This window comes from Doryrhamphus excisus, chromosome 4 (genome assembly GCF_030265055.1).
Source record: "Doryrhamphus excisus isolate RoL2022-K1 chromosome 4, RoL_Dexc_1.0, whole genome shotgun sequence".
NCBI classification, from domain to species: Eukaryota; Metazoa; Chordata; class Actinopteri; order Syngnathiformes; family Syngnathidae; genus Doryrhamphus; species Doryrhamphus excisus.
In genome coordinates, this window is record NC_080469.1 from 14380219 (window position 1) to 14441180 (window position 60962).

Here is a 60962-nt window from a genome sequence, read left to right on the forward strand (position 1 = left end):
CAACAGGAGGGCCCTCAACGCCCAATTTTCTATCGTTTTTAATGACTCTTGGTTGCTTAACTCTGTTCTGAGTGTGTTATGGACTTGACTGAACATTTTAACGATACCTGTACTAATATACCGGGCCTGATTGCACCCCTCAGGATTAAGCACACTAAAGTTGTGTCTGAGCCGTGGCTAAATGACAATACTCGCTTTCTCAGCCGTGAATGCAGATATTCTGGAGGACAATAGAAGAAGGATAGTGGAAATTCACTTGTTAATGTGAAACCATAGGCTGCATGGTAGACAAGTGGTTAGCGCGCAAGTTTTTCTCCGGGTACTCCGGTTTCCTCCCACATTCCAAAAACATGCTAGGTTAATTGGCGACTCCAAATTGTCCATAGGTATGAATGTGAGTGTGAATGGTTGTTTGTCTATATGTGCCCTGTGATTGACTGGCGACCAGTCCAGGGTGTACCCCGCCTCTCGCCCGAAGACAACAGGGATAGGCTCCAGCACCCCCGCCACCCTTGTGAGGATAAGTGGTTGAAAATGAATGAATGAATGAATATGAAATGATCAGGTCTAGTCTGTTTGTGATGGAATCCATATAAAATATATTAATAAAAAACACATTAGGCTTCAGTCCAATAAAAAAAACTAAAAAAAAAATGGAATAAGGACAAACTTTTACCAAAGTGGCAAAAATATCTAAGTCAATACTATGTACCATGTGTGCATTAAAATGCTTAAAATGTCAACAAGTGTGAGCATGCAATATTTCAGCCTGAGTGTAGTGTCATCAACACTCCAAGGAGGTAACAAAAGTGCAACATTTGAAAGTAAACAAGTTACAAACCAAAAAGGTAAGCAGCAGCACTAGAAAAAGGAGCACCATACTCGTCCCTGTTGGCCTCGTAGTAAAGATTTATTATGTTCCCACTACACATCAGACCTGCTCTGCAAAGTGTGGCTTTTGTCGATTTTCACATCCTTCTAAAATCCAAATTGGTTTCAATCTTTAGATTTGAAGATTTGTGAGAAATCGCACTGTCAACCAAATTGGTCAACTGTCAAATTGTTTGTCTCACGATACCGAGTGTATGTCTCTACAGATGACTAATCGAAGCATTTATGGCGGATTCTTATTGATCCAGTAGGCTGCTATACCGACAAAACCATGTCTCTCACTTGTCAAACCGGGTATCTGATCACGTGCGGTTCATTGTTCGCACCTTTAGTCAGTATAAGTCATTGCTATGATGACAGCCTGTGGGGAATGGATCGGCTGTTCCTACCACACCAGCAGGTAACCGCATTCGATCTTGGACTTCAGACTTCATTCAGCTTACGGAGCCCAGTCTTTCACAAGGGTAGTGGCTTTGTTGCTGGTAGCCTGCAATCAATAAAATAGTAAATTTGAGTCTTGCAATACCATCACTTATATTGAATAGGGGGCGGCACGGCGGTCTAGTGGTTAGTGCGCAGACCTCACAGCTAGGAGACCAGGTTTCAATTCCACCCTCTGCCATCTCTGTGTGGAGTTTGCATGTTCTCCCCGTGCATGCGTGGGTTTTCTCCGGGTACTCCGGTTTCCTCCCACATTCCAAAAACATGCTAGGTTAATTGGCCACTCCAAATTGTCCATACGTAGGAATGAATGTGAGTGTGAATGGTTGTTTGTCTATATGTGCCCTGTGATTGGCTGGCAACCAGTCCAGGGTGTACACCGCCTCTCGCCCAAAGACATCTGGGATAGGCTCCAGCACCCCCGCGACCCTCGTGAGGAAAAAGCGGTAGAAAATGAATGAATGAATATTGAATAGGAAGTTGCAGGAATAGAGAAAACACCAGGGTTACATGTACAGTTAATAGACCGATGCATGTTTACATTTTGAGCTTACACCATCACTTTCTCCTGCAAATATACACAGTAAAACTGGATTATCAACATTTCCCCTTCAGCCACACGGCGATGAATCATTTTATTTAGATTATTTCAAAAGTTCGATGTTGGTGATTAGATGTATGCTGATATTCTTCCAAAGGGAAATCATACACACATAAAAGTGCAGAGAAAAGATGGTATCGTGCGACAGGATATGCACAATTCACTTGCGCCTGCTGGGGGATTGAAATAATGCAGAGGGGAAAGGAAGGGAAAAGCCACATGAATAAAGCAGAAGGGAGATGGATGGAGCAAAGGCTCGCTTCTAATCGGAGCAGGTCGGGAGGCATCCTTGGGTTTAATCAGGCTCACCTCGCCATACCTCAGCACTCCCTTGCCACTATGATGGATGACCCCAAGACATACGTACGAGTACATGCGATGGCAAGGTCTCTGCGAAGCTTTGGGTTTCTCAAACCAAAAGATGACGAGCAGTTCTCCCGTTTTAATTATGGCTCTTCCCCACTGTGCTTCCTTTGTATCTGGGGGAGATAATCAGCTTAAATGCTTCACCGTGAGAGCACAGCATGCTTTCAGGGCGTTTCTGACATTTCTGCTTATATACCACACAGCGGGAACACACGTGTGTCATTCCATTTTGCCTGCAGACTGACAACATGTCCTGATTGACTGGCTCCTCCACTACACATCTTGTTCTTTGAGAAGTATCCAAGGCTCACTTTAATGTATTCACGCTTTTCCATGCCATTGCCTTCAAGGGCCGAGGCTACCACTGCACACAGAGCACTTCTTGTAATGGTAATAAATAATGTATGATTAATACAGCTGATTAAACAGTCTGGGAATTCGCTCCTGGTCGGCACGATGCGACTTCTCGCTGAATAACAAAGTTTACCTCAGAGCTTTCCCGCTCTTGTCACACCGTTGTCTTATCAGGAGTCAGACAGCTGCTGCGGATCAAAGAGCGCTCAGTCCGTTTGAAAGTCTGCTGTATTACAATGCTCTGAAACGTTTCAAGTTGGCTGCTTGAAAAGAAAAGGCGCACCTCATTTTGTCTCCCAGAATAAGTCACCTGCGGAGTGTCAGTGTGAGTACAGAATGAGCGTACCGAGCAGATTTAATTTGCAGCTTGGAGCAAATGCTTTACATAGTCACTGGTTAAGGTTAAAGAAAGATGGCCTTCTCAGTTGATTAGTTAAAAAAAAAAGACCAAAGTGCCTTGAAATTCTATGAATAATTTTACTTCTTCGAAAATCCAGAAGTTTCAGTCGCTAACGCTCTAAACACTACTTTTTATATTTTTTTCCCTAGTCAACATTTAGCCAGTGGGGCGGCACGGCGGTCGAGTGGTTAGCGCGCATACCTCACAGCTAGGAGACCAGGGTTCAATTCCACCCTCGGCCATCTCTGTGTGGAGTTTGCATGTTCTCCCCGTGCATGCGTGGGTTTTCTCCGGGTACTCCGGTTTCCTCCCACATTCCAAAAACATGCTAGGTTAATTGGCGACTCCAAATTGTCCATAGGTATGAATGTGAGTGTGAATGGTTGTTTGTCTATATGTGCCCTGTGATTGGCTGGCGACCAGTCCAGTGTGTACCCCGCCTCTCGCCCGAAGACAGCTGGCTCGAGCACCCCCGCGACCCTCGTGAGGAAAAAGCGGTAGAAAATGAATGAATGAATGAATGAACATTTAGCCAAACAAACATGATGCTCCTGTCACTGGTGCTGTTGTCATGACTGCAAAAAGTCCGAGTCACATGATCTGCCAATCAATGATGATGTTTGTAAAGACTGACTATTGACTGTCCAATGACTGCATGAAGAGGAAGTGACATATTTGACCAATGAATGGATGAATGACATGTTGACTGACCAACAGCTGGACAAGGACTGAGTCACATGATCGGACAGTAACATTTCCTGACATGACACGGGCATCAAAATGCTTGTAATATATGTCACTTGGACTTGGACTGACCGTTGTCTGCACGGAACCAAGTTACATGATTGGCTAATCACTGGTGTTGCATGGGATGATTGACAACCAACGTTGCCTGGAAAACCAAGGCACCATCACTGGTGCTCGCTGTAATGGTTGAAATAAAAACCGGCCAATTATTGTATATATGTATATATATTCTCTGGAGGTCACAAACAAAGTGTAACAATACATGCAAAGTGATGTAATTCAGTAGAAAAGCAACTTGTTTCTAAAATACAGTCACATCCAATGAAAACTGCTTGTTAGTGTGCCTCTACAATTTATGTAACGTAAGCGTACAACTTTTGCTCCTAGCAGAACCTCTCTTGATCTTCTAAAGCAAAAACTTCAATTATCCCCTAATTAGTTATCGAGGGCATGAACTTAAGCATTTGAACTACGGGGGTTGGGAAATCAGCACAACAAATTAATGAACAACTTCCACTGTTTTGGTCCATTGCTAATCTCTTGAGTTCAAATGAAGGTCAACGTGTACAACGTTGTAGTACTCATTTATATTCCTTTCTACTGTCAGACTGCTGCTGCTATTTTTCAATGATTATACAGTATATAACCTCCTCTAGGGATACGCCAATTGTCATAGGGGGTTACATGAAGAAGACACAGCATTGCTTTGTGTGAGTTAAATGAACAAACAACGTAATTTTGATGATCATATTCTTAAAGATTTCAGTTATATTGATAGTAATCAGTTCACAGTTCCACATGTCCAAAATGAGTAGGAGGAAGCAAAGCTTATTAAATCCTACCACTCCATCTGGTACTTTTACAATCAGTAACTGTTACATTTGTTCACTTCCTGCTTTCCATAATACAGTTTTTTTTTTAAGTACCTCGTACCGAAGTACGAGGTGATATGACCATACAATGACATAATGGGTACCATAGTAACTGTCAATATAGTGATATATATAGAACATCATGACTGGTTCAAGACTCTTCATCCTTGTATTTAGCAAACATCAACTGCTTGTATTGTTTCTTGAATTGGCTCATCGTTGTGCATTGTTTGAGGTCCTTACTCAATCCATTCCATAGTTTGATTCCACATACTGAAATGCTATGGTTTTTTAACGTAGTCCTAGCATATAAGTGTTTCAAATTTAGTTCTTCCCTGAGATCATATTTCTCCTCTCTTGTAGAGACGTATTGGATGACATTTTTAGCTAATTGGTTGTTTTTTGCCTCATGCATTATTTTAGCTGTTTGAAGATTAACTATATCAGCAAGTTTAAGTATTTGTGATTTTAGAAATAATAATATTGATATTCCAAACCTGTCAGGATAACACTGCTAACGGCTTTATTGCTGGTTGTATGTATTTTTGTAGTTTGGATACTGCTTTATCATGTTTTAAAAAAAAACTTTTTAAACTTTGACTTTTCCCTTTCCCTTTTCTGTGCATTGTAGCGCGAGAAAACAAGTTAATATAAGCTAGCTAGCAATGAACGTCATATTAATTTGATACCAAAAAGATTGCAGTTCCCCTTTTCCCCCAGTTCCCCAGTTTTGGCTCATTTTGCAAAAAATGACCAAACCGATTCATCATGTTAAAGATTTTAAAAGTTGTTTTTTTTAATGTGCGGGAGTTTGGGATACATCAAGTGAAATGTCTGAAGGGGTACAGGACTGTAAAAAGTTTGGGAACCACTGCTTGACATAATAGCTAAAATATCAGTATGCATGCATACTGTATCAATAGAGAAAATGCTATTACAAACCTCCACTACTTGAAGAAAAATCTGCACCATACCTAATATAGTGGATGGGACTACGGAACTCCCACAAGCAGTCAAGCAAAAAAGCGTATTTCTGATTTAACTGGCCATGCCTTTCACCGACTCTGACCTTTAGCAGACAGAAGGCACTTAAACACTTTTTCAGGGGTTTTGGGGGGGAAATGGAAGTCATTTAAGCTAATGTCTGGCTCAGGCACTCACCAAATCCAATAAAGCAGAAGGTTACAAAGTGTCCGTTCAAGTCTCTCACTGAGCCCTTGAACGGCACTGGCTTGTTGGGGCCTCAAGAATCTCAAACTAAGCGGACAGGTCAATAACAGCTGTTAGATTCACTCTAACAGAATCCCCCAGTTGATGGTGCTACGCTAAAGTTCAAAGGTTCTGCAATTCGGAATTTGACCAAAGTTTGCAGAAAAAAGGCAGTCTCATTATTCAGAACTGACTTTTTAATGATGTTTTAAAGGTAATAATATGTCCTTAGAGTTTGTTTCTTAGCACCTAACATGCTCATCTCCCTCGCTTATTTGCTCCAAGTGAGAGAAGACGCACTGATACGGTCAAGGAATAACCTCCTTCCTCACGGGACCCCCCCAAGCTAGATGAGACCGCCCCACCAATTCACAGAGGACATTCATTCATTCATTTTCTACCGCTTTTTCCTCACGAGGGTCGCGGAGGGTGCTGGAGCCTATCCCAGCTGTCTTCGGGCGAGAGGCGGGGTACACCCTGGACTGGTCGCCAGCCAATCACAGGGCACATATAGACAAACAACTATTCACACTCACATTCATACCTATGGACAATTTGGAGTCGCCAATTAACCTAGCATGTTTTTGGAATGTGGGAGGAAACACAGGAAACCGGAGTACCCGGAGAAAACCCACGCATGCACGGGGAGAACATGCAAACTCCACACAGAGATGGCCGAGGGTGGAATTGAACCCTTGTTTTCTAGCTGTGAGGTCTGCGCGCTAACCACTCGACCGCCGTGCCACCTCACAGAGGACAGCTTTATCTAAAAATCAGGCTTCCCTACACATCTTAAAATAAAGCCTGTAGCTCTGCCAAACAACTGCCTGTCAGCTACAGACGTGGGAGCTGTATTATGTATTATGCTGTACAAATATCATTGCAATATAGTACTGTAGCTCACATAGCTACGCTAATGTTGCTTACCTTTGCAGTAAGTCCACCAAAGTTTTGTGCAAGTTCATAGTTCTCACGGACTAGCTCAAAGTTCATATCGCACAGTATAAATATGAATACTTCACACTCATAGTTCAACATTTATATTTTGAACTACTTCAAAGTTCAGTTCAATTTTTTTTTAGGTGAGTCGTGAGAATGAAAGAAAACTATAACATCCATCACCACCTAAAACTGTCCACTGTTTACAATTGGGTATTGTCCTTGTGAAATTGTAGAACAAAAGCCACAAATTATACTGTTGTTTCATACAATTATACTAGTCCCACATTCTATCACGTAAAAGGATTAAGTTATTGGAACAAATTTAAAACAAATTTGTGGACAATGGACACTTTTTTGTTTTGTTTCATTCATCTGTTTCCCCAGTACTGTTCCCCTAGAAAAAGTCTTCGATTAAAGGGGACCTATTATTCTTTTTCCATCTTTCTGACCTATAAATGATGTTCCAATGTTGTATTCTCATGTTAAACGATGCCAAAGCATCAGATAATGAGGTTTGCAAATTTGGAAGTGATCCCTGAAAGACATTTTGCATAGCTCTGTTCTGAGTTCTACTGACATCAATACAACCTGGACTTCCTTATATGGGCTGCAGATACCCTGCACTCGATAAACGCGTATTCGTACATCCAGAAGTCCTCAAGAGCACTTGGGAGTGTGTCCAATCACAGCAGTATGGGCGTAACTAGATGAGGGCTGTGGGTGGAGTAAATTAAACAGAAGCAGGAAAGTCCATGGAAACACTGCAGAAAGAGGTGCAGATTCTGTAAGATCTAGAAAGCTGTGTGTGCGGGTTATTGTGTGTAGCTGCTCTATAGGAGTCCATAACTCAATACAAAGTGCTGAAAATGAGCACAATAGGTCCCCTTTCGTGGATTTATAGGGATTGTAATTGACCATTTGAATGTCCTTGTAAGCATTTTTTAGCTTTATTTTTGGATTACTGTACTTTCTGGCTCTAAAAAAAACCTCACCGTGTAACATCAGTCATTGACAGGCAGCTCTCTTCAGGCCCAAAATGTTCCCCCAGAGTTGCTGAAAGAGAGCAGCGACACAACTTTGTGAGGTCCATTACCTTTTAGGAGTGTACTTTGACTGCCTGAGCCTTCATTCTTAATATCCATTCCATTACTACACACATTCAATATACGTATGATAAGTGTTTTTGTTTTTTGTTTTTGCAGTGTAATGAAGTGAATTTGTAGGTAAATACTGCAAAACGTGTACATGTTTGCTAAAGATAGTATTGCATACATTAGATTCATTCTGAAGTATCTATTGTATGTTTTGTATGGCTTTACAGATGAGTGTACTGTACATTAACCAGTCCCTCCAGGATTTTGCAGGCTTTTTTTGTGATTCTTGTGGCTACTTTTTCAAAAGCTTGTAGCAAATGTTGGGATTTTTTAGGCTTTTTGGCTGAATAACAACAATAGCTTATGATATTAGGAATTTGGAAGCATTCTTTGCAACCCAAAAAGCACAGGACTTACAAATGTAAGAAAATATGTTTCATTTGCATATGAAACTCGACGGCAGTACACATTTTGGAACCGAGAGAGCGACCTATTGCAGTGATTTTTTGTTGATGAATGGTTGTCATCACATGTCAATATCTGTGGCAATCTAAACAAGGACGTTAGTATGTGCAGTAGTGATGCAGGGACACATTTGAGCGCTGCTCAGGGAAAAATTTGACTCGCAAAAATGACGACGACAAAATGTGCAGGGATTGGTCAAAGATGTGAGGCCACGCATAATTTGGAGGGAATGGTTGAATTTGCATGCATTGGTATGATCGTAACATCTCGAAAAACTGGAGAGGGTGATTCACTTGCCCATTTCAAGATGAGCAGTTTGCTGTAATTTGAGGCTGTGGTTTGCTTGCCAACCCCAACTTGACCACAAATTGGCTGCTGGCAAAACAAAACTCTCCTGAAAATGGAATATGTCCACTCTGCCTAATGAAAGTGTGGAGGAGGCAATTTGGGATCCATCTGCATTTGATGTCTGAGGGAGCGTGTGGATAAACAAATGTACAAATCTTAAAAGCATTTCATGACAAAACAATGTGACAAAGTGAAAATTAAGAATTATTGGATGGGGATTAGATTTTTCACACAGATTTATTTTGCGTATGTCTCACCCACATACACTCGGAAAGCCGCCATATATGTACTTATACTGGTGCTGTGCTTAATTCATTCACGTGTAGACTGACCATTCCTTCATTTATTTTCTATGCCGCTTGTCCTATATAGTGTAGTGGGGGTGTGCTGGTCGCCAGCTAATCGCAACAAGATCTTCCCAGCTACTAATTGGCATCCCTGTAGCTGTGTAAACTGACCAATGATGATATAGTATCAACATGTAGCAAGAAGACCTATGTCTTCTTGCTACATGCAATAAAATAATGCATTTAAACACTGACATTATCTGTTATTAATTCAGACATTTCATAACAATGCATGAATGAGACAGTAAAAATGACTTTCCATACACTATTATACAGTGTTTCCATCACCCACATACACTGCACTCTATTAAAAAAATAGTTTCATAAAAGAAGCAAGCCACTGATCCACCGTGTCCTCTAGTATTTATATATGCAGGCCCATTATAGGCTGACATGTAAATATCCAAAAGGAAGGACAGCTACAAGGTTAATAGCATGGCGTGAATCATGACAGGGGAGGATGATTACTTTTTGGTGGTAATTTGCTGTTTATAAGAATAAAAAAAAAACTATATAAATAGCAGAAGCCCTGCAGAGTGACAATGTGATTATGGCTTTGGCAATGCCAGATAAGCAAATCGTGTTGCTTTAAGTCAAAATAAAAAAGCCTTCCTGGGATTCACTTTCAATGACCTAGAAAGTCCCAAAGCTCCTACTCTGCTACTTACCCCCCCCCCCCCCCCCCCCAAAAAAAAAGATGTTTGAACAAGTCAGTTACGCTCTAGAAGAAGTATGTCCTTTTCTAACCTATCCTCCTTTTTTTTTAAAACCAAATATGGGACGTCATGTAAACTGCATGCATCAATATAAGGCATTAGCGCCATGTGATTCTTCCCAACCAATCAGATGAATCATCACTTGTGAAAAAGTTAGTATTGAATATCATACAATCATTAGGGCTGCACATGCTAGGTTAATTGACGACTCCAAATCGTCCATAGGTATAAATGTGAGTGTGAATGGTTGTTTGTTTATATGTGCCCTGTGATAGGACCCCGCCTCTGGCCCAAAGACAGCTGGGATAGGCTCCAGCACCCCCGCGACCCTCGTGAGGATAAGCGGTAGAAAATGAATGAATGAATAACAATCAATGTAGGAGTTTTTTTCTTAAAAAGTAGTATCCAATGTTGGATTTCAGCCACAACAATGTTATGAATGGTTTTGCCTTTGTTTTTACACCGGATGCCCTTACTTGATGCAACCTTTGCCAGGAATTGAACCCATGCCCTTTGCATATAAAATGCAGAAGTATGTACCATTACACCACTAAGGACTTTTGTCTTTACGTTTAATAAATGTTTAATAATAGCGACAGTACAGTTTACACCTGGAGAATAAATCTTAGATATTCCACTGTTTATGTAACGTGACATACCTGGTGTTGTCACAGCGATGTGAACAATACTTGCCAATTCAAGAAGAGAAATCCTGTAAAGATGAGACTGGCTTTTACAGATGAGCTTTTTCCAGTAGTGACAGAAGCAATTGCTGGATTTAACTCCATGGCTGCATGTGTCGCAGCACCCGGTGAAGCATGCAATATTTCTCCTTTCAGAGCAGGAATATTTACTTGAGGTGAGAATCCTCTGTGACTTTGGAGTGTGAAGTTGACACGTACACTTATAGCACCGCTAATGATAGTGTCATTACAATGTTTGGCCATTCATGCACAAGTGAAAAGTTAACCTCAGATGCAAACTAAAAATACAGTTTATGCTTTTGTCATATTTTGCTTTGAGGCTACCTTGACTGTCCACCAATGGCAGAAATAGTGAAGTAGTAACATATAGTAACAATTGTAAAGTAACCGGTAGTGCTGATGATGTCGGGTTGACAGCAATTTTGTTGTAGAGTGGATTTCAGCTCCATGGTGGTGAGAGGAACATGTGGGTCACCAAAGTCAGCGGTGGTCATAAATAATAGACCGCAGTTCAGGTCAATCCATCCAAGCTTTTATTTTATTTTTCATGTGGTGTGTGGAGAGTCGATAGAAGTCTCTGTGGACATGTTAAACCATCAGTGTCACAGCTACCTTGTGGCTGAAGCATGCTAACGTAGGTGCCTGAGTGACTAGGGATGCATGGTTGTTGATGACCACAATGTATCCTACCAGGTATCTTTTGGATTCGTATTTTATTTTCATGGAGGGGGCATCGTTTTGGAGGTGAACTACATGTTACCCAGGACCGTGCAAAGGCAATATAGCCATACAATGCAATGATAGCCAACGTTGTACCTACTTTACACTATACAACTGACTTAATGATAGAATTAAATTGATAATAGCTGATGAAATCGCTAGGAGACCAGGGTTCAATTCCACCCTCGGGCATCTCTGTGTGGTGTTTGTTCTCCCCATGCATGCGTGGGTTTTCTCCGGGTACTCCGGTTTCCTCCCACATTCCAAAAACATGCTAGGTTAATTGACGACTCCGAATTGTCCATAGGTATGAATGTGAGTGTGAATGGTTGTTTGTCTATATGTGCCCTGTGATTGGCTGGTGACCAGTCCAGGGTGTACCCTGCCTCTCGCTCGAAGACAGCTGGGATAGGCTCCAGCACCCCCCGCGACCCTCGTGAGGAAAAAGCGGTAGAAAATGAATGAATGAATAGCTGATGAAATCATTGGCAGAGCCACAGTTTGATAATGAGTGAGTACAGACAATGTACTCACCAGAAATGAAGAGTTAGTAGTCCATGCAAGGGTGGTTAGACACGGTATTGGATGCGCTCAGTGGTTCGGACGTCTTCTTCGTTGTACTTTGTAAACAACAACTGCTTGCACTGTTTCTTGAAGTTGTTCATTATATTGCATTGAGTTCCTCACTCAATCCATTCCACAACTTAATTCCACTCAGAGCAAATGGAAAACGCATTATCCTGTTCATGGTCACCGGTGGGCTGGAGCCGATTCCAGTTGACTTTCTCTTCCCCCTTGGTGAAGAAGCAAAACTGAACTGATGATGTTGTGTGACGTTTGTTTTTCTTAATGAACATACAAAAAAAGTCATTAATTTTATGAACTCAGGGAGAATATTGTGTCTTCCCAAAACAATTTAATTCACAATTGTAAGCACCCCCCCCCAAATTCTTGTAATTCAGACTTGTATGCATACCCCCCCCCAAAAAAAAATTATCTAAATTAGAATTTTATACGTACTGGTTTCTCTTCTTCTTTTCTGTGTTTTCGGTCCGGTCGCTCCAAATGCGCATAACAAAAACATCAAATAACGGCAAATAAAATTTCATGGTACAGAGAAGTTGTAGCCAACATCTTTCCTGACACAGAGCAAATCTGTTTAGCATGTAAGGGCATTTAGATCAACAATACTATCTGCCCCAATGGCTGGACGGGACAAAAAAAAAAATTAGACGTACTGTATTTCCCAGACGATAAGTCACACTTTGTTTCATAGTTTGGCTGGTCCTGCAACTAGGTAATATAAATAATTTTTGTGTGTGCCAGTCATCTACTACTCCTATCACTCCCGTACCACCACACAGAAACATTTTATCGTTTAGCCTCTTATCCACATGGCTTTGACGACAAGCCAACGTACTATCTGAATTTTTCGACGGACACGACTTACCTCGGTCGACATCGTCCTGATATTTTGTTGTCTTATACTACATGATTCACAGAAGACATATGGAGTGTCACATGGTTCCGCCTGCTTGCCTTTTCATAGCGCTGTATTATTCATTCATTCATTCATTCATTTTCTACCGCTTATCCTCACAAGGGTCGCGGGCGTGCTAGAGCCTATCCCAGCTGTCTTCGGGCGAGAGGCGGGGTACACCCTGGACTGGTCGCCAGCCAATCACAGGGCACATATAGACAAACAAACATTCACACTCACATTCATACAATTTGGAGTCACCTAGCGGCGGCACGGCGGTCGAGTGGTTAGCGCGCAGACCTCACAGCTAGGAGACCAGGGTTCAATCCCACCCTCGGCCATCTCTGTGTGGAGTTTGCATGTTCTCCCCGTGCATGCGTGGGTTTTCTCCGGGTACTCCGGTTTCCTTCCACATTCCAAAAACATGCTAGGTTAATTGGCGACTCCAAATTGTCCATAGGTATGAATGTGAGTGTGAATGGTTGTTTGTCTATATGTGCCAGTGTACCAGTACTAGTCCAGGGTATACCCCGCCTCTCGCCCGAAGACAGCTGGGATACCCCAGCGATCCTCATGAGCAAAAGCGGTAGAAAATGAATGAATGAAAGAATTAACCAAGCATGTTTTTGGAATGTGGAAGGAAACCGTAGTACCCGGAGAGCATACACGGGGAGAACATGCAAACTCCACACAGAAATGCCTGAGGGAGGAATCGAACTGGGGTCTCCTAGCTGTGAGGCCTGCGCACTAACCACTCGACAACCATACAGCCGTGCTGTAGTAATGAAATTAAATGAATCAATGAACAAAATGAATGGTTTCTTTCTACAAAACTATGAATGAACAGCAAATCCACACATGGAGGCAGAAGTTCAAGCATCATGTTGATTATCCGAATGAAGATTTAGGGACACGTGTACTGTTTTGCGAGTGTGATCGCTGTGAATAATGAATGCTCCAATGTCAGTTTCCTCTTTAGATGACTTAAGATGCCCCCTTCACTTAGGCTAATTGTACTCATCCCAGATATTCTTCAGGGGCCCTGCTGAGTATATTTGAAATTCCAAAGTTGGTCATTTCAACAGTTGCAGTGTTGACAGTGAGGGTCGATAATTAAAGGCCTTGTCATCCTGGTGGGCAGCATATGAACGTGTGTGTGTGTGTGTGTGTGCTAAGCAGCAGGAAGACGTGAACCACAAGGACACAGTACGGTAGCATCGTTAGCACACGCCAGCTTGCAAAGGCAGTCATCATTGGCTACTGTGACACATGTCAGTGTTCACACACGTCATCTGAAACACAGCATGACCTATTTGGTCTCGTCGTACTGCCAGCCTGTCGTCTTGATGTGTTTGAGTCCACTTTGTGCTGACAGCCATCTGGGGGGGAGGGGCGGAGCGCAGCCAACCGGCAGACGTGAAGCTTCGTGTTCACATCAGCCTCGCTTTTGACGCTTTTCTCCTCTCTATCTCTCTCTCTCTATCTCTCTCTCTGTCTCGCACGCTCCCTCTCAACATGTCTTTCCACTGTGAAAACATACTTTGTTGAGATGTCTTTGAATGATGAGCATGGCCAAAAACAAGACGACTGGTCTATTGAGTCTGTCTGTGATGTTCTATAAGTAGCCAGCAATCATTTTTGGAGCAACGCTTTCATTCTTATCTCACGGTTGCAGTTCCTTAGTTCAGTGATAAATGTGTCAACAAAGTCATCGTTGAGTGAATGCATGCTTTATTTATGTGATTTATTGGTGTTCAGTCCTCGGGGGCTGATGAGCTATTTCCAATATATACTGGAAACAAACTTTTCAAGGAAACAGCCACTTTTATTATAGTATTTCTTTCTCTTTAATTTGTTGCAAAAGGATTTTATTCCATCAAGGCCAGCATTTCTTGTCTAATCTGATGTTGTGATACACTTGGAAAGAACATGATGTCATGGCTCTCTTGAGTTTCCAGTTATTTCTACAACTCAGATTTTTCTTTGTCACAAAAAACATTAATGAAATTTGGTTCTTTTATGGGTTAGCGCACATACCTCACAGCTAGGAGACCAGGGTTCAATTCCACCCTCGGCCATCTCTGTGTGGAGTTTGCATGTTCTCCCCGTGCATGCGTGGGTTTTCTCTGGGTACTCCAGTTTCCTCCCACATTCCAAAAACATGCTAGGTTAATTGGCGACTCCAAATTGTCCATAGGTATGAATGTGAGTGTGAATGGTTGTTTGTCTATATGTGCCCTGTGATTGGCTGGCGAACAGTCCAGGGTGTACCCCGCCTCTCTCCTGAAGACAGCTGGGATAGGCTCCAGCACCCCCCCGCGACCCTCGTCAGGAAAAAGCGGTAGAAAATGAATGAATGAATGAATGAATGGTTCTTTTATGGGCTACAAGTGGGTAGCACGCAGGCCTCACAGCTTGGAGACCCGGGTTCAATTCCACCCTCGGCCATCTCTGTGTGGAGTTTGCATGTTCTCCCCGTGCATGCGTGGGTTTTCTCCGGGTACTCCAGTTTCCTCCCACATTCCAAAAACATGCTAGGTTAATTGGCGACTCCAAATTGTCCATAGGTATGAATGTGAGTGTGAATGGTTGTTTGTCTATATGTGCCCTGTAATTGGCTGGCGACCAGTCCAGGGTGTACCCCGCCTCTCGCCTGAAGACTGCTGCAACACTAAAGAGGATAAACAGAATAGAAAATAGATGACTGGATATGAAATAGTACTTTCCCCCAGAAAACAGCCTAAATTGCGAGCCATGCGCCGGTGCCAACCGGAGAAGAGTCAACAACAACGTGGAAGCTGCGGAGAAAATATCCAGATGGTTCTGGCTGAAGATGGGAGAGCAGTGGGGCCAGCAGAATGCCACTTGGACACAGGCTGGGGTCTGATCCGTACTGGTTATGGCCTAACTGAGTACTGCAATGATGCCCAAATATTACCAAATATACGTAAATATGTCTCTTTCTCCCATCAATACTACTTATCCAGTGATCCTACATGTTTGGGCCCAGCACTGCTGAGCAAGCGGAAAGTGTGGAATGCTGACTGCTATAAAACAACTTAAGGTGAGGGAAGTTGTTTGATTCACCGTGATTGTTTACTTACTTCAGTAGGTGCTGCTGTTTGGTTAGCAACTGGGCTCAAGGAAGACTTGAATTATCCTTTCAAAGGACACTTAATACTTCAATCTGTCTTTCAAAGGCCTTCAACATGACATAAATTCACACTGTATGCGCATGCATTTATGAGAATGTCATTACAGCAATGCTATAATGACCAGATATAACTACAATGCACAGACAAAGGATTCATAACCAAACATTAGATGATTATTTTCATGCACTAAAGTCCATAAAAACAAGCTTCTGATAGACAAAAAAATGGTATTTTTCTTGTTGACAGAATAATTCCTGGCTGATCCTTGTCTGCTGTCTTTATCAGTGTCTTCTTTTCAAAAATATTTTTATTTTTTTTGTTAAATCTCCACTGGCTTTCTTTATCTCCTCTTAATTGCTATCTTGGCTGCTGAGCCTTCTTCCCCCAATGTTAGCCCTGAAATGTGCAACACAGATAAATGTCAAGAGGCAAAGACGTTTTGCTTGTCGGATTGCTGCAACCGATAAAAGCGACGAGCGGCTACGACGCTTCTTTTCCACCATCTAATCTCCCTTGTGGATGTACGCTAAATCTCTCATTTGCATTCGGAAGTCACTACTTTTGTACACGAGGGTCATACTGGTGAGGAAAACCGAGGTTAAATGGAGGGAAGGTTTGGTTTGGATGGTACACCAGCTTCCCAAACCAGGCTAAACTTGAAACTTTGAACCAAAATTTGAATTGATTCTTAATCCTTTAATGTTGGAGAGTGGTGTTTGCATCCTATTTCCTCGGTGCTAAGCATTCATCCATCTGTCTCACAACTAGACAACGAGTAATAAAATGAACTGAGATCAGGGGTTCACTCCATAGAAAGTTTTTTTTCCCATGGGAATGAATGGAAATAATACATTTTAGATGATGAATTTTGTCAAGACTTGCAACTTGACCTAAACTTTGACATCAATGACTCAAAAAGGTGTCCATTGCGTCAGATTTGACTCGACCTGTCTTGATTTGGCTTGGAGACATGACTTGGACTGGCACGTCTTTACTTGAGACTTGTGGTTAAAGTCTTGAGACCTACTTGAGACTTGCAAAACACAGACCTTCGCTCACGTCTAGTGTGTACCATTTTCCTACCATTCATTCCATAGTTATTGTCAGATTTGTTGTTGTGGCCATGCTTTTCTGTGAATTTTCACCATATTTGCTGACGATTGGCGTGATGACATTTCACCAAGTTGCTGTGCGAGTTTTGGTAATGCCTTGTTTATTGCGATTTATTGGATTGAGACTGCTGCAATTAGCTGGCAACCAGCTGGGATAGGCTCCAGCATACCACACATTGGTTAGCATGTTAGCCACACAGTCAGGAGAGCTGGATGATCTGGGTTCAAATCTCTGTTGCATATCTCAATGTGGTGGTGGTGGGGGGGGGGGGTGCATATGCATGTTAGGTTCATTGGTAAAACGACAGTAAATTGTCTATAAGTAGGAATGTGAGTGTGAATGGTTGTTTGTCTACCCCAGAGGTCGGCAACCTTTACTATGAAAAGAGCCATTTTACCCCCTTGCCCAGTAAAGAGCCGCTTAAAACAAGGTCTTATAAACAAGAGAATGCAACAAATAGAAGTGCAGTGAGTGTGCATGTGTAACGGATGCCAACTTATAGGGTTATCATGGTATCATCTTGGTTAAACCTCACTACCTGACGCCTGAAGAAATGTGCAGCACTGTGAATTGACAGCCTGTTTCTTTTATCTGGTGACCAACAGCTGTGATGAGCTCCCATGCTGAGCCAATTAGGAGTCTCCCACAGTTTGGGCTGTCAAATTTGGGTAGACTCTACCCAAAGTCAGCTGGAATAGGCTCCAGCATAAGCCCTTAGAGACCTTAAAGAGGATTAAGTGGCGTAGAAAAGGAATGAATGGACAGATGGATGGGTTCATGTCTGTCTTTCTTTAGAAGTTGTGACTGTGCTTCGTTGAGTGTGTGTGTGTGGGGGGGGGGTGTCATAGAAATGTTGCAGACTGGTGTTGTATTGGTGTCCAAGGTTCTTCTTTGTATGTGGTTTCATTTATGGTTTGAACTGTCCATCTTTTACTGAAGTGGAAGTCCTTGTGGTCTCATTTGTGCCATTACACACACACACACACAGACAGACAGTTGCAGGCCTCTTATTCCCCATCAAGGACACTCCTCTGACACATAGGAGATGGACTTTCTTGTTTCAGCATGTTTCTTTCTGATGAGAGCAACATGGACTATTTAATGCATTTGCTGTTAAAGCCCTTGATGTAATAAAGGCAGATAATCATTAGCAGGCGCAAAAAAAATCAGGGAAAAAGATGTCATACTACTTTTGGATGCGGACCGCCTCTGGCTCATTTAACCATATTATAAAAATGTTGGTGGGTTTCATGGAGATTTACACACATTTAGAAAAAGTATCCAAAACTGTGGTGAGACCAGCTGTGTTGTTTGGTCTAAAGACAATGCCACTGAGGAAAGGACAGGAAGCAGAACAGGAGGTAGCAGAGATGAGGATGCTAAGGTTCTCATTGGGAGTGACCAGGATTGATAGGATCAGGAACAAGTCCATCAGAGGGACATTACATGTTAGAGGCCTTAGAGATAAAGTCAGAGAGGCCAGACTGAGATGGTTGGGACATGTACAGAGGAGAGATAGTCACTATATTGGTAGAAGGATGCTGCCAGGTAGGAGGCGTAGAGGAAGACCAAAGAGGAGGTTTATGGATGTAGTGAAGGAGGACATGAGGGTAGTTGGTGTGAAAGAGACAGATACAGAAAACAGGGTTGGATGGAGGGGATTGATTTGCTGTGGCGACCCCTGAAGGGAAAAGCCGAAAGAGAAAGAAGAAAAAAGTGTCATAATCCTAGAATTATTCAGTTAGTTAATGTGTTTGCTTGTTTTCCAATAAGAAATGCAATTCTACAATATGAAAAAATAATAATGCAGTACAGCTAATGAACATTATTACAGAGCAAATAAGTATGTATAATATTATATAATATATGTAATATTTTGGCCTAAATAAGGTGTAATAATAATAGGGTTAGGGTTATAATAATAATAATAATAATAATAATAATAATAATAATAATAATAATAATAATAATAATAATAATAATAATAATAATAATAATAATAATAATAATAATAATAATAATGCCAACTATTATATACAGCACTAAACATAACGTTTTTACTACTTTTTTATGGGGCCCCTGCTTCTTCTGACACTTAAATAAGGTACCCAAAATAATAGAAACAGCTCTCAGCATAACGCAATGCAAACTACAATCACAGGAATAGTCCACATATTTTCAAATCAACACCAGTCTGACAGTGTCAATAAAAAATGAGCAGTATTATATTTGGAAAGGCTGAATTTTTGATGCGTCTTCTCATTAGATTATGCAGCTCGTAAATTCAAAATAAGGCAACAAACAGGAGGAATGCTCATAAATGTCATTATTAGTTTTCCCCAGAGTAAAGAAGTGCAACAAAAACAATGTGCTGAAAGGTTCCTATGCCATTATTTCCAATCCAAAAGTTGCACACCTAATAAAGCAAACATCAAAAAGTCATAAAGGTTTTTGTCTCATATAAGGAGAGAGCGGAGATGCTTGTTGTGCCGCTCTGCCGGAGAATTATTCATCTCTTGCTGTATTCCTACGAGGATGCTGTTGACAGCATCTCATCTGGCTCCCTGAGTGCCATTAGGGCCACAGATTGCCATGTGATGTCTTCACCAGCTCGCCCTTTAAAAGCTTGGAAAGCAGCAGTGAAAGCCAGGCAAAGAAAGAAAACATTTATTGTTTATGAATGTGGTGACACACAGGTCCTGTCAGAGGATGAGTAAAAGAGGCCAGGTCTTACTTTGAGGTCTGAAATCATTGCAACCCCCACCCTCGCCCCCTCTATAATATTTCTCATTGTCTTCCCCAGCTGCACTTTGGAATTGTTCCCTTTTCAATCAGCACATTCACGTGAACGCGATACATTTCCACTGTAAGACACCGTCTAACATTCCACATGACGACTAGTTTTACATTTGTGATAAAAATGTACATTACATTTTTTTGTCTCAGTGCAAAAGATAAACGTAAAATCCAAGATAATAAAAATGAAAAAAAGCAGTGCCCTTGGTAAGTGATACATGTCACATCCCATGAATCTACTGCAGTGGCTTTCAAAGTGAGAGGCGGAGCAGCTTGAGAAAGTACCGAAAGTACTTAAAAAAGTACTCTAAAAATCTGAAAAAGAGGAGTTTTCCTATATTCTGGAGGGATTTGTGCATGCAAACAACAATACTAATTTTCATTCTTTCTTTTTCTACCGCTTACCCTCACAAGGGGAGCCTATCCCCTGTAGCTGTATTCGGGCGAGAGGCGGGGTACACCCTGGACTGGTCGCCAGCCAATCACAGGGCACATATAGACAAACAACCATTCACACTCACATTCATACCTATGGACAATTTGGAGTCGCCAATTAACCTAGCATGTTTTTGGAATGTGGGAGGAAACCGGAGTACCCGGAGAAAACCCACGCATGCACGGGGAGAACATGCAAACTCCACACAGAGATGGCCGAGGGTGGAATTGAACTCGGGTCTCCTAGCTGTGAGGCGCCTGCGCACTAACCACTCGGTCGCAATGCAGCATGTATGTATGTATGTATGTATATATATATATATATATATACAGTAAACCTCGGATATATCGGATTCAATAGTTCCCACTGGTTTTGTCCGATATAAGCGAAATCCGTTATATGCGTATACCGGAAAATGTCCGTTTTACGCATATATCGGATTTATATCCGGTATATGCGTAAATCGGATTTTATCCGTTATAAAAAGGCACTTCCTTGACTATGTTTCCAATGTACCTGGACGCGCAGGCAACGCTGCAAACGCTGCAAATGACGTCGTATAGCGGCCTGTCACGATTCAGCGAATCGGAGCGCCACGATGCGGCCAGCCGATATATGCGAGGGAAATTTAATGGAAATGCATTGGAACGGGACTGGAGATTTTGTCCGAAATAGGCGAAATCCGTTATAAAAAATCCGATATATGCAATGAATTTTTATTGGAAATGCATTACAGAAAAATTGGTTCTTTTTTATCTGTCCGTTGTGAGCGAATTTCCGATATATCCGAGTCCGATATATCCGAGGTTTACTGTATATGCTGCCGTTTCTGATAACGATCATCTATGAGTGAGATCAGCTGATAGCAAACACATGCATTAAATGTAAATTTTTCAATTTATTGATGATGAGTGCTATTGGCCTGAGGCCCTTGGAACTGTCTAATGGCGGCTCATTCTACTACTCTAAATGTGCCTTAGTTCCTCAGTAACCACTCTACTCACTACTTCCCCATTCCCCATTCAGTAACTACTCTAAATGTATGTGTGCCTTAGTCCTTAGTTCCTCAGTAACCACTGTACTCATTACTTCCCCATTAATTAATCAGTAACTACTCTGAAAGCATGTGCTTTAGGCATTAATTCCTCAGTAACCACTCTATTTATTAGTTCCTCACTAGTTCTTCAGGAACTATTCTAAATGTGCCTATGTCATGAGTTATGTGTCTATGTGCCTTCGTCATGCGTTTATCTGGGACTAGTCTAAATTTATGTGCCTTAGTCATTAGTACCTCAGTCCTTGTTCCTTGATATAGCTTTTTTTCCCCAAAACAGTGTCTTGGTTATATTCAGTGTTTTCATGTTTTTGGAAATTTGGAAGGTTAGAGCTGTCAACTTTCTCACATGATCTTAAGAGGAAAAAGGAGACAGATACGAGTTGTTCATCGTTCTGTGTACGTTATATGAACAAATAAAAACACACATAAATAAAGATGATTAAAGGATTCCCTGGCTGGGGTGTCCCAACTCTAAAAGAACAGCTCTAAAAGAACACGCAGATACTTTGGGGTGTTCAAATCCGCAGACTAGTTTGTTAGGTGCGCCTTTTGGCAGTACAATAGCCAAGATATTTTTAGCAAAACCGAATCCCACAAAGCCGGAATGAGTGCAAGCCCTGTTAAGTGGAAGGTGCCCGGTGTTAGCCTACCCTTAAATGTTTAATCCGGTTCTATGTCAGTCACTGGCCTTCACTTTGAAACCCTCTGCTGGACCCAGTGGAATGTAACCAACCTGCTTGAATAAATAAGGACCACAAGCAGCTTTACAGTCACCGTCAGATAGCAGCCTTGACTTTCAATGCATACCCACAAACAAGCATGTGTACAAAGTAAAGTACACAGCATATGTCATAAGAAATACTTCTACTGTACAGTACATACACGAGTAATACTTGCACTTGGTTGATGGATGGTAACTTACAAAGGCGACCACAGTGCGACGTCCCCGCTAAGCGAACGCTGGATGAACCTATGCAGCCCCATAGCATCCTAGACTCCAAATCAATAGGGCTGGCATTGGAAAAAAAAAATCCCTGAAAGCTTTGAAAATTGTCAGTCAACATGTACTCACCTGACCTTTGACCTTGTGTGGGGATAGAAACGAAATAGTTGCACTGACTTGACCTTTGATCTTAGCTGCCTCTGTCATTGTTGTCAGTGAGCTAGTAAAAACAACAGGGTTCAACTAGAAGATGAGTTGCACCTCAGCTGCCTCGTTTATCGTGTCTTTTGTCCATCAAAAGCAATAGGATTCCGTCAGGAAAATAATTGCTCAGATTGGAAGATTAGTTGTACCTAAGAGAGAATAAAAAACAACACAATTCTTGTTTCTTAATTTTAGAATTAAAGTATTTGCTCCTTAGTAGGTAACTTTTACTGATGTGTTCATTCTGTGGCTTTTGCCGATGATACATTAAAAACAAAAAGGTTCATTCTTTGACGGTCATCCATAGCGTAGCTCTGTTTTTTTCAAAATCAATATGGCTCTTGCTTTGACATTGTAGCTAGCAGTCAAAGCAAACCTCAATGGCGTGGAAGTGCGTTGCTTCACGGGGACAGTAACCATGACAAGAAGAAGAGATGAAACAATATGTCTTATCAGCATAAAAGTATTTACAGTTAAGTTCTTCAAGTTCTGTGGCTTTTTTCCCGTGAGTGAACGTCCCAAGTAAAAGAAGGCAATGAAGTGTCTCCAAGGTAACAGGAGTGGGGGGGGGGGGGGGGTGGAAGTGAGAGGAGTCTATCAGCTGGTGCAGATGCTATTTATGGTGATGATGGCCGGGTCCACCAGGCCCAGTTCCTCGTGCTCATTCACGCACAGTTGGTAGCCGCAGCCTCGCCTCCGCTTCAGCGGCGTCACCTTGGGGTCGGGCTTGGCGCGAGGTGGGAGGAGGAAACCCACGCTGCCCGCGATCAGCATGTGCCAGATGCTGTGGATGTAGAAGTAGTTCTCCTCCGTTTCCACAAAGGCGTAAAGGGCCACGGCCGAAGTGGCGATGGTGGTGCCCGGGAAGAGGAAAAACACCCAGCGCTTCCAGGTGGGCGGGTAGCATCGCCGACGGCGGATGGTGCGCACTGTCTGTAGGGCCCAGACACAACATTTTTGATGGGTTTATCATTATCATTTGGTTCTCCTAATAGTAGTGATGTGGTACTACTACTGTCACGATATTTGATATTTGATAGTAAAGTCAGACAATTTGGTCAAATTGTAATTTGTTCCCAGTCCTTCTTACACCCAGGTGTGTTCAAACTACACTTACAGCTACATCTTAAAATCGTAAGAAAGAAAATCTAAAAAGTTGTCGGTTATCAGTACCAAGCACAAAGTTCACAGTTTGAAAAAAATAAAAATACATCCGGCATCTCTAATTATTATCATTCATTCATTTTCTACCGCTTTTTCCTCACGAGGGTCGCGGGGGTGCTGGAGCCTATGCCAGCTGTCTTTGACACAGAGCAATGAATAACTTTGCTCCTTTCCCCTTGTGCCATGAGGCGTTGAGGAACAATCGTAATTATGAGTGTAAGGCACTATAATTGTTTTATTCATTCATTAATTTTCTACCGCTTATCCTCATTAGGGTTGCGGGGTTGCTGGAGCCCCAGCTGTCTTCGGGCAAGAGGCGGGGTACACCCTGCACTGGTCGCCAGCCAATCACAGGGCACATATAGACAAACAACCATTCACACTCACATTCATACCTATGGACAATTTGGAGTCACCAATTAACCTAGCATGTTTTTGGAATGTGGGAGGAAACCGGAGTACCCGGAGAAAACCCACACATGCACGGGGAGAACATGCAAACTCCACACAGAGATGGCCGAGGGTGGAACTGAACCCTGGTCTCCTAGCTGTGAGGTCTGCGCGCTAACCACTAGACCGCCATGCCCTAATTATTATCATTTCAACTTAACTACTATAAGTAAAATACTTAAAAATAACGATATTCAAAAAGTTTGAAAAATTATATAAATATGATATATCATATTTATTTTTACCATTAATATTAAAATATTTTGTATTGTCAGGCCCGGTGCATCAAATATCAAATATTAAATATCAAATATACTTGTAAATCATGCTGTTTAATGGTTGAATATGGCCTATTATTAATGAAAAATATTCATTTTTGAAGCTCATTTATGATGAGTATGATGAGGGAAATTACTGAATGAGCCTTTATTCTTGTCACTTATACAAGCGAAATAGTGCAATCATCCGTCCATACATATACAACATACTATGCAGTGAGACAAGGGGTTACAGGACAGGATGATTGGGCGATGAGGGGTGGGGGGAACAACACTAGGAGAGGAGATGGAGGAAAAAAAACAACAACGCTAAACTAATCTCCTAAAATGAAGGAGCACAGTGTGGGACTGTTAATACATTTGGATAATTCAAAAGTGTCCTGACTGCCAGGCTCAAAAAATAGATAATTAAAAAAAGGCCCAGAATTCCTGCACTCCTGTTATTGGCGATATTCACTCACAATTGAATGTGAGGGTATTATCTGATGATGCTCTAACAGGACTTCCAGGTAACACACAAGTGGGCACCTTATTTTCTATGCTGCGTATACTTTGGTGGTCACTGGGTGTCAGTAATCTTACTGTAATGTTTGGTGAGACACACAATTGCAGGTTTGACACTAATCCCTAATAAAAACACGTAATAACAACAGGGGCTACTGTTGCAGCCATAACTGACGCCAAGGGAGCACACTTACAGCAACACACACAAGCACCAGTCTTATTTTCCGTTATGATGTCTACTTTATGGAGTAGACATTGAGTACATAAATAAGTCTGGGATGAATTCACCGTGATAAACAAGGGATTACTGTATTGTACAAAATAACTTCTCCCAAAGAAAGTCAGAGCTTTTCTTCCTGTCACCACACAAAACGGTGGCCTCGAAGTTTGGCCATGATATTCTTTATTTATTGCAAATACCATAAAAAAAAATGATTTCAGTTCATTGCTTGTTGATAGAATTTCTCAGGATTCAATGACACAATTACAATAATTTTAATTAATTGATTCCTAATATAAGTAAATTATATGAGTAAAGTAATAATAGTCACAATAATAAAAAAATTAACTGTAATAAATGTTACGATGATGTTGTATTATGTTGTGTTGCAACCCCGCATCTCGCCCAAAGACAGCTGGGATAGGCTCCAGCACCCCCCGCAACCCTCGTGAGGAAAAAGCGGTAGAAAATGAATGAATGAATGAATGAATTACAATAATTTTAATTAACTGATTCCTAATATAAGTAAAATATATGAGTAAAGTAATAATAGTCACAATAATTAAAAAAATGTAACTATAATAAATGTTACGATGATATAATTGTATTATGTTGTGTTGCAACCCCGCATCTTGCACGAAGACAGCTGGGGTAGGCTCCAGCACGCCCCGCAACCCTCATGAGGATAAGCGGTAGAAAATGAATGAATGAATGAATGATGTGTTGCATTCAAAGGCTGTATTTTAAAATGTAGTCTTCCTTTTGTTTCCAATAGCATTGTGAAAATGGACAAACGAGGGACCGATAAGAAAAAGCATTATTTTGGTTTTCATTTTAAATGCTCTTGCACTGTGAATTTAATGAGCATAAAGTAATCGAGCTAGAGGATCGTTTTAAGTCGATGCGGACACGATGGTCTGATAGATGTTTTAAATTACCACATTGCACCTCAGCTGCCATGAAACGTAATTAATTCCGTTATTTGTGCTTTGTTGTTCTCCTGTGATGCGTGGTAATGTCACTTTAAGTTTAAGACGGAATATTCTCATCCACTTATAAGTGGCCCAGAAAGGCTATAAAATGCTGAACAGGCATATTTTTCATTTCTCTCTGAACACCAGCTAGAGAATGCTTGATTACCGTATTCCCGCTTTATTCCCACTTCATAAACACTGATGGCTTGCATTATATTCGTCCCCAGGCGTTAAGGTATAGATTGTGAAGACGGATACAAAGCACCCATGAATGACCAGAATAATGAGGTGTATTCCAGCTGGAAAGTGCTTCTGATTAAATTACCATATGAGATTAAAGTAATAATTTATGTGAAGCCGAGTGGAGAGTATCCTGCTGTTTTTTTTTACTGTCTGTTTGGACTGGGATGCCCTTTTTATGCATAAGTCAGGAAGCTCATTTAGTTGGGGGAATTAGAGAGTTTAGCATTGACAGATTTAGACCTCGATTCACACAACACTTCCCTGCAAAGCTGCAGACGTTCTGTGCCCTGCACTTGACTGATCTAAGTCGGTTGTGTCTAGAAACGTGTGCTAAGGCCGCCGCCTCTGCAGAGTTGAAATGAGGGTGCTCTCCCTCGTTGACAACACACCAAGTCGATGAGAGACTGAAAGCAGACTGAGCCATCAAAAGGCCTTTACACCACAACATTATCGCTCAATCCGAAACCGTCGTGGGGTTGCCAGTGTTTGCTTTATTGCCGCGGCAAAATCTGACTTGACTTATCTGTCACGGGTTTAATCGGCGCAGACGAGAGGCGTGCACTTATATTCTGCAGATATCATCACTGTGTAGCACACCCATTTGCACTTTACCAGTGTCAGACAACAAATGTCAAGAAGACATCAGCAACTGAACTGCAACAACTTCAACAAAAGATGCTGAATACTAGCATATATTAGCACATGTTAATCAATATTTTACACATAGTTGATGAAATAAATTAGCAAATACCAATTCCATAACGACCAAATATAGCACATCAGTGAAAGGCTGTCATTACCACCCCTGTTTATGATAAAATATGCTGTCTTCCATTGCTGGCACAAAAGTTGAAGGTGCTGGATTTCAACTTCCACAGCGTCTCTCCAGCCTACAACACGCCCACACTCAACAACACATCGCTTTCTCCAAGGAAGCCACACACTGTGTTTTCTCCAACTCCTGTCAAATGTCTTTTTCTTGGACTGAAAGACTGTTTTTCCTCAGTATCAGTTCAGGGAGCACATAATGTCTGACAGACGTGTCAGTGAAAGTACAAGATGACTTATAATGGAACTACAAGCCATGACTAATACCCAGAGGCTGCACAACTTATGAAAGTCCCTCAGGGTCTAGTGTAAAATAGCTGCATTGGTCAGCTTTTTGTCGTGCACATGTGACAGATTACTTCCATGAGCAAGAGGAACTAGACAGCAAGTACAGTCAAACATGCCAAGCGGCTGCTTTTAGCTTGATCCTGAATGTGTTGAGTGGGTGAAGTCTAACAGGCATGTTAGGAGCTTACTACCACAACTTCAATGATCAAAACTAGACTTCCAAATCTTCTTATCTGCCATTTTAGCACACAACCTTACAAACATACAGAACAACATTTTCAGGAACTCCCACAAGACATGACATGAATAGTAACACAAACACACAGGACAGAGAACGTATACACCTTTAAATGTCTTTCCTTACCAAGTAGTACAAACTCAATCACGACACAAAGACACACAATTGTAGATATCTATAATGTCCCCAAAGCTTACTGCAATGTCCAAAATAGCCAATTTTCTGACCAGCTCTGTATAAGACAGCCTTTGACTTTAATCTTACCTTAATCTCTCCAACAGTTCAGTCACTTTGCGAAGATTCACTTCCCCCCCAAAATACAGGTTTTCTAACCAGCAGAGCCAGAACAGTCTCACAACAAGGCAGACAAAGCACTTCCTGTATTTATCCTGACCACAACCGTCTCAAAATCAGGCCTCCTGTTCAGTGCAGATTTGTAAAAAAGAGCATCCTGGCCCATCCTAATATTTTCAAAATCATTCAAAATCAAAAAATCATTCCTATACTTAATAATTGAAATCAAAACCACTTTACCTATGTATTTATAGGTCTTTTACGTTTAAAGAGGTGATGATGCAACTCTACAATAGAAGAGAGCATGTTTGATGCAGTTTTAAGCCGAAAAAAACAACCACAAGGTGGCAGAAGTGCATTTTATAAGAACTTGGCATGTCTTCCATTGAAATACAGGCTGCACAGCAACCAGGAAGTGAAAAGGCATCTGGCTGTGTTGCGCGAAGAAGGTTACTCATTGAAGAGAAATTGCACATATGTGCAAAAACACATGCACACACACACAGTTCAGTTGTAAATATGAAAACTGCAAATATTTCATGGTGTTATATTTGTAACAAAAAATATTATTTTCATGTAAAACAACCATTTTTTTTGGTATTGTTTATGTTGTGGCATTGTTGTGTAAACATTTTGGCTCAATATATATGACTAAATTTGTTTCACAGTGAAACTTATGCTTGAATTATGTTCCCAAAAAGCCTTTTTTTCTCCCTGTTTTTGTTGAGAACTGATATTTTGCTGAAAATTACTTATGTTCTACTGATGATTACTAAAGAACGTAAAAAGGTAGAAACAAACTTTTTAAAACAACCATTTTTGGTATTGTTTATGTTGTGGCATTGTTGTGTAAACATTTTGGCTCAGTATATATAACTAAATTTGTTTCACAGTGAAATTTATGCTTGAATTATTTTCCCAAAAAGCCTTTTTTCTCCCTGTTTTTGTTGAGAACTGATATTTCGCTGAAAATCTACTGATGATTACTAAAGAACGTAAAAAGGTAGAAACTAACTTTTTTCTGATGAAAGATGAGTCGAATCTTTCTTTTGGTATATACCATGAACACAATACTCTGTGTGCCTTGAATAGTCGAAATCTTCAAAAATGGTTGGTACCGAGAGGGACAGCTTTTGAAAAATGGCTAGGATATAAGATATAATATGTTAACAATGTTTTGGGTGTCTTTTCCCGTCAATTCCAGCAATCTGCGCCATGGGGTGTGTTTTTTTTTTTTTTTTTTTTTAAGAACATTTTTCTGTTTGTCTTGTTATTTTTTTGGGCCCACTTAAATTGCTGGAAATGTGACAAAGGTATATCAAGCAGGAAGCACAAGATCCAGCTCGAAGGACCAAGTGGAAGTTTTTATCACTTTTGGAAACGATAGCTCAATTTGAACACTTTAATGTACCAGGGAGAATGATACACAGCAGCGGGGGGAAGTCTGAGACACTTCTGGTCAGATGCTCTTTTACCTACCTAAGCCCCCCCCATGCAGGGGTTCAGGCCATTCCGTCATAAGTCATAGACAGATCTGCTCTGGTCACGCGATCAAACACATGCCAAGAGAGGCCTACAGTATACAGTATGTAACCACATCTAACACAACAACATAAAACCATTGAACTTGTTTACTAAATGTGGTAGGTACAAACTCCAGACAGAGTAAATATTTGACTTACCCATGCCACCGCCATGATGCCCAGAGCAAAAAGACTGGGTCCCAGCAGGTTCCACAGACCGTGACGGTCCAGCTGCAAAGCCATAGACAGGGACATGGCCCCTAGCAAATAAAGCACCTTGAGGGGGAACAAAAAAAACAACAACCACATGCATCAATGTCACAGGAAACACTACAACCACAGAGATTTAGTTCAGCTGTGTCAAATAGGTCTGGTGCAGCACCCCAAAGTCACACTAGAAAGACCATAGCTGTCCAAAACACGTACTAGCTACAATAATACCTTTCCTAAAATAATAACAAATAAAATATATAAATGACATAATAATGGGTGACAGCGGTTCAGGAGGTAGAGACCAGTCCTCCAACCCAGTCCCTGTTGTGTCCTTGGGCAACACACTTCACCCACCCTGCCTCCAGTGCTGCCCACACTACTGCATGAATGCGAATGAATGTTTGGTGGTGGTCAGGGAGCTAATTCCTAGCGGAGCAATTCCTGCTGAAGTTGGACGCAGTATTTAAAATGATAGACCCAAAAAAATGTCCCCAAAATGTTCGCCGTAAAGACACAGGATGATCCTCAGCCCAAATGAAGGTTGTTACCGGAGCCGAGTGCAGTCCAATAACCATTATACAGCAGATGCGATAGAAGGTTTTAAAAAGAAATTGAAAGGTGGAAGAAAGTTTTATCCTCTCATGAGAAAAAAAATTAACTTTGACAGTCTTGATGGGTTCTAACGTTACTGGCATGACAAGGAGGGCCTTCCTGAGATGTTTTCCCACACGGTACAGTGGAGGGGGTGTTTTTTCCTTTAATAGGACAATGTAGTTTCAGGTTGTGCATGGGGCGTCAAATGGCAGAGGGCTCTATGTTGATGTTGCAGGGGGCATCTTTCATGACTGAAGGCCTTTGTCTAGGTGGTCATGACTGGCTTATTCATAACACTGCATGTCCTTCGTATTTCCCCCATCAATTGAAAATATTTCGGGATGGATGGCTAGGGAAATTTGCAAAAATGGACATCAGTGGATGCCCTTCGTGAAGGCATCTTCATCACCTGCATCAGCATCAAGCATGCCCAAACCAAATTTTGAGGTGATTAAAATAACATGGATTTATTCTTTTTTTTTTAATACATGGTACAGCGCTAACCAATATATAAAAAAGACCTCCACTCTGGAAGTGAGAGGCCCTTCACTACGATAAAAACAAAGCACAGAAAACCAGGACGTGAGGCAAAATCTATAAATAACACCAGCTTAACTTTTCTCATTTTCTCTTTTTTTTGTCAAGCTCACAATTTGACACAAAGCCACAAGCATGTAGGGAAAGATAAAATGACAGGGGAGGGAAGAAAAATCAATAAGATATGCCTCACACGTCTGCGTTCTGTCTGCTGGGGAACGTGAGGACACATTTAGGGTTTTTTCCAAGCATGAAAGGGATGACCCGCCTGCAGGAGAACAGGACTAATTGGAATAGACGAGGGAGGAGGGGAGCTGGGCGGTGCGGCAGCAGTCATCAGTCATGCTGCACCGCTGGGTCAGACAGTAAGGCAGGCAAACACGCACGTATGCGTGTACTGTACGCAAGCACGGACGCGTGACCGCTCACTGGCAGGCACGGTAATGAATCATTAGCTGTCATTGTGATGGACGAGCTTGTGAGGATTCAAGTGGGAGAATTATTTTTATCTGTCATTTACATTCACATTATCTTATTAGACACCTGTGTTGGATAATACAGTGCAGGCTCCTTTAGTGATGGTGCATATGTGTCAAGTGTTTTTAGTCATTAGAATAGCCTATTAGGACAATTTGAATTGTTAACAACAGTAAAAAAAAATCCTGGAGGTCCAACTTTGTGTTTGTGTGTACAACCACATTTTGGTGAGTGGAAAGGAAAAATTAGCTCTCTTTGACCACTGAGCCATTTAAAGTAGTGACAAGTAAATTGCACAACACAACAGAACCAGAACCAGTGTTGTAATAGCAGTAAGGAACAAACTACTTACACAGCATTAATACAGGTTAGTTAGCAGCACACTTCCTGGTTTATGGAGAATGAAGAGACAGAATGCAAATGAAACATTGACGTTCACACTGTACTATGCAATCCTGCACAAAATATCCGCAACTTCACATAGTGGAGCTGCTTTTAGTAAGAAATAATTCAATATGTTGGCATGTTTGTGACAAGCACTTTTTACAATTCGTCCATTCACTCTTGCCCTCAAGTTGGTACAGTCCCATATAGCCCACATTCGTATCCACTTTTGGTGTGAATAGCGTTTGATAATTTCTTTGAGACTTGTCAGAAGTCCCCCTAATGAGTACACTTCCATCTTCCATCCATCTTCTATAGCACTTATCCTCATTAGGGTCGTTGGGGTATGCTGGAGCTTATTATGAGTACACTTATACATGTAACAATGCAACTAAAAGCCAATTTAAACCGTTCTTTGTCTGCAAGTCTTTAAATTGATATGCAGACGACAATCTTTCCACCTTGGCGGAGGTCCGCACTTCACTTTCTAGTTGGTCAGCTTTGTACATTAGAGTACGGTACAGTCATCAAAAATAGAAATGAAGATAAAACTACAAAAGAAACTGATAATAAAGAAGACACGTTAAGTATTATCTAATATTTGAAGTCCCATTAACCTCGAGTCAAAGTGGAGTCACAGCTCCCTTGAGGCAGTTGTGAAATTTTAAAGATGTATTTGTATGGAGGCTTCACAAACAATCAGGCGCTCTGGGGTCATTCTTTGGCAAGTCAACCAACAAACACACACAAATACAAACACTGTGTCTGTCTAGACGCAAACACACTGTTGCACTTGCCAGTCCCCACGTGTACCATTTGATTAGTGGCTGCGGGTTGCAGCGCTCAGCAAAAATGAAAACTCAAGAGGACAGCAGATGTTCGCACACTCGCCCTCCCACCGGTCCTCCCCCTCTCCCTCTCTCAGCCTCATTTATTGGCATACACACGTTCCCGCTCCATCCTGGAGCTCGGCAGGGCCACAGTGACACAAGAACGGCAAACATATTTCCAGTTACAGGGCATAACATATCAACTTATTATTACAATTTGATTCAGTCATACATAATAACGCTTGAGCTGGATTCTCCATAAGAATGAAGTACGTTGTGTGTAAAAGGTACCTGTTTAATGATGGACTTCAGCCTGGCCATGGCAATGACGGTGACCCACACTGACATGAGCGAGCCAAGGAAGTCACAGAACTGTAGAACGTCATACTCCATTATGCAAAAGACAACAATGCCCGGCTGGTCACATGCATGGTAGAACTGCCAGGGGACAAACAAAAGGTAGTGGGGTTAAATATGATATGATGTAATAGCAGCAGTGAAAAAAACAGTAAAATATCTGTATAGCAATGCCTTCTCAATCATTTGACTTGCAAAATATGTAAAAATATGCGGTATGAACAACCATAAAGACATCCAGCAAATTCAAATATTAACTTGACTTTTTCTTTGGCTTTTTGGAGGGTTTTTTTTCAAACTCACACTCACTGCAGCACTCCTAGTACGCTTGTTCCATACAACCATTCATACAAATTCCATACAAATTCATTCATTCATTCATTTTCTACCGCTTATCCTCACGAGGGTCGTGGGGGTGCTGGAACCTATCCCAGCTGTATTCGGGCGAGAGGCGGGGTACATCCTGCACTGGTTGCCAGCCAATCACAGGGCACATATAGACAAACAACCATTCACACTCACATTCATACCTATGGACAATTTGGAGTTGCGAATTCACCTAGCATGTTTTTGGAATGTGGGAGGAAACCGGATTACCCGGAGAAAACCCACGCATGAACGGGAGAACATGAAGCTTTCGCACTAACCACTCGTCCACCGTGCAGCCAATAAATTGTTAAATTAAGGCAGCTTATTTGTATTTACAGTGGTTAACTTTTTTTAAAAACGTGTTTGACAGAAGAATGTTTATAAAACGGATCATGTGTGAGTGACATCTGCGAGACATATGACCTTCCGATTACACCAGTCATCGTTAAAGTTAAGACTGAGTGTTGTTTCTCACTTCGATAATTATCGGGTCGATGTGAGGAATCCATTCATTCATTCATTCATTTTCTACCGCTTTTCCTCACGAGGGTCGCAGGGGGTGCTGTAGCCTATCCCAGCTGTCTTTGGGCGAGAGGCGGGGTACACCCTGGACTGGTCGCCAGCCAATCACAGGGCACATATAGACAAACAACTATTCACACTCACATTCATACCTATGGACAATTTGGAGTCACCAATTAACCTAGCATGTTTTTGGAATGTGGGAGGAAACCGGAGTACCCGGAGAAAACCCACGCATGCACGGGGAGAACATGCAAACTCCACACAGAGATGGCCGAGGTTGGAATTAAACCCTGGTCTCCTAGCTGTGAGGTCTGCGCGCTAACCACTGGACCGCCGTGTCGCCCATGAGGAATCCAATAACATTAAAAATAGCACTGATAATAAAACAAAAGAAAACTCTCCAATGAGGAGTGTTTACGCGTACTGGACTAAAGTGAGCATATCAAGCACTCCTTTTCTGTGATGTCCCCATTTTGGGACAAGCTCCAATCAATCATGTCTGTGGCCACTTACCGTGGAGAAGAACATAGTGAAGATATAGACAGATGCCTCAAGCAGGTAGTGGCTGCGGACTGCGATGACCACAGGCGGGACGAACATGAGGTTACTGAGACACAGCAGCAGGGTGGAGAGGAGCTGGAAGCTGTATGAGTAGGCCTCAGAATTGTCTGTGCATCCCCAGCCTTCCCAGCCTGGAATGCACAGCAAACACAAACTCAGAAGAAGGCTTTTGTTCTCTTGGCAGAAGTTGACTGACGATGACTCCATTTGTGTCACCGTCGTTCTTTGAGAGGAGCTCATCAATTGAATTAAATTATCTTTTATCAGCTCTTCCTTGTAAACAACACATCTTTTCTGTGGAGGAATATGAAAACCCTCATATTTGAGAAGTTGTTTATCCTGTACAATCAAGACTGCTGGTGAGAACCCCTGAATTGGATCCAGATCGCAGGGTAAATTGGATATGACGGTGTGAATTAAATATTTGTGAGCACAGTTGAATGGAGACTTTGAGGCCAGGGGCAAGAGACTCCAAATATGAGGGATTTAATAGCACTGATAACACAGCAATCAAAGCAGGATTTTAAAAAAACCTCAAAGGGCAAGCGTTATTTAGCTTTATAAGCTCATATTTTATTAAGAGTTCTTAATTAACAGCCTGTTTTATTGTACTTTCCAAAATTGCTGGAATCAAAAGATTAACATCAGCCCTGTGTATATGACCTGAGCCCTTAAATGGAATCGCTGCATTGTCAAATCAGTTTTGGAAAAGGACCTCTGCACCTCCGTAGTAAATTACAAAAAAATACTTTCGGCACACTGACTGAGTTTCTTAGCTATTTTCCACATGATTAAAAACAAAGCAGACTTTGATTTACATGGACAGAGGTACATTTTTACCTGCTTTGCATTCACATGCAGCATAAAGGTAGTTGTTGGTGCGGAGCAGCTTGCACTGTCCATACGTGCCACAGTCGTTGATGCATGGAGTCAGGTAAGCGCGCATGTACACCTCCGCAGTGGTGTTGGTACACGCCTCCCAACTGGAACAGGCACACGGAAATTGAAGGTTAACATAGCTGTAACTGTCTAGCGGTAGTTTGTATGTATTTGTTTGTATCAACAAAACATGCGCCCCTACTGATTTGCTGTTTTGTATTTGAAGAATACACCATATGGTGGTGCTGTTATCTCTATAACTCTATATGTTGGATTGACTTGAAATTTCTCCCACAGCTCTAAAAATCACCTATTAATATCAGATATCTGTCCAATATCAGCCAAAAAAACAATATTGGATTATATCGGCCTGCATCAGCCCAATTCCAGACCACTACTATCAGCATCAGAACTTATCTTCAGCATTCAGAACCCACGTGAAACTTCCCTGTGGTGGCAAAGAACAGGGGAAGAATAATACCAACAATGTAATGGTGCATTTGAAGAAAGATTTTCGCAACATCACAGCTTCCGGACACATCCACCACTGTTTTTGCAAAGCATGAGAAACTTCCACAGGATGGCAAAAAGTCCTAACGGTTTTGATTAATGTCAGGTTTAAATGATTCACTCAGCACCTTCAGATAAAATTTTTGATAAACATGGCCACTATCAAGCTAAAAGTCTTTACAGGGTCAGACTTAGCAACTAATTGCCAGTAAGTCATTGACCATTTGTCTAATGATTAGTATTACCATGCTGACCAAACACAATGTTAAATATTTCCAATATCTGTCCATAAATCGTATATAGTTAAAACATTGCTATGGCTGCACTAGTAGTTTGCTGGATGCCCCACTTGTGTCTATTCCATTCTTATCAAGGTAAACCAAGGTATATTGTTTTTATGTTTGGAGTGTGACAATATATATAGTGACTATGTATTTTACAGCTGTACAAAGAGACTTTAGTTATTTTATGCCAACTGCCACCAACAACTACATAAAGGATTTTTATAAAGTCGTTTTTTAAAAGATATTTCATGGACTAGAAAAAATATTTTTGCTGGTGTTGTCACTTCACTAATTGCCACGTCCTCCAATCAATCCCAGGCGGCGATTCAAACTACGGGAGGTAAAAAATGTCCTCCTTCGCCTTTTTGGCAGAAATCTTATTTAATTGACGCAGCTGCTCGCCTCTCTGTTTTTCCATGTTTTATCAATCACGTAAATTGGGAGTTGTGAAGAAAACCTGTCACTAGCACTACCTCTGACACGTGACCTGAATAATTAAGTAAACATGTAAAAAAAAAAAAAAAAAGAAAACTCGCAGATTGCAACGTGCATATTTTTCATTGCACAGCTTGTCTCTCGCCATCTGTTATTCACGTCGAATAGCAACTCCCAAGTGAATTGGAAAGGGGAGGGGGAGGGAGATTCGTCAATTTCACTCTCTTCACACTTTTGCACCATTAAGGCTCAGACAAAACATCTCATTGACTGAGAAGACTCAGAATTCTCATTGTGTCTGACAACTTAATGGAAATTATTTCCCCCTCAAAGACTTTCCACACAATGACTTTAAACAATCCTCAGAGAACAAGCACTGACATTGTATTGCATTTATTTCAAAGAGCCGTGTAAAGATACTTCGGTAATGATTATAAACACTGTAACAAATGTAAATGTGTGTTTTAAGAGTGTCTATCCTTATTCTCTGTCATGTTCTAAGTGTGTACCAGAGGCAGTGGGAAAAAATGGTTGCCAGAATGGCTTCTACATTAGTATACTGAATTATTGAACATGGTAAACAAACTATATTTAGATGGGTAATAAGACATACTGAATGTTTTGTTTTTTTTATTGTTGTTATTCTGTAATTGACAACAAATAGTGTCTCTCCGTGGCTCAGCTTGGAGAAATTGAGGGCAAGTTATTATAACCTGTAAATATTAATGAGCAAAAGCCATCCACTTTGTTTACTTGTGAATAGCAGTAGGAAGACATTTTTACTTTGGAAATTACCGGAGAAAAAATATTTTTTTTCTTCTCCAAATTGTCCATAGGCATGAATGTGCGTATGAATGGTTGTTTGTCTATATGTGCCCTGTGATTGGCTGGCGAACAGTCCAGCTGGGATAGGGTCCAGCATGCCCGTGACCCTCCTGAGGATAAGCGCTACAGACAATGGATGGATGGAAATTAATTCAACCCATTATGTGAAATATGCCCTTTTTATTTTTTTCATGAATTGTATTAATCTTGTGAATTCACGTTGTGAGTGTCGATGTATTTTGGGGGATTTCTGAGCATAATGTACTTAAATGCAGGAAATACTATTTTAACTTAACTTTACTTAAAAATGAACAACTGACCCTAACACTTGCCTATCCCACCTAGCACACTAATACTAACGCTAAACCCATCCCATGACACAAAATCCAAAAAAATCATGTAATTGTAACCACAACACTATCAAATCCATAACCCTCAAAACCTATCCACTTCTAAACATCAAACTCAAAACCTGAAACTTAGCCACATTCGGATCATGCCTACACCCTAACCCTAACCCCAATCAACTCTACATGAACGCACCGTAACCCCATTTTAACCTCAACCCTAAGCACCAAGCACTTATCCCTAACCCTTACTTTTACACTCAAACACTAACCTAACATATGTATAAAATATAACCGCTCAACTTTGATGATTGATGATTAAATACTAATGATTAGTATTTCACATTCACAGTTTACAGGTAATGAAAGCAGCTGCTATTCAATAATTCACAATTCAATATGGTAATAAAAATAATTCCACATAATTCCTCCATTGTTCTATACATAACCTGACTAGTATATCAGTCAAAATAAATATGTAGCGTTCATTAGATACACATGCATTACGTCCAATTAGCATTTGCTATTCAATATTACAGATATGCAATAAGTGAAAATGTTAATGCCAAAGACAGTACAGCCCAAGTCAAGGCAACACATTAAAAACTCCAGAGTTCAGGATGTGACGTCAAACAATTACTTTTTTTTTCAACATAACTAACTGCTACCAATGAAGGGCTAACTTTTGTTTTAAATATAGGCATCTTACCACTGAGTTAGTCTATATATATGAGAATTTTAAGATGAAAGGTGGCTCGGCATGGACGTAAACAACCATTCATACTCACATTCACACATTTAAAGTTAGATTCGGTACAATATTGATCACAAGGAAAACTGTGGAATTAAAGACTTGTAACATATTGAAAAATTAAAAAAAAAAAAAAAAAGCTCTATATCATTAGAAGCACTTCTTTAGTATGCATATGAAGTCTCACCCGTCTTCTGTGGGACACAGTGAGCGCAGACTGAGGTACCAGGTGCCCGTTTGTGGGTAAGGAATCCTGAGTTTGGTGATGTTAGTGGACGTGTTCAAAGAGAGGAAAAACCCAGCCACAGACTCTGCAACACAGCAAAAACAATGAAAGTACAGGCAAGACGCAAACAGAGCATGACTCATTTGTACGCTTCTGGTGGAACTTTGTGACTTTTAAAAGGAATGGCTGTTTTGCTGAGTCGGACATACCTGATTCACATTTCAATGATGAGTTTTGCCAGAGGAAGAGAGGCATCCCGTGAGTCAGGCAGCCGAACACAGTGACATTCTTGTCTTTCAGTGTCGACTGCAACATACAAGACAAGAAAACATCAGACGTCTTACACCAGAAGCATTAAAACACACAAAAAACAGGATTCCACTTGACTAGGCCATATTGTGAAGTGACTCTAATAGTCAATTATTTCATTTTCTACCGCTTATCCTCATGTGGGTTGCGGGGGTGCTGGAGCCTATCCCAGCTGTCTTCGGGCGAGAGGCAGGGTACACCCTGGACTGGTCGCCAGCCAATCACCGGGCACATATAGACAAACAACCATTCACACTCACATTCATACCTATGGACAATTTGGAGTCGCCAATTAACCTAGCATGTTTTTGGTATGTGGGAGGAAACCGGAGTAACCGGAGAAAACCCACGTATGCACGGGGAGAACATGCAAACTCCACACAGATATGGCCGAGGGTGGAATTGAACTCATGTAAACGTATGCAGACATTGTCTACAGACTTCATGCATTTGCATTCCACTTCATATACTCGTAGCAGTGAGAGGTCATTTATTGGCAATCCGCCCCAAGCAGGAAGGAAAGAAAAGGGAGTGTATACTGTACAGTATAGTCAAGCAGGGACAGTGCTGATTAATGAAACAACCCAGCACACACTCTGCCAGGTGCTTCCTAAAGTCACCATCTGGCCTGCAATCTCTCGATAGAACGACTTCAATCAAAGCCAATTCCAAGACTCGGGCCATAATGAGTCCTGCACCTCCCTTGATCACACTTTTGTTTCATTCCCAACACAATAAAGATGAGAAAGTTCAAAACTCAGCTGCACTTTTCAACCAACTTTTGGTGACAAAAAGCTCCAAAAGTGCAGTGTGCAAGGACGGAGTTACTGTTTATGTGTGTGTGTGTGTGTGTGTGTGTGTGTGTGTGTGTGTGTGTGTGTGTGGTCCCTTGGGGCCAAATGCCACATAGCAAGGCTCCCGTGGTTTAAAGCATCTTTTGATTTTAAATTTGTAGGCGGCGCACAGATTGCCGTTACATCAGACCAACAAAAGAATTGAAAATAAGATTACTTCAGTTTCTTGGTGTCAAGGACAAGCTAGTCTTTGTGCAGCAAAAAACTGCGATCGTTTTGGTGAGATGAAGGTCTACCTCAAATGTTCTTTCCCGTTCAGGCTGTGCAACACAATACAACTAGGATAAATAGACAATAAGTCCAAAATTAAAAACAAAGTCAACACTGAAAGAATTGCCTGTAGTTAAGTAATAAAGTGTGATGCCATATATCTTTCATCAATATTTCATATTGTGGATTTTTTTTTTTTTTTCGCTGCTTGGTTGTTGCTAAATTTCAAACTGCTGTCTTCAATTTTGTAAACATTGTTATAATATTTATTCCCAACATGTTTTGCGAATACTTGCTATAGTAATCCCATTTACCAGTGCCCGATCCATTCCGTTGAATGTCTGAGGCACAATTTAATCAGCATCCTCTGACAGCTGCGGGCTTTGATAAATGGCAAGGGGGGGTTCACCTCTCTTTTTTTATGTGGTAGCTAACGTGCACCGCAGAGGCCATCAAGTCAACTGCTGCAAGAACGAGGAGTGAAACAGAAACCCCCCCCCCCCCCCCCCCGAATATTCTGCCACCCAAACTAATTAAAATCAATTTGAGAGATGACTTTTCATTTGGCTTCTTAATGTACACAAAAGAAACACCAATTGTCTTTTGTAAGACTCTCCAATTGGTGTTGATTTCGTTCAACTCTTTGTTAGAGAAGGTGCATCACTCAGATTAAGAAAAAACAGTGCAATGTAGAAAAGCTGATAAGATGTACTGTGTCAAGGACTAACTCATTATAGCACTTTCTTAAACCCGGCTTGGATTTTAAGAGATTAAAGTGATCTGTAGGGATAACAAAGACAATATTGCATGTATTTCATGGTCTTTTCTAGATACTGATGCAATGTTCTTGCTTCAGTTCCCTAAAGGAGGCCTGTGGCATCATGGCTTGGGGCGTGCGGGGGGTCTATAAAATAATATAGCATGATAGGATCTCACAGGAACATATCTCATAGCTCATTGAACAATCGCCAGATTTCATCACACGTGACATCCACATCAGCCCACCCATCTATTTTCTATGCGGCTTATCCTCCCAGCTGACTTCAGGCGAGAGGCGGGGTACACCCTGGACTGGTCGCCAGGCAATCACAGTGCACATATAGACAAACAACCATTCACACTCACATTCATATCTATGTACAATTTGTCACCAATTAACCTAGCATGTTTTTGGAATGTCATGTATAACCACGTATGACTTATTCAGGATTGTGTAGCACAACAAAAAGCCACAGAAGGTAAAACAGTGGTTGTCTGACAATGAGGTGACGGTAATCACTGTCACCCCAGCACATCAATCAATAAACCATCCAATGAATTATTCACTCCATTAATCTCATTTCCTGTACTGGAAGATGGGGTGGGGGGGGGGGGGGGTTCTGTTTGCTTTCTTGCAAGCGCTTCTAGATGAGGAGATGATCAATTTCATCTCTGTGTGTGTTCACAGGAGATGAAAGACGTGTTTGCATATCACACGATGTAGAACAGAATGGAAACAGCAGAGAGTTTAATTCTATGATAAAACATTGCCTGCCTGCAGCACCTGTTGGAGCCAATGGTGTAGTGACATAGGGGTCAAGCACCCCACTTCAAATACTGTACACTATTGAATTCATACAAATCAATTTAGAGCATTACCTATTCAGTCGAATGGCCCTCGGGTCAACAATTCTGAATTTGGTGAAAAATGGGTGTAGAGTTGAAATTCCATTAGGATGCTCATCAACAGGAAGACAGGAACAAATAACATAAGATGAGGCACACTTTTGTCTTTTGCAGCAAACGGAGGAAAGCCATCTCCGCTCCAAGCGCCAAACCCTTCCAAAGAGCAGCTTCCTCCCCTTAGCCTTTTTATTAACTCGGTTCATAAGTTTCGGGTTTTACATTCCGGCAACCCATATAAGGAGTTTTCTTATTAGTTTGTGTGTGAGTGTTGTCAGTGAGTTAGTGTCTAGAGATATACTTCAAGGCCATCTGCTAGTACTTTTCCACTTGCCTTTTGTATGCACAAGTGTTTGCTCAGTAGATTATACAATAACTAAAGAATAAATGTCTTTTCATGTGATAACGTATGTACATTTTTCCATCAATGGGAGAAAAATAACCCTTACAAAATCTCTATCATCCAGGAAGTCACACAAGACACATTAAATGTACATTTTTTTTGGTTTGTTTTTTTGTTCCAACATTGCTTCCAAAATATGGAGTCCACCATGTGAGACAAGAACAGGATGTATCCCATGAGGTATAAAAAAAAATTATACTAAAATGTGACACATATCATTGCCAGCTAAGTATTTTATCTTACATATGGCTTTTGATACAGCTCTTGTATGGCCTCAAACTGGATCAAGGAAACCCTTGCAGGAATCAATTTTCATATACAATGTGGTGACCTCAACATTGATATTATGAAGCCTAAGAAGCAAAAGACAAGTGATGACCTTATAGATATAATGTATGAGTCTACATCGAACAATCAGAGACCGAGCAGACTAACAGGCCATTGTGCCGTGCACGGAGCATCTTAAACAGCATCATCAAGAATAGTTGTAAAAACACAGATTACCCTTGATATTTAATAGAGGGTAATCGTGAATTGTGTATGTCGAACACAGGAAGTGACCAAAATTCATTACGATGTCTTGTTATTATGTTGTTATGTCTTGTTTAAACAAGACCAACATTCAAAACATTGTTTGAGTTTTGATGATCAACCCATAAGGTTGGACACAAGAAATTGTAGTGTTTTTGTATCCTTGTTAAAACATATTGTTTCTGCTGTCGTATTTCACCCCCTCCTCATCCTTCTCCTTGAATCAAAGATTAATTTATGCCATAATGGCGCCCTACAGTCGCTACTTCTGCCTTCCTTCACCTTCCTCTGCCTTTTAGGTGCAGAACGTTTTGTCAAGATTGTCGATTTTGTCGGGGAGTTAACAAGCAGCTCACACGGTTAGCTAGTTTGCTGACAAAGACCACAACAGGAAATGGCGCGAAGGACAGTTTTTGACAATAGTGTACAGCCAATCAAGATGCAGTATACAATGTGCAGTGCAGACAGAGAGACACAGCCACCTCGTACTAAAGCACAGAACTAGAACGTCCAACTTCCCATAGTGCAATTCTTCTCAAAGGGCCAGCCTCAGCCTATTAAAAAAAAAAAAACGCTAAAATTGCACGAAAAAAAATTAGCGAAACAGCCAGGCCGTGAAAGGTGAACCACAATAGAGCGAGGGAACACTGGGCTCCAGATGCACAACAACGAAATGGGTCAGGTTTTTTTGTCATACCAACTGAGCAAGCTTTTTCCAACATTTCATTGCAATAACAATATTGTTTTGGAAGAGAAAGGTTGTATCAGGACACCCATAATTCCATATCTTTTTCATCTTCTTCTGAAACCATTACCATTACCGTAATGTTGTGGCTTAGGATAAATGACAATGACTTCATGCTAAAAGTGGTGCACAAAGAGATAAAGTGGCATGAGTCAGTTTGCCAAGAAGACATGAAAAAGGCATATTGTGGAGGCATAGACATTTTAAGCAAACAATCAAAGTTTACAGGTGGGATTGGATGTGTCATACTCTTGTTATTTCAACGCGGACTGACTGCTTTCTATTAAAAGTCCATCTGGCAGCTTGTGTCTCCCTGCAGACCTCCAGAGTCATTGCAGGTGCATTGCTAATACCATTAGCAGCTGAAGGACAAGTTAACAAAGACAACTCTTCCTGGCATATTCTTGATGTCTTTTACACACTTGGGCGTGTCGGGGATCTAAACTGACATCTTTCTTAGGGTACTTTCAGCTTCCACAGGATTTTAGCATCAGTGTTGGGATGGGCATAATGATACATTTGTGAATTTATCATTGATTAATTGAAACCCAGCCCTGTGATTGGCTGGCAACCACTCCAGTGTGGGCCTTGTCTCTTGCCCAAATTCAGCTGGGATAAGCTAATGAAGATTAAGCGGCACAGAAAATGAATGAATAATTGAAATGCAAATAGAGTGCAGTACGTCACTCCATCCAGCAGAGGTGCTGTCAAGTCAGTCTCAACTGAAGAGGAACAACATGACTTCAGCGAGGGGAAGTTGATCTATAATTAGCATTTTCTCCATCAATTAAGTAAATTCTATCAAATTTTTCACAGTAGAGTTCCCAAAAATCCCAAAATGGGACCCACGTCGGTTTTTATCAGGTTGCCAATATATTATTTTTAAGGCTGATACACTAAGTATCATTTGGGTCCATTGGAAGAACCCCATGTCTGATTTGGATCCTAAAGTATATATAGTAATTAAATACAGTAATCAAGCATAAGAACTCACCATGTTAAGCTTCAGCTCCATGTTGAGGACCCCACCGCTGTCCAAGACAGGCATCAGGTTGATGGCAAACACAGCTGCCCTGTCTGGCGGAATGGATATATTTGGACCAAAGAAGACATAAAAGTGCACAGAGAAGGTGTCCAACTCGTTGCGCAGAGTCGGGCGGATGGGCCAGCACTTGTTGGCGTCTGTGGCGGGAGTGAGATAAACCACGCTGTCCCCTGAGGTGTGCAGCTGAGTGGCATTGTGAGACGGCGCCCCCAGCACTGCCATGGAGACGGTGTCTGACAAGGAGAAAGCCATGGCTGTGCCAAAAGACTGTGGCATGTTCATAGAGGAGCCTGGCTGTGACTGATCCTTGGATGCATTGGACTTGGAGCAGTCTAGGATAGAATACACACAGTGGATGTATTTATTTAGTGTTTGCAGTACAGGAGTCCGTATCAACTTGTCTTTCCGTGTCCTAATTGTACTACAGAACAAAACTGGGAAAACAAAGGATGCTTGTCTGTTTCGTAATTTGTTTTTTTCATGCATGGAGTAGGGTTCTGTGTGTGTAAAGCAGAATTAGGCATTATTATGTTGGATATTACATTATAAAATGAATAATAAAGATGCATATGTTTTATAACAGAACCTATCTTCAATGTAAAATGATTTATGCTCGTGTTTTGACAGTTCCTAACTTGAGGCGCCAGAGTGGGTGTGAGAGTGAAAGCAGGGGGTGTTGTTAATCCATAGCAAGCCTTACACAAACAAGAAATAAAAGGCTGGGGTATTTTACTCGCAGTATTAGGCGCGCTTGCTCAGCAAAAGAGTCGTTTGCAGATCATCCCCTTCGGCAGGCTTCTACTATGTAAACAGGAAGCTTTTTAATGAGACAGAGATTCACAGTAATTGCGAGGCAGTGTGCTTTCACCGAACACAAAGCGACTTGCTGGAAAATGGTCATTGATGACGACAGTCAAACAGCACCGCTTCTCCGGGGGGCAGGACTGCAACGGTTTTTGGAGCCTCGCCTGATTTGCCCGAATGTTGTTTCTCTGCATGGTTGGTAATGTAGTTTGTTCAGGCTGTTAAAGCATTACTAAAACACTTATACAGCAAACATTGACAATAAGAATATCAGTGGAAATACTCAAAATGTGAGTAGGAGGAACTCACTCACTCACTAACAACATTCATAACCTAAAGATTTGGCTTGTGCCCAACTCTCTTTACTGCCAAATTGTCTACAGAGAACACAACCTGCATGGAATATGCTGCAAAAACAACAATAATAAATAATAAAGAGCAGCCTAGTTTCACTGCTTCCTGTTGGAAAAGTCTGGGAGCTCCAACAACAAGCGAGTAGAAGAGCAAGAGCGCGCTGGATGATCCTGAAGTGTTCTTCAATTTAAACCCGCAAAAGGTCAAGTAAGATCAGCCTGGCCAGCAGGGAAAAAGACAGACTGTGAATAATTAGTGCTTGTGTTGCCATGGTGACAAGGTGCACTGTAGTACAATGTCGAACAGTGGGAGGGTGGGAGGAGATCTTTGCGCGGTAGCGGACTTCCCACAGTTTTCTTAGCAGTCTCCCCGCGGGGGCTGAGAGCGCAGAATATTTTTGCTCTTCACAAGCTAAAAACAACATGCTACACTTTAACGCAGGACTAACAGACTCTTTTGTGCTCCCACAGGAGGCCTCTCTCTTTGGGCTGCATCCTTCAGCAGCAAGCCTCCTAATGGGTCAACCTAAAAATCAAACGCCTTTTTAGCAAACGCTTAAAAAGCCTGAGAAACATTTTTTTGTTAGACAATGTTTGGAGAGATCAGATTTAATGTTTTGGTTTGGAGTCTGGTTCTAGACTTGCTCTATGTCTAACGGTCCTTTTGTGAAGTGGTGCAACAGAAATCAAATTGAGTATATATGTATTTGATGCAGTTATTATTCTGTACAGGTGCATCTAACATCTATGTCAACATGGCACTCACCTGTGACCTGCACTCCGATACGGAAGTAGACATTGGAGTTAGTGTTGTATCTCTCCACCAGGATGTAGTACCATTGTTCCCATGCGGGCACAACCGCATCTAACTCACAAGGGTTCCACTCCCTGCAGTCGAGGGCACTCGAGTTGTGCACAGGGGGCGCACGCGCTCTTATCTTCAACACCACAGGACAAGAAGTGCCATTGCTTTTGTTCTTTATGCCGCAGTTTACCAGCTGAACTTTGACCTTGGATATGTAATTGGGGATAAACACTCTGTAGAGAGAGAAAGCAAGTGAAAAACACATTGTTGGATTTACAGTACAAAAACACATTATATTGTATAGTCATTCATTCATTCATCCACCGCTTATCCTCACGAGGGTCGTGGGAGTGCTGGAGCCTATCCCAGCTGTCTTTGGGCGAGAGGCGGGGTACACCATGGACTGCTCTCCAGCCAATCACAGGGCACATATAGACAAACAACCATTCACACTCACATTCATACCTATGGACAATTTGGAGTCACCAATTAACCTAGCATGTTTTTGGAATGTGGGAGGAAACCGGAGTACCCGGAGAAAACCATCGCTTACACAGGGAGAACATGCAAACTCCACACAGCAAGTAAATACTGATATAGAGGTAGTACCTCCTTTTTATTGATTACATTGTCTATTGGGGCTGCACCATTGACAAGTGGTCCCGAGCTCAATTCCACCCTCGGGCATCTCTGTGTGGAGTTTACATATTCTCCCCTCATGTTCTGGCTGGCGACCAGTCCAGGGTGTACGCCGCCTCTCGTCCAAAGACAGCTGTGATAGGCTCCAGCACCCCCGCGATCCTCGTGAGGATAAGTGGTACAAAAAGAATGACTGAACATTGTCTATATATATAGACTATATATAGACTATACATATAGTTTCATTTCTTTCTGTTTTTTTGTCTTTCCTGTTCAAAATGTGTGTCCCTTAGCTCAACTAAAATGTCACATACAGTACAACATTGCAGATCTCTACCACAGGAACAATCCTAATGGAACATATCCTACTTTGAAAAGTGAAAAAGATGTTCACTGTAGGCTTCAAGTGATAAAATACTACTAAAAGAACATTGTCTTATAAAATATTAAACACACCCAGCTAACACTTCCAGCTTTAGATGCAGACATCTTCATCACATAAAAAGAAGTTTAATTATTTTGGATTTCTCCTGATGCTTGAATTTTACAGAAAGCAATTGGTGAAGGTTCCAATATGTTTTAACAAGGATACAAAAACACTAAAATGTTCTGGTATAGCTAAACAATTTCATAAATATATGGGAATAAATAGGAATTAACTGCAAATTGGGAATATGTATACAAACATAATATTTTGTTATTGATACTGGTTGATTTATAATGGCATTCATTTTTCACTTTCCACAATTACAACCTTGACTTAAATTCCATTTCGCACATTTCTAGTTCAATTTTGGGAATACATTTTTTTGCCCCTTTGTCCAGTGACTTACTTATAAAGAGCAGATCTGTTGTGTGCAGGGATCATCTGGTCTATGAAGTAGCCCGGATAGAGCAGCGATATCCCAATGAGCTTTTGTACGATGAGCTGAGGCTGGAACAAGTACTGACATTCTTCAGACAGACCCTACCAGGGGGACACATACAGTCAGAATTTAAATGGCTTATTATTTAACATTGTGCAGATGAGTATTAATCAGAATGATGGATAAAGTCTGTCAATGCCAGCCAATGAAACTCCATTTGACTGGTACTGCTGGGTGACATTACGTTGTGGTGTACATCACTGTGAAACCAGGAGGCCGCATGTAGTCTCCACGCGCAATCAGCAGCTAAATTTGCTTGAAAAGAAACCAGGCGTCACACTAACGACAGGTGTGAAATGCCCAATGAGGTCGTTAGTTCCTGTCAAGTGATCACTACACTCCTTCCTGCTCCCTCTGTAGCCACAATTACTGTGGCGTGTCATTAGTCCAGTCTGTGACCTTTTGATTGATTACAGCATGTCACTTGGACGGTTGGCTCTACTTGCTGTAAATTAAAGCTCCGCTGGCGTGACCTTTTCATGGCCTTCCATTACTTCAATCACTGGATTGCTTAATTTCCCTTATGTAACGTATATCGTATCGATCTATCTCGTAGCGTGTAGCTAGCGCTAATATTAGCATGATAACACAATGCTAAAGGGTGACGAAAACCCATCAATCTCAATTCCTAGCATTAGCATATTAAGCTAACACTATGTTAGCATGCAAATCTAACACAAGGCTAAACAGTGCAAATTTTCAGCCACAAATCTTATATTATATTTCTACCTGTTAGCTAGCGTGTATATGATATACCTGAAAAGCCAAATGCAAGTAAACATCATGCTGCCAGCATTAACACCAACAAATCACAGCTTCCACATTGCTGTGGTCGTTGAGTAGTTTACTAGATGCTACATTTGTGTCTAATATTTTATGATTATTTATTATATCCATTCAGGGAGCTTCAGGGCTACCAATAGGTGTCATGTGGGTCCTGCGAGCTATTTCGCAAATTAGTATGGTAAGAATAGCGACAATAACTGGATATTTTGAAGTGAATTTTTCAATATGAGAACAATATTCATAGCCAAGTAAAGTCGTCCATTACTGTGTTATCAGTGCATATATTATATTTATTAACAGCCATCCTCCAATCCCCCTTTGCAGGGGTCACCAACCCGTCGATCGCGAGCCCACAGTGGATTTTGGGACTTTGCCGGTTGATGGTGAGAAAAAACAGCGTCCTCGCCTCCCAGAGAGACGCGTACTTTGACAACTGAACACGCCCGTACACCTTGCTGCTCTCCAGGCAGAAACCCACAAGCTCCAACCAGGAGCTCAGTCTCAAAAACCCGGCCGGGGATACCGTGCTAACAAAAAGGTTGCGTGACCAGCATGCAGAGGGGTCGCGTGAGAGGGAGTGAACAGTAGTTGCTACACGTGGATATGGCTTCAAATCTGCCTTTGCTACCTCAAAATTAAGTCAAAAATAAAACTCCATACAGCCATTACGGTTGACACCAGTGTCTCTCTCCTCAACCACCAATGCTCACCCATACTGAGCCAACAAGCTGAGTTGCAGTTTTGCCACAGAGCCCACGCCACAATCCTGACCCTGACAAAAATCCCTTTGTGGTTCATTTGTCATTGCATCACTGCAGAAACAAATTACAATTTGAAAAAAATTGCATTTAAAGCTTTAAATGTTTCACTTTTTACTTTAGATCTTGTGATCGAGATCTTGTGCAGGTTCATAGTCATACTACATTAAAGGCCTGCATGGAGGAGGGCTGTGCAGACATTTAATTATGTTGTCAATATAGCTGTATGTATGCGTGCGTATATTTGCGCCAGTGACGTTATGGCAACCAACACCTGGGAGCACAGAGATGGATGGACAGACGCTTGGGTAAACAGTCGATATCTTTCACGCCTCATACTGCTCCCCATTAAAGCCCTCATTCAACGTGTAGCTTTGCATGATGGGTAATGACTTCAAATCAGGACACGCGCGCTCATCTGATAAGTTGTTAAATCAGTCGCTATTAAATGTCACCATTATGTGCAAGGCTAGGTTTCGTCAATGAGGTTGAAAGTGTGAAATAAACGGCACGTGGCTAAATGACTGTGAGACGTGGAGAACGTGCTGAAAAGAGAGAAACATCACCCCTTGATTTTGCTTTTCATTCATGGTACAAAAGAATACATCAGGATTTATCACAGCTCATAGGTGTCTGCCAGCACTGATGTATGCTTTATTCCTGCTTTGTGTGCATCGCATCATTGGCGGAAAATTGCTTCAGAGAGCAGAATTGGGAAGAAGCTATGTGTTTCTCATCTACGCCGTGTATCATTGGCATCTTCAAAACCTACCCAGTGAACGTCTGAAGCAATTTCTGATGACATTTGTGATTTGTGTGTTCTGCAGGGGAATATTTTGGAGACCACAAAGGAAAGCACAAGCAAACAGAGGTGACTGCTGCGGTAGGTAAATTGCTTGAAATGGAAATCTGCTGGTGTTGATGTGACCACATGGACGGACGCGATGAGATGAAGAAAAACTCTTTACACTTGGTTCTGCCTCTTTAGGCTCTGCAGCGCAAGCTAGAATGCTAATCTCAATAAAAAAAGATCAGTCTGGACGATGTTTTCTTTTTGTGTTAAGGTCAAACATAGAAATATGGATTTCAAACAAATTATGTCAAATAAAAAAAGACTAAATTTGTACAGAAATACTGGAGGTCAGCCTCCACGTATCTTTCAAGGGAGCATCTAAAGCAGGCGTTGGGAACCTACTGTATGGCTCGTGAGCTATTTGTGGCTCTTTTGATGTCTCTCTTAACACTACATTTTCATTCATTTTCTATACCGCTTATCCTCACGAGGTTCGCAGGCATGCTGGAGTCTATCCTAGCTGTCTTTGGGCGAGAGGCGGGGTACACCCTGGACTGGTCGCCAGCCAATCACAGGGCACATATAGACAAACAACATTCATATTCACTTTCATACCTATGGACAATTTGGAGTCGCCAATTAACCTAGCATGTTTTTCGAATGGGGAGAACATGCAAACTCCACACAGAGATGGCCGAGTGGGGAATCAAATCCGAGTCTCCACCCATGATTTTGTTGAAATGCTAACACGCAAGGTGACCGAGTGGTTAGCGCGCAGACCAAACGAAAAAAAAATCATATAATTTTTTGTTAGCATTTCAACAAAATCATGTATTTTTGTCCGTCTTTTGTCCATATCTATTGGCAAAGGCTGTCCTTATGGTAGTTTCCGGTCAGATGCTAATGCATGATTGAGTGGTCAAGAGGTGAACTTGGCGCCTTGCTAACGCAAACACTTTTGAGGAAGAAGATGGCAAAAAGACAGAAAGATTAGGAGTATCGTACATTTCAACACGAATGAACAGAGGAGTTCGCCTTTGGCGGCGTGTTTATAAGCAGTATAGCAATGATATTAGAGCGATCTGATTGGATGCTATCACTTTCATCATTGCCTATCAATGCATCATCTCAACTTTAAATTGACTTGTGCAAAAAGTCATATATTTTGTATACAATTTTTAAAAATCTCACATCTCATCATCTGGCAATGACACTGTAGTACTTGCCATTAACATACAGCATGTTCATAATAATGATGTAATTTACTGGTGTGTTTTTTTTCAAATAGTAAAGGACAGTACATTAAAAAGCTCTGTTTCTTGGTCATTTAATTATGATAGATAAGTGTTTCATGATAAAGTGTCTCCTTCAGTGCAACAACATCCTGCAACAACATTGGAGCAAACACCGAGATCAATGTTTTTAATGCTTGGACTGAATCGATTTATCTAGATGTGTATCAATGTTTGTTAATACACTGCAAGGTGGAACACAAGCATGCTGCTGATGCTGCATCATTGTGTTTCTGGAGGCGTGGTGGTTGTTTGAGTCATGAGGTCAGCCAGTCGATCACAGTGGTCCAAACAAAGCATAGCTCATAAATGCCTGAATAGACTGATGCATGATGAAAATGAATAACCGCACAGTCACATTAATGACTGCTCCTCCCCCTGGCCATGTGTTATGCACACTAGCGCTTTATAAATGTGACAAAAGTGATGACGGCTAATCATAAAAGCAGTCATGTGTGAAACTATTTTAGGAGAGACATGGCTGTGTTGGATGTGAGTGGGAGGACAGTAGCAACAACACCTGACACTTCCTCACAATGCACAGTATAATGAGCTTCTAATATCCCAAATTAATGATCATCAACCCAAATCTGCCATCTGTGTTGCTGTGACAGAATCTTATTGGTTTATTTATGAAAATGACTGTACCGTAAAATGTGTTTTCCGTCTTATTATGGCTACTGATTTCCATATTTTTGTAGCAAAGATTACTAAGGTCAGCAGCAGATGAGCTTTTACATTCATAATAGTGACCATAAGCTGCGATTGTGTTGTCACCAAGCAACAACTCATTAGGGATAATAATTCATTTTAACGTAATTACTGACATCAGTACAACTTTGGTGTGTGTGTGTGTGCACAACTCTCCTACCGCTGTGTGATGCAGATGATTAGTTTGAGCATAATTTAAAACCTTTCATCATTATTTGCGTATGACACTTTTTCACACCGCTGTATGTTATCATCATTATTATCAATTACTTTGACTGAGATCTTTCCTTCATCCTTGGGTAAATGTGCAGCCAAGAACCAGTCCCCAGGGAGCGGGCTGGTCACGTTGAACGCCCCAGTGGTGCGGTTCGGAAGGGTCCAGGTCAGAGTGACGGCAAAAGATCCTGGCACGACCATATCCCGTGGGAAATGAGTGTTCAGAGGGTTGATTACTGGTGGAGCGCCAGACCTGAAGTACCTGTCAATCACAAAAGATGTTTATTGTTTATTACATGGTTATTTCAGCAAACAGCAACATCAAGGACACACACTTGGGTACGTCTGTATAATTGAATAAGATCTGTAAAAAACCAAGCCGCATTGAACACGCCAGCCGGAAAGAGACATGCTAAGAAACCACAACAACGGAAGAGAACAAATTTACTATAAATGCTCCAATTAATGCCTCTATTCAATTAACTGCTCCCATAGTTAATGTGCGTGGTCGACAAAAGCAAATAACTGCCGGGGTGTCTAATTAGTGCTGTGTCAAAAAACATTTGCATGAACAGCTGTGGAGGCAACCTTTTTAAATTAACTTTTCCCGATGGCAGTATCTGCATTTGAAGTATCATGAGTGGTCAGCATCCAACAGCTACAATGTCATGCTGGCTGAGCAGCTAGCAATTTGGGTTCTGTGTTGTACAATAAACTTGTTAATAGACAACCATGTGGTCATAGAGAGCTATGTTTTCCCTTACATTTTCTCATGTGCTCCAAATGATTATGAAAGTTTAAAAATATAAGTTGTTTTATACCATATAATGGCCTTTCATGTTTCAGAAATAACAGTGAAGGTGGTTTATGTATTTAACTTCTAACCGTGTCTCTTGAAATGTTTCAGAAATCACCAATCTCACACTACACACAAAGCTTGGAACCTTAACTGACATTTTTGCCAATGGAAGTGCATGAATAGCAGGAAGCCACGCTGGCTGCATGGTCAAGTCCGTCAAGTGAACCGCTACACTAACAGTGACCACACAAGTCTTAACAATCAATAACAAGGGTCAGGTTCAAGGTCAAAGTGAATCCCATGGTTTCAAGCAAAAGTTTCAAACATAAACACAAAGAGTTGTGTCGCTGCCTTACACAGTCACATTGCGATTGGGGCAGCGGTCTCCAAAGGTGCCCCCTTGTTCTTTGAAGGTAATGAGGTTCCATACGGCCATCATGGTGTCATCAGGCACATTGAAGTGAAACAGCTCCACACTGGCGAAGGAGTTGAAAGCACTGAGCTTACGAGGCGTTCGGGTGAAGTATTCAGTCACAAAAAGGCAATCTGGAAACAAAAGAAAGAACAACAGGTGAGGAGATGAATGCAGTGTTCTTCTTTGTTTTTTGTTTTTTTTTTGTTCATCATCCTAGACTTATTTTTTTAAGACATCTGTGTGTGCATGCGCTCAGGCATCCTGCTTAATGTCAAATCCTTGGATTACATCCAGCTGAGGCTCTGCATATAAAAGCAGCAGCAGATCAAGTGACAGGTGTAATCTGCCATGAGCCAAACTGGCACTGAGCTCAGCCAGCAGGTGGGCAAAAAGAACAGCAAAAACTGCATGTGAGTCATTTAATTGCTCTATACTGCATCGCCTATGGACATTAATAGAAAAATACGAGGATGTCTTCCATTGGACTTGATAGGAACACCGAGCCAAGAAAATCCAGCCACCCTCAGCAGTGTGTTGTGATGCTTGCTCGTAAAAGGAGAAAAATTACAACACACACATGCTCTTCTGTCGGATGTAACCTTGAATGATAAAACCCAAGAAACTCCAGAGAATGAAGAAATCTTGTTGTCAAGAGCTAAAGTCTGATCCCAGCTACAAAGCTCCCTTTTATTTTGCTCTCATCCCAGCAAACGCAGAGAGCTGTCTGTACGTTTACTGTGTAAGGGCTGTTGCTTTTTCATTACATGAATACTATCAATGTGGTAAATACATATGTGCCACACAAATACATATGTGCCACACATCCATATAAGAGTTAAAGGGACCCATCGTGTTTTTTTCTTACACTGGCTCTCTGTGATGTCACAGTGTGCCAGACCTGATATGGGCGTTGTAAAAGCTAAACTGTACAAACGGAGTGGGACCAATCACAGCAGAGTGGGCATGCTTTATCCTATATTATCCTATATAATCCTATATTATCCAATAAATAAATCCAGGAAAAGACAGCTGGAGTAGGTGCGGGTTCTGGAAGATCTAGAAAGCTTTCTGTGCAGGTTATCGTGCTCTAGACCAGTCCACAACTCAATACAAAAGGACAAAAATGAGCATACTAGGTCCCATTTAAGGGGAACTGCACTTTTTTGGTGAATTTTGCCCATCATCCACAATGAACACATATTTGTTTGCCTCTTCTGTGTATTCTAGCGGAACAATACAAGTTAATATGAGCTAGCTAACAATGCACATCATAGGAAATACATACTTTGAAGCTATAGCCATCACACAAAAAGCCCTCAAAAAATGTCAACAGTGTTCCATTTGCATAACTGACTATATTAACCAAGCTAGAGCGATATTATTATCGTAGCAGCTAACATGAAAAACTATTTCTATCTGGCAGACACCATGAAGCCTCGCTAAGCGCTCATCTCAGCGTCATTTACAGACGGAAGAGTGGATACCCATTGATACTCAATTTCACTATCAACACTCAACAAGATGCTGGTTTGCCGTCAGCATTTTTTACCCGAGGACTGGAACACACATCTTGTGCTGGAAGACACAGCCATCGCAATGAGAGCAGACATTGTAAGTGTTGTCGTTGTAACTATTCTGCTGTTGCTGACGGAACTAGCATAAGACTGTGTATCAAGCCGCTGAGAAATAAGTTTCTATAGTGTTTTAAAACAACAAAATACAACAAGATACTGCAACTATTACATGTTATCATCAGTGTATGTGTTAATGCATGATCACAGTGATCATGTGTATCAAACCATGCAATGCTGTTAGAGGTTTTCTTAGAGGGCTTCACTGATGTCCATTCTTAGCTAGCTCATACTAACTAATTTTCTTGTGTAATAATACGCAGAAAAAGTAAGAAATATGTGTCCTTGTTCACATAAGGATGGGCAAAATTCCAAAAAAAGTGCAGTTCCCCTTTAAGCTCAAGATGTAGCAGTACTTCATCAGGCAAGGAACTATGTATGGTAACTTAAATGCCACACACTTCACTACAAGAATCCAAAAGAAGTCGCACTGAAGTATAAAGGTTTTTAGCTTCACCCTTACAGAAACATTTGCACAAATGAAGACCGCTAGTCAAATAGACGCCTAAATTCAACAAATAAACAAACACCTCACATCAAATAAATACCTGATAGTAGCAAACTTTGCATCACCCATACACAAGCATTTGTTCAAATACATAAACTTTGAAATAAACATCTGGTGTTCTATGCAGTTGACTAAATAAATCAACACCTCACCGATTTTCAAATAAATACCATTGACTGCAGTTGAGTAGCGGGCCAATCCCTTTTTCCACAAAGGCCATTTAGGTTCGTTTTTTTCTTCCCCCTTCATAGTCAAAAGTTTCTTTTAAAATTGTATTTTGTGTTCATTTGTGTTGTCACTGACGAATATTACATTTTTTGTTTTGCTTACATTTAAGTGTGACATACATGCAATAAAACAGGAAGGGGGCAAAAACTGTCACACCACTGTGTACTGTATGATAATGAGGCTTAATCCCAAGGAACAGGAAAATAAAGTTTGTTTACCAACGAAATTGAAGACATTCCCAACACGTCTTCATCCTTTCTACGACCTACAGCTTGACTAATTCCAACATTTAGTCATGCCCCTGAAGGCAGCACTGCGATTACTGCCATGTTTCAGTGATTATTTTTACTGACACCCTCCAAATACAGTTTTACTTCATTACAAGCACAACAAGCACATATAATATTGTATAGATTAATGCCTCCCAAGGACTTATTTTCTACATTCTCCCAGTCTGCTCGTCACCTGCATAGTGCTGTGTCGTATTCTCTCCCGGGACACTTTTCCTCCGTCTGACCTGGCCAACCCAGCTATGCTCCACCACCTCCTGTCTCACCACCTGTTCTGTGTTGTCTCATTTGTTCTGTTGTTTTGTCATTTACACTCTTTTTTTTTTAGGTCTGACCCATACACAGCTAACATATATAAACAAAAATGAATGTACAGAAAATGTACAATAATAAATGAATGATAAAAGAATACTAAAACAATACAAACAGCAATAAAAGACAGTCAGGGTATCACACAACCTTCATACCAGATCAAATCCCAGTGAGCAAGTAATTAGCATATACAATACATACACTGGTTTCTAGTGTTTTCAGGCGTTGGTAGTTGTGGCATTGGAAAACTGTGCACTTTCTGTATATGGACACATTTAATATTTGACAGGCGCAATTTATCACCATTTAAAGAAAAAATATAAAAGCAAACAAAACCAGCAATAATCTATTATCATACGATCAGATAAGCATTTTTCACAATCTGCAGTACATAGCATGACAGCACAAAGCTGCATCATCACACTAAAATGCTGCCAATGAACAATTGCTGGTCAAAAGCCTCATAAATCATAAACAAATAGAAAAGAATGACTTAGAGTAGGTGGGGCTCAATTGTGTCATGTTTAATGACTTCCTGGTCATTATTCATTGTCCAGAATGTGTATTGACACCCATTGGTCACATCATTAGGTACGCCTCAATGTAATGAGATCCAATATAATAGCAAAGAAAAACACGGTTGTATTGATAATAAAACACAATGAAATTGTTGTGTAATAGTACATTGGAATGTATAATAACAAATATTGAGAAGATGTCGAGGTGGAGAGGGTCAGCAGAGTGTACATTGAAGTCAAAATAATCTAAAATGTTTGTATTATTATTTTACTTGCAGTTTTTATGTTTTGGTGTGTTTTATCATTAGTGGAGCTACATGCCTCAGGAATGTTTGATTAAAATACAAGTAAAAATGGATAAGATACAATAATATAGTCATATAAACAGTAAGTAATAAATATTGTCGCTGTCCAATGACAATGACATTTTTAATTCTTAAAAATTATCAGGATAATCCAATTATAATCCCATTATAATCCAATCCACAGTTTGGACTTACGTGTTTTTTATACTGGACAGTAGCAATATATTATTTACTGTATATACAGTAAATATACTAATTCTAATATATGTATATACATACATACTGGGAATAAACAAAATTAGGTTTAAACAATGCAAAAGCCTCTGCTGTCAGAGTGAATAAGCACAACACAATGGAACATACTATATTTCGGAGGGAGTGAGCCCCCTTTTTGGCTACATTAGACCTTCAACAGACAGTAAAAGTAGTGCAAAGCTCGTAAGAAACCTTGTTGTCTTTAAACTAGCGGGAACAAAACAAGAAAACCAGAGAAGGTACCGCTAAGGATAATGTGACAGCTGATGTCTTTGTTTCATGCTTGTGTCTCACATGGTGATAGAGGAAAAACACCTTTACATTTAGCCTACAGAGGAGTACAATGCTTTTATACTTATGTTGCAGCAATAATCCAATCGTAAATCCACCTGATTGTTTATAAGAATGTCAGTCAAATTGTGCCAACTTGAAACATGTGTAATCAAACACCACAAATAAGTGAAATAAAGACAATTGAATGGGTGTCAGTTGTCAGCATGTAGTTGGCATGTAGTGGTGTAACATGCCAGTGAATCTCTACAATGAAGGTACTCCATAGGTGCAGTACAGGGTTCGAAACAGGATATAACAAGGGCTGATCACGGGTCCGTTTCAGTACCACCAGTAGATGGACAGCGCCAACAATACACGCGCGCACACACACATTAGCACTCACCTCCAGAAGCGCATAGGAAAGTGTAAACGATGTAGAGCAGCATCTTCCTCCTCCTGATGATCCACATGGTTCCGAGTGTTCCGTGGCTGTGGGCTCGAGCCGCGGTGCAGCTCACAGCTCGCTGCTGTGCCCGCTTTACATTTTACATCCTTTTTTTTTTTTTTTGGTGGCTCATCGACCAGCTGTTAGTGCATGACGTCACCCAGCACACCGCCTGCTGGTTGGGTTTTGATTCGACAGGCTACGGAGGAGAAGAGATTCTCATTGGAGGGTCGGTGATGTCAGTCTGGGGGGGTGGGGGGGGCAACGTCGGGTTGCAGCAGCGGCTACGTCAGGCGCGCGCACGCTGACTAGAGATGGACTAAGTTTACTATTGCAAGGAGACAGCCTTTCAATAAATCTCTCTATTTTGTATCACAATACTGTATCTATCATCTTTGTAACTATGATGACTACATTCTGACAACATGCGTGAGATGTTAATCATAGGCTTTCAATAAAATATATTGATTTCTGGGACAGTTGGACATTTGCGGAAAGCACACATACTAATGCAACTGGGGAAATAGAATGAGTCAAATACAGTCAGTTATTAATCATACTGCACATCTAGTGCATAGTGGCTATCATACTCAGAGGTGTTTCCAAGTCTGCGTCTCCACTCATGCAACCAGAATATTAGCCATAACTGGCATAGTGAGCCTTGTTGTGTTTGCTCATGTTCTGAACATCTTTATATGGTACAGGTGTACTTAATACCCTGGCCGGGCAGGGTATGTTAAGGCAATTTTGAGGCAACTGAAGCATAAATGTAATTGGAGCTATTTTGGGATAGATTTTACCTTTTGTTTGTAACCATTGTTCATTACAGTACATGTTCTCAAGGGACAATACTATCTTGGATATACTTTAGTCAGTGTACAGCTTGTATAGCAGTATTGACTTATCTACTGAAAATGAGACAACAATAATAAAACAACTGCTGGCAATACAAGCGAGTCGCTAGATAACTGTGTCATGCCTCCAGTCAAACATGGTGGTGGTAGTGTCATGGTCTGTGTTCTACTGTCACTAGGGAGCTACAGTTCTGATTCATTATGCAAATCTCCAACATGCACGGTAGGATTCTGACCTGCAGAGGAAACTGGGGCACATGACAGGTTTATGAAGATAAACACATCTCTATGATGAGAAACACAGTACCTTGCTGAAGAAGCCGAAGGGAATGGAGGGGCCAATGTCCGGGCATCTGCGGCGCATTCTCCAGAGAAGGTGGAGGAGCACATTGTGCCAAACATTCACCAGCTCCAGTCATGTGATCACAAAGAAGTGGAAGAGATTACAGTACCAAACTCTGCAGCTTTGGTGAATTCCATGCTCAAGAGGATAAAAGGCAGTGTTAGATAACAATGGTGCTCACAATAAATATTGTTCACTGTGTTGTGTACTCACTTGTGTTGCCAACTCTTTAGACAACATTAGCTATTTGGAGTCAGCGTAAATCTGAAAAAAGATTAGCTCACCTTTGTTTTGTCCAATTTTGTGTTCATTTTAATGGCTGGAACCAATACAGGTATGTTACCTAAAGGATGCAATGAACAAAACACAATGCCTGAAAGCACTGTGTTTGGCAGTGTAATGCCATTGCGATTAACATAAGAACTTAAGTCATTTTGGTCATTATCAAGAAAACCATGGCAATGGCAAGATGTACGCTATTAAACTCTTACAAGCTATTTTTTAAATGATATTTGTAAAAACAGCTGGTTAGTTGTAGCAGGTATTAAAATGAACAAATACATCGAAGATGACTGTATACTGCTTTACAAGCTGTACATAGACTGCTCTAAACTGTATCCCTGTTGTCCCTTGAGATAATATAATGGGTTGCTGGACGGGCGAGAGGTGGGTCCTGTACTATAGAACTGTATCCAAGAACAATCAAGCTTTCTCCAAGAAGTGGACACTGACTCATACTTTCTGTCAGGATTATTTTTAGTCTGCTGCTAGGTGACTTAAATATGAGTCATAATTGTCTGAGTACATTTCGTCAGGGAGCAAAGGAGCTCACGGACCAAGGGACATACATTAAACATGGTATCATGCATGGACAACCAAATAGGAGCTCTAATTTGCCAGCTAAGGATTGCTTGAAGCTTAGTGGATGAATGCAGAGAAGCAGCAGCAATAATTCGAGTATAGGATTTGTCGGGGGGGGTGTCATTCTTTTGGACTGGACTTGTGAAATGGTCGCTAATCCATCTTCCGTCAGCAGGATTCTAAAAAAAAAAAAAAAACTAGCCAGCTCAAAGTACAGAAACTTAGTGGAAGGGTGAATCATGGGCCAATAGAGAAGGGACTAGAATAGTATGCATTCATGTTCTATACCACTTACACTGGTCATGCACATCAGGGGGTGGAGCCAATTCAAGATGATGGAGGGGGAAAAGGTGAACCTACACCCTGAACATGACACTACACCACCCAATAGTCCAATTTTACATTACTCCTAAAGGATTTCCTCCTAGTCTTTTGGGAGGAACGTTGAAAGCAGAAAAGGCGACCATAATGATTTTTCTTACTTTTAAATGTATGAAGTTACCTTATTTCCATAAAACTTTTTTTTAGTCTCATACATTTTCAATGTCGCCCGTTGGGTACATTTGATGGAAGA

The 60962-nt window shown here is 41.1% G+C and overlaps 1 protein-coding gene across 3 annotated transcripts; it reads right to left on the reverse strand.

Annotated features, from left to right (window-relative positions):
* Positions 1–18998: 18998 nt before the first annotated feature.
* tmem8b (transmembrane protein 8B) lies at positions 18999–59692 on the reverse strand. Of its 3 annotated transcripts, XM_058070807.1 has the most exons (14): positions 59492–59692; positions 58289–58529; positions 53507–53696; positions 52406–52613; positions 47703–47836; positions 46192–46463; positions 44218–44600; positions 38719–38815; positions 38471–38594; positions 35093–35235; positions 34205–34383; positions 32732–32878; positions 29565–29681; positions 18999–23334 (listed from the first exon to the last, which is right to left on the reverse strand). In XM_058070807.1, the coding sequence occupies exons 2-14, from the start codon at positions 58353–58355 to the stop codon at positions 22999–23001; spliced, it is 2397 nt and encodes a 798-aa protein (XP_057926790.1). In that variant the 5' UTR covers positions 58356–58529; positions 59492–59692; the 3' UTR covers positions 18999–22998. The 3 variants fall into 3 exon arrangements, with proteins under 3 accessions (XP_057926790.1, XP_057926791.1, XP_057926792.1); XM_058070808.1 differs by lacking the exons at positions 52406–52613; positions 53507–53696; positions 58289–58529; positions 59492–59692 and adding an exon at positions 48552–49317; XM_058070809.1 differs by lacking the exons at positions 52406–52613; positions 53507–53696; positions 58289–58529; positions 59492–59692 and adding an exon at positions 47980–48510.
* Between the last annotated feature and the right edge of the window lie 1270 nt (positions 59693–60962).

Bases quoted from the DNA above. Each gene is read 5' to 3' on its own strand.
- tmem8b (XM_058070807.1), bottom strand. From the start codon at position 58,355: ATGTGGATCATCAGGAGGAGGAAGATGCTGCTCTACATCGTTTACACT. The intron at 47,837-52,405 runs GTAATTGATAAT...TCCCCCTGGTAG, and splicing joins AAGGAAAGATCTCAGTCAAA to GGTCTGTCTGAAGAATGTCA. The intron at 23,335-29,564 runs GTAAGTCAAATA...TGGGCCCTACAG, and splicing joins GCATCATGGCGGTGGCATGG to ACAGTGCGCACCATCCGCCG.